The sequence below is a fragment of the Caretta caretta genome, chromosome 1 (assembly GCF_965140235.1).
Source record: "Caretta caretta isolate rCarCar2 chromosome 1, rCarCar1.hap1, whole genome shotgun sequence".
Taxonomy (NCBI): Eukaryota; Metazoa; Chordata; order Testudines; family Cheloniidae; genus Caretta; species Caretta caretta.
In genome coordinates this window covers 114,355,191-114,427,279 of record NC_134206.1, presented here as the reverse complement: position 1 = coordinate 114,427,279, position 72,089 = coordinate 114,355,191, and the positions used below count along the sequence as shown (strand labels likewise).

The 72,089-nt window shown below is 42.8% G+C and overlaps 1 protein-coding gene across 2 annotated transcripts; it reads left to right on the top strand.

Moving 5' to 3' along the window:
• Positions 1-41,301: 41,301 nt before the first annotated feature.
• Positions 41,302-67,889, top strand: SLC5A7 (solute carrier family 5 member 7). 2 transcript variants are annotated; one of them, XM_048856584.2, is made up of 9 exons: positions 41,302-42,260; positions 43,628-43,850; positions 50,441-50,554; positions 52,306-52,461; positions 54,978-55,126; positions 57,347-57,481; positions 60,045-60,198; positions 61,618-61,835; positions 62,581-67,889. In XM_048856584.2, the coding sequence occupies exons 2-9, from the start codon at positions 43,673-43,675 to the stop codon at positions 63,220-63,222; spliced, it is 1,746 nt and encodes a 581-aa protein (XP_048712541.1). In that variant the 5' UTR covers positions 41,302-42,260; positions 43,628-43,672; the 3' UTR covers positions 63,223-67,889. The 2 variants fall into 2 exon arrangements, with proteins under 2 accessions (XP_048712541.1, XP_074986283.1); XM_075130182.1 differs by lacking the exon at positions 41,302-42,260 and adding an exon at positions 42,375-42,544.
• The last annotated feature ends 4,200 nt before the right edge of the window (positions 67,890-72,089 follow it).

Here is a 72,089-nt window from a genome sequence, read left to right as displayed (position 1 = left end):
ACTAGACTGGCCTTTTTATTATAGTTTGTCATGACTGTATGGATGGAGATAATGGATGCAGCCTGTGTTTAAATACATGTCATTGTTATCAGGTCCCCCTCAGTCTTCTTTTCTCAAGACTAATCATGCCCAGGCTTTTAACCTTTCCTTGTAGGTCAGGTTTTCTAAACCTTTTATCATTTTTGTTCTCCTCTGGACTCTTTCTAATTTGTTCACATCTTTTCTAAAGTGTGGCACCTTGAATTGACACAGTACTTCAGCTAAGGCCTCATCAGCTAATAATTAATCCACATGCTACAGCCAATTCACCCACATCTCATTGTACCTTACTTATAATGAGAAGCACCTGGTTCCATAAAAAGAAAAGGAGGACATGTGGCACCTTAGAGACTAACCAATTTATTTGAGCATAAGCTTTCGTGATATACACAAATAATGAAAAAATGGGTGTTTATCACTACAAAAGGTTTTCTCTCCCCCCACCCCACTCTCCTGCTGGTAATAGCTTATGTAAAGTGATCACTCTCCTTACAATGTGTAAAATCAAGGTGGGCCATTTCCAGCACAAATCCAGGGTTTAACAAGAACGTCTGAGGAAGAGGTGGGGGGGCTTAGGAAAACAAGGGGAAATAGGTTACCTTGCATAATGACTTAGCCACTCCCAGTCTCTATTCAAGCCTAAATTAATTGTATCCAATTGTATCCAATTTGCAAATGAATTCCAATTCAGCAGTCTCTCGCTGGAGTCAGGATTTGAAGTTTTTCTGTTGTAATATCGCAACTTTCATGTCTGTAATCGTGTGACCAGAGAGATTGAAGTGTTCTCCGACTGGTTTATGAATGTTATAATTCTTGACATCTGATTTGTGTCCATTTATTCTTTTACGTAGAGACTGTCCAGTTTGACCAATGTACATGGCAGAGGGGCATTGCTGGCACATGATGGCATATATCACATTGGTAGATGTGCAGGTGAACAAGCCTCTGATAGTGATGGCCCTGTGATGGTGTCCCCTGAATAGATATGTGGGCACAGTTGGCAACAGGCTTTGTTATAAGGATAGGTTCCTGGGTTAGTGGTTCCGCTGTGTGGTATGTGGTTGCTGGTGAGTATTCGCTTCAGGTTGGGGGGCTGTCTATAGGCAAGGACTGGCCTGTCTCCCAAGATTTGTGAGAGCGTTGGGTCATCCTTCAGGATAGGTTGTCCTACTACAGGACAGGCCTAACAAAGAAAATAACAGAACGCCACTAGCCGTCACCTTCAGCCCCCAACTAAAACCCCTCCAATGCACTATCAAGGATCTACAACCTATCCTGAAGGATGACCCAACACTCCCAACCCCCTCTCCCCTCAGACGTTCTTGTTAAACCGTGGATTTGTGCTGGAAATGGCCCACCTTGATTATCATACACATTGTAAGGAGAGTGATCACTTTACATAAGCTATTACCAGCAGGAGAGTGGGGTGGGGGGAGAGAAAACCTTTTGTAGTGATAAACACCCATTTTTTCATTATTTGTGTGTATAAAAATAAACATCTTCTGTATTTTCCACAGTATGCATCCGATGAAGTGAGCTGTAGCTCACGAAAGCTTATGCTCAAATAAATTGGTTAGTCTCTAAGGTGCCACAAGTACTCCTTTTCTTTTTGCGAATACAGACTAACACGGCTGTTACTCTGGTTCCATAAACAATCTCATGGACATCAGTAGGACTGCTTGCAAAATGTGGTACTCCTCAATGCAAGTAAGGGTGACTGATTCTAACCCTTAGAAAACCCTTGGTTTTACTGTATATCTTTTAAAATCCGCCATGTAAGCAGAGTGAGTTAATAAAACTATGCTTTAATAAAAACTATACTTTAAGAAAGAAATGCATGAATGAACAAAGCCTGATGAAAGAGCATTGAGGTAGTTTTCAGGCTCATAGTAAATTGGAATTGACTTGCAGATGGTGTGAGGCTATTCAGTTTTAAAGAGTACATTGGGGTATCTCTTGTTTCAGGTTCCAATGTCATTTGTGTCTTAATTAATTTGTCTTATAGAAGGTAACTATACAAACCAGAAATCAATACAATTATTTACATCCTGGTGACAAGCTCTTCTGGTGCAACAGCATGTAACGAGAAGAGTAATTCACAGTATGAGAGTCATCTGGTCTTTCACTTAAAATGCAGAAGGTATACTGTGCAGGGCCAGGCAGGTGCTGGAAAACAGACTGCTATAGTCTGCCGATCTGAAGCCAAGGATACATATTGTGACTTAACTTAAAACTGAATAGCTGACCAGCAGCTGCTATACGTAAGATTTCCCATACCAGCCAACAAAATACACACGTTCGTGCATAACACTTGGGAAGAATGTGGGAAATGTCAGTATTTTTATGAAAATTATGTGACTCAGTTTACCCATTCACTATTATTGCTACCTACTTGGTCTCATAGCTGACTTATTTCCAGAGACCCTCCTTGTGCGAAGGAGACGAGGAGGGGCACCTGAATGTCTGCCTTTGAATGAGAGACAAGGCGGATGAGAAAATACCTTTTGTTGGACCAACTTCTGTTGGTCAGAGAGACAAGCTATCAAGCTACATAGAGCTCTTCTTCAGCCCTGGGGGCAAGTCCACACTACAGAATTAAGTTGACTTAAGTAACATCGACATATAGCCACTGCAGTAATTAAATCGGTTTTGCATTTCCACACTAGCTCCTTCTGTCAGCAGAGCGCATCCTCACCAGGAGCACTTCCACTGATTTAACTGTCATTGTGGGGCATTGTGGGAAACTGACAGCTGGAGCCCCGCTGCACCAGGCTGACAGATGGGGGTCTTTATGCACATCTGCCTTATGTCAACCCAACTCTGTAGTGTAGACCAGACCTGAGAAACTTACTCAGAGTGTCACAGCTAAACACAAAGTGGAAGAGATTGTTTAACATAAGTAGTTAACACATATTTCCAGGGACCACTCAAGATGAAGTGGTCTGTTAGATCTCCTCCAGTTACAGGGAGGAAAGTGGTAGCCTAGACATGGCCTAAATTTCCCAGACCTTAAGAAGAGCTCTGTGTAAGCTCAAAAGCTTGTCTCACTCAACAAAGGAAGTTGGTCCAATAAAAGATATTACCTCACCCACCTTTTCTCTCTAAGGCTTGGTCTATGCTACCAACTTATGTTGGTATAACTACATTGCTCAGGGGCGTGGGTTTTAGTGAACATGCTACCTATGCCAACGGGAGACACCCCCCCCCCCATCGATATAGAGCTGTTAGATCAGTATATGCAAGTCACTCAGCCTCTGAGGGCTTTCACGTCGACATAGCTACCGCCTCTCGGGGAAGTGGAGTATCTATACCCTCCCATTGGCATAGATAGCGTCTACACTAAGCGCTACAGCGGCACAGCTGCCCCTCCACCGCTGCAGCACTGTAAGCCCTAATATCCTGGGACTGACACAGCTACAACACCACTGTCTTTGAATGAGACAGTTCTTAAGGACTATCAACAAGGGAACAGGCCAAGCTGTGGCAGAACAATAGGGGACCTGCAACCAGCTCTCTCCAGATCTCTAGAAGAAGGAGTGGACAAAGGGGAGAATGAAGAGACTGAGGTTTTGGCATAGCCCTTTGACATCACAGAGGCTGAGAAGATTTGAGGGGAGGAACAAAGGGACAAGTTTCCTAAGGGAGAAGGAAACATTTTTGACTATCAGATTGGTTGAGCTGAAGGACACTGGTTGCAGGGGTCAGAAAAGAAGATTCCATGTTTCAAAGGAGAAGTCATATGAAAAAAGAAAAAGAGAGAAAAAGGATCCTGGGCCCCCTAAACGATTCTGACCAAATTTCAGAGGACACTCAAGTGGTAAGGAAACTGAGGCAGGGAATGGTATGTATTTTTCTTATGCTGACTAAAGTAGTCATTGTCTTTAGAAATCCTTCTGCAAAGTCTGTGTCTATTTGCTTTGACTACCACGTGTCCTTCAAGGGGTAAACTGTAAACCAGAGTGCTCACAAGGGTGGAGCTCTAGGAAAGGGTATGCTTAAATGACTGGGATTCTTGAGGAGTCAGCATTGACCTTGGGTCCTAGACCAGCTGGGCTGTGAAGTTTTACTTCTCAAAAGGGATATCAGGGTCTGTGCCTAGGAAGTGTGCCAGAGAGGCTAGAGCTAGATACGGTGGCTGGAGCCTGCAGTGACACAAGGAAGCTTAGAAGCACATGAGGCCAGCATGTGGGTCCAAACAGATGAGTGTCCAGTAGGAAAAGGTCGATAAGGGCTGTGATAATACATTACATTTCTCAGAATACTAAAGACACTGTGAAATCTCTAGTGGCCATATTCTATTTTTGGATATGCCTGTGCAACTCCCAGTGACTGCCACAGGAGCTGCATGCCCAAATCTGAAGGCAGAATTTGTGTCCTGGTACTTAATGAAGATTCTTACTAGCATAGGAAAGTACATATCCACCACTGAAATTCTCCAAGTCCAGAGAGGTCAGATCTGGTATTACCCATGTGAGTCCGTCTCTACTTCTCACCTAGTAGCTTGCAACTGGTTTGCTCTAATGAGCATGAGAGAGAGCAAAATCCTTCTTCCTGGTGGTTGTGTCCATTTACACAGCAATACAATCAACCTCCAGTGAGAAGGCTTATTTTCACATCTACCACTACATACTTCAGTAATAAACCTGAAATCAACAAAGAGAACCTAACTAGCTCCAGAAGCCAATGCCTCTATTTCCTCTAAAGTGTCTGATCTACACTAGGCCTCAATGTGGGTCCGAAAAGGGCAGTGAGGGAAGACTTACACTATTTCTACACCCTGGTTATGCTGTGGGTAGAATCCATTTAAGTGTATAGACTTAATGAGTCTTTTAAAAATCAATTTCTGAGTGAATAAAGTGAAAAAATAGCTAGCCAGTTTAAGGACAAGTGGTGCTTCAAATCAGTTGCACTACAAACCACACACTTTTTACAAACTGTAATTGCAACCACCCACAAGCTCTACAGGTTGATACTGAATATCTTGACTGCATTTTATCGAAATACTACAGTAGAACCTCAGAGTTACGAACACCAGAGTTACGAACTGATCAGTTAACCACACACCCCATTTGGAACTGGAAGTACACAATCAAGCAGCAGCAGAGACCCCCCAAAAAAGCAAATACAGTACAGTACTGTGTTAAACATAAACTACTAAAAAAATAAAGGGAAAGCAGCATTTTTCTTCCGCATAACAAAGTTTCAAAGCTGTATTAAGTCAATGTTCAGTTGTAAACTTTTGAAAGAACCATAACATTTTGTTCAGAGTTACAAACATTTCAGATTTCAGAGTAACAGCCATGTTAGTCTGTATTCACAAAAAGAAAAGGAGTACTTGTGGCACCTTAGAGAATAACCAATTTATTTGAGCATGAGCTTTTGTGAGCTACAGCTCACTTCATCGGATGCATACTGTGGAAACTGCAGAAGACATTATATACACAGAGACCATGAAACAATACCTCCTCCCACCCCACTCTCCTGCTGGTAATAGCTTATCTAAAGTGATCATCAAGTTGGGCCATTTCCAGCACAAATCCAGGTTTTCTCACCCTCCACCCCCCAACACACACACAAACTCACTCTCCTGCTGGTAATAGCCCATCCAAAGTGACCACTCTCTTTAAAATGTGTATGATAATCAAGGTGGGCCATTTCCAGCACAAATCCAGGTTTTCTCACCCCCCCACCCCCCTCCAAAAACCACACACACAAACTCACTCTCCTGCTGGTAATAGCTCATCCAAAGTGACCACTCTCCCTACAATGTGCATGATAATCAAGATGGGCCATTTCCAGCATAAATCCAATTTTAACCAGAACGTCGGGGGGGTAGAAAAAAACAAGGGGAAATAGGCTACCTTGCATAATGACTTAGCCACTCCCAGTCTCTATTTAAGCCTAAATTAATAGTATCCAATTTGCAAATGAATTCCAATTCAGCAGTTTCTCGCTGGAGTCTGGATTTGAAGTTTGAAGGGGCGGAGGGTGAGAAAACCTGGATTTGTGCTGGAAATGGCCCAACTTGATGATCACTTTAGATAAGCTATTACCAGAAGGACAGTGGGGTGGGAGGAGGTATTGTTTCATGATCTCTGTGTATATATAAAGTCTGCTGCAGTTTCCACAGTATGCATCCGATGAAGTGAGCTGTAGCTCACGAAAGCTCATGCTCAAATAAATTGGTTAGTCTCTAAGGTGCCACAAGTAAACATTTCAGAGTTATGACCAATCTCCATTCCCGAGGTGTTCGTAACTTTGAGGTTCTACTATGTTCACAGGTAATACAGCAGAAGGAACTTGTCATGCCACAGTACATGATGCTCATCAGGTAGCATTGCTGTGACCTTATTTTGAACTGTTGTTACCAGAAAGACAAGGTGGTGAGGTAATATCTTGAACTGGGCCAAATTCTGTTGGTGAGAGAGCTTCTGAGCTTGCACAGAGCTCTTCTTCAGCTCTACAGTGGGGGTAGTAGGAAGATTACAGGGAAGAAAAACTCCTTCTCTGTGTTCCAAGTTTTAATGGCCACAAGTGGGATTGCCCTATTTTCTCTCATCTGAATAATCACAATACCCACAGCAGTGTCCCCTAACACCGTGCTGGGGCATTGTATCAATTCTGGCTCAGAATGAAGAATACCTATTGCTCAATTGCCTAATGCAATTCTCAGCAGCAGTAACATAGGAGGAGGAATGGAAGTATGGAGGAGGAATCCTCCACAAGGCTATATTACTTATTACAGTATTACAGTAACCAGATGTAGAGTAGAAAGAATATTGTGGTTCCTAGAAGCAGACAATCTGAGCTGGGTGATTTTAGGTTCAGAGTTTGTTATCAAATATGGAAATCTACAGCATTGGCTTACAAATAGTATAAGGAAAAATAATTACAAAAGTGAATAAAAAAAATCATCCAAAACCCTCTTAGTAACATGCAACAACCACTACTGGGTGGGTATTGATAAGATGGATGTTGGGATTTTGCTTTCTGACACACAAACCTATACACCTTCCGCTGTCACTTGTTCAAAAGCAGCTGGCTCAGTTTGTCCAGCAGGGGGCATCCTGCTGCTACTTTTCCTACCACTCACTTTCCTTTTATCCTAGAAAATAAAGGAAAATAAGAATGCCAACTTTTACCTTTGGGATAAGCAGTATTAGTGCGGGTCCCCTTATTTTCATCACTGTTCCCATTATATATACACCCAGCTTTTCAGCTATGTATACCTTTTATACAATGACAGACAATTGTCTCACATGTGTCACAGTTGCTCTAAGCTAACAAAACGTATTTCTGAAATTTCATAAATCTAATGAGCCATTCAGCCCTATTGACAAACCTGTAGCTTAGCGTGTTTGTTTTTTGCTTATGTCTACTGGAGAACCAGGTCATTTTAAGAACTCATAATTTAGCAGATGGTAGGATATAAATTAAGCACAATGGATTAAAGCCTGCTCTTATTTCTGCTGCTTTGTATAGTGCTGAATGAGTCCACTGAAGTCAGTGGTGGCTCTCCAGATTTACACCAGTATAAATGAAAGCAGGATCTGATCCAATGAAGTATTGACTTTGGTGAGACAAGGTGTGTGAGGTAATATCTTTGTATTGGACCAACTTCTTTTGGTGAAAGGGAGCCTCATTTTTTTCAAAATCCTGAGCACCTAGCACTTCCCAGCTCTTAGTTGCTCGGCACCTTTGAAAATCAGGGTTCTTATATAGGTGCCCAAATATGGATGAGGAAGCTTAACTTTAGGTGCCCATTTTTGAAAATCTTAGTCCTTGTATGTAAGCAACTTTCTTGGTCTTTGTCTGGTATATACAGATTCATCACTTCTCCCTCCATGTCTTTGGATTATCCAACAGTCTAATTCATCATGTTGTCAGGAAGTTTGTTCTAATATTGATTTTAAAATTTCCGTTCTTTAAATTTAACCCTATTCATCCTAGCTAAAAACTCTATACTTTCTCTTCTTGGTATTTGCACCATTCAAATAAATTGCAGGGTCCAGCACATCAAAGCAGACATCAAAGGACTAGTACTTTACTGCAAGGGACTGAATTTTAGTAACATCTAACACCAAGATTATATATTGGAACGCACCATAATACTATACTGGGGAGGGAAAAAAAGTCTGAGTTCTCTGTTGGGAAGAGAGAAAAAAGTGGACTGGATAATCAGGCATTTGTTCAGAATTTGATCTATGTAAGAAGCATCATAGTTGGAATGTTTTGCAAGGTGAAATGCCACTGAACGACCAAGAGGTTTTATAACTGCAAAGAGAAAGCCAATTCTAAAAAAGGTATGCTTCTCATCGCCAAAATAAAGCAGATACACCAGTTGGATACTGAGAAATGTAACTCACTAGATATTGTGATAGAAGACAGGCTCAAATGGGCTACATAATTGGATTATTCCTACTAAGATTAGGAGAGCATCTGCATTTGCATTGCTATCAGCCTAATCACAATGTTCTTAACAGCTGCATTAATATAAAGCAGATGTGCAATCTTACCTCATTCACTATGCAAATCTGCACATTTTTGTTTTGTTACCACTGCCATGATCGGCACTTCAGTGATGAAATAATTTTCTAATTCTGCGACCCAATCTGCAGCCACCTCAGACCTTAAACACCCCTGCACTGAAATCAACGTGAGTTTCAAGTGCAGTAGCAATGAAGATTATATCCATGATCATGAATGGAACTTTCTGACTGGGGGTCAGTAATATTCTATTTCTCCAATCACAACACTAATGCAGAAATTTTACTCTTGTCCTAGCGACAGGAGCATTTGGTCCAGGCATTTCAGGAAAACTATTTTGTTTTTCAGATGGTTACAGTAAATCCATTTTAACGTTGTATCATATAACCCTGGCGAAAGCGTTAGCTAATACCCCAGAAATGATGCCTGCTTAAAGGGCATCTGAAATGATAATTTGGCTTAGGATGCGGCATAGAGAATAATAGGCCAACCTTACTGTACCTTAAAAGTGTTCAATATTATTTTAGCCTGTTTTGGTGCCCCTGACCCTCCCTCTTTCCTGCTGATAGGACCTGGCTCTGCAACCGTTACTCACACTGAATAGTACACTGCGGTGTCTACACCATGCTAGATCAACGGGAGATGCTTATTCCTCTCATTCCCAGGAGAGTACCAGGGTTGACCAGAGAGCGCTCTGCCGTCAATTTAGCGGGTCTTCAGTAGACCCGCTAAATCGGACCCCGGTGCATCGATCGGTGGAGGGACATAGACATAGCCCCAGAGTTCACAGGTGCATTCACATCCCATCCCAGGTGGGTGGGAGCAAGGCACTGTCAGCTGCTCCACCATCACTTACTCCATCACTGCCTTCTCTACTGCAACCTCTGGAAGGTCTTGAAGCCCCACCACTTAACACAGCTCTCAGTGATTTCAGCAGTTAGTGATGGAGCCTCACTGCTAGTACAGGCTGGGTAGACTTTTTCACCAGAGACCCTGCCCCATAGCAGTTCTAATGCTTAGACCTAGCTAGCAATGATGTCAGCTCTAGTGATCCACAAGAAAAGCCTCTCCATTGAGTCTTACTCAGATCTGTTATTAAACAGTAGCAAGGGGAAGGGTTAAATGCTGTCTGGACCCTTAGTCAGATGCCACACCACCAAGTACAAACTCCCAGCCCTTATCCGCCCTTCCACATCTCTCCTCTCCATGGGGCTTTGGCATCCCTACCCCATGCTTAGCAAGCACAATTCAGTTGAGGGTGACCCCTTCAATCAGGGCATGCAAAGCACAGTTCTGCTTCGCTTGATTCACACAACAAGGATGTAACCCTTCTGCCAGGTTGAGTTGATAGCAGCAAGGGCCGGGTTCAGTACACAGGGGTTCCCTCTCAACAAAGCAAATGCAAAACCGGCTCGAGCCCCCACCCGGTGACCTGGGAAAATCTTACACACACCTCTGGGCACCTCAAAGAGGCAATACTTCCCCTCTCACAAGCACAGAGTCTCAGTGTAGCAGAAAATCTTTAATAACATGAGGTAAACGACATCAGCATTAAATTGGGAAAACACCACAACTAGGATTCATCAACCAAACCATGAGCAAAGACCCACCCCAGCAAATTGGGCCGTGTCCTTTCCCTCTGGTTCCTGAGTCCAACAACCCAAACATCTCTTGAGTCCAGCAACCCAGAAATCACCCAAAGTCCCAAAAGTCCAACAAGCCAAAAGCCCAGCCCCAGAGTTCAAAAGTTCATCTACAGAGTGTTACTCCCCAGTCTGGGTGAAAATGTGGGGGGGAGGGAGAGAGGTAAGGGGCACCTCACATGATCCAAAGCTTACTGCCCCACTGCTCCATAGGGCTTCACTCTGATCCACTCCGTCCCGCAAGCAGCTCCTGCCATCCCGTGAACAGTTCCACCAGCCAGTCCATGAGCTGCTCCAGCTGTCCCACGAACTACTCCGCTCCGCTCACTGTCCAGCAATATCATCAGGCTCCCCACTATTTAATACAATTCTTAGTAATTTTAGCTCTTTAGTGATTTCAGTTTGTAGTAATGGGAGCCTCAGTGCTGGTGCACCATAAGCCCAAAGTGAATTCAACTCAGCACCTGTAGCTAGACTCCTAACAAACCTAAAATTAGCTCTAGAGAGAGAAGGAGATACAATTAATGTTTCCAGCCCTCACAAAGGACCCACACCACTAAGCACTAATACCTATCCCCAGCCTCTCTCAATTCACTGAGTTTTGGGACCCATATCCCTTCCCTAGCAAGTGCTACTTAGGTGATGGCGAGTCCCTCCATCATAATAAAAGGCCAAGTACAGTTCCACTGTCCTTGATTCACATAATCAGGATAATAACAATTTATTCTTCCTGCCCCAATAACAGAGACACTGGGGATCCCACAGCAGCCAACGTGACCATTTGGGCAGCTATGAGCTCATGCTAGGCGGGGTGGGTGTGCCTATGCAAATGAGATCAGCCCCTGAAGTTCTTTTCCACAATTTGCCACAACTCACCACCAGATGTCAAGGTGGAGCTCATCCTGACTCTGCTTGCAAGGATGAAAACACGTTATCACCCCTGTACCCAATAACAAAGTGACTTGCCTTCCAACACCCACCAAAAGTGATCATTTGGGCAAAGAGGCTCCACCATGCTGCACACCTAGGTAGAATGGGTGTGTCTATGCAAATAAGGTCTGTTCCTGATGTCTTCTCCCCCAGCACATCACTAGAAGTCCAGAGAGAGCTCTTTCAGACCCTGGTTACATGAGGAAGGGTTGCAGAATGTGTCCCTTCATCAGCAGCAACGGTCCAAGTTAGTAGCAGCACCAGTTGCCTGTAAACAAAAACTTTGGCTGATTCAGTACCATAGTAAGGACACAGTTTGGATGGAGAAGCACCTCACCTCTAGTCAAGGAAAAGCTCTACCATCCCCAAAGTAGATGATGAGACAAAGAAAGCTCTGCTTTGGGGAACTATAGTTAGAGACCTAGGGGAGCTGCAATGAGGAGGACACAGCCCTGTGCTGGGCAGGTAGAGGAGGAGCTGTGTTGGCTGGCAGAAGAATCTCTGCAAGGGGTGGGGCAGGAAGCTTCTCTTGGCAGGCACAGCAGGGAAAGGGTACACAAGAAATGAAGATGCTAGGAGCATAGTCCAGGATGACAGTCAAGCCAGCCTTTCCACTGAGCTCTCTTCTGTTCCTCCAATCTCCTGCTGCAGAGTTGTGCTTGCCCAGACAATTCCAATGATCTCCTGGGGATTTACAGTCAAATATTTTCAAACTGTCCAAAATGCATGATATTCCTGAGGGATTATGCCCTGCAAAACATAAAGTTTTACGATTTAGCTGCTCTGTGTTATCCCGTCACAAAGCAAATATGGGAACTTTTTTTAAAATGTGAAAAATATATCTTCCTGACTCTCCTAATTCAAAAATTCTGAAGGGAATGTGCTCAGCTTTCCAGGAAAAATTACCTTCAGACAAGAAGCCAGATATGGCAAAATTCAGAGCTAAAGGTCAATATTCTGAAAGCTTGAATGGCAGCAGTTTTGCAACCATTGCTGTAGTGCTTCCTACTGGCACCTGCTCTAATATCTGCATTAGAATGTTGCTCATTACCTCTTTCATATTCAATGCTGTATAGTACATATGCCACATTAGTTGGACACTTGCACAGCAGTAGGAGAAAGACAAACAGTGACCTTATGCGTCTGAGTGTTAAACTCTAATGCATGAATTCTAAATCAGGTCTAAAGTTGTCTGATGTTTTGATGTTGTAATTCAGAAGCATTATAAGAAAGTTTCACGGTATTTAGTTTCAGTAAAGTTTATATAAGCACCTTCTTTAATTGCATGAAAGAAGGCCATTTCCATTTATATAGCATTACTCACTGAGAGGCATTAGCAGCAGCTGCCTGGAAGTCAGAACCACTTATTGTAAAATGCATCTCCCTTCAACAAGGCCTCTTCATCTGGAATAAAACAGATCACTACAATCAATTACTGGGTGCATAACATGATATATGTTCCTATTGATTCTCAATGTGACTAAATGAAACAAGTAAGAGCAGAGAGAGCCCAAAGACTTGGGGACTCATTAAGTGCATCTTAACTGGTTTATAGCAAAATACATTATTTTTAAAGAGTGCACCACCTTCATATTTATAAATTGCCTACTTCCGTGTGTTCAAGCGATTGAGCAATTATTTGTTAATTTTTTGTTAAAAGAAAAAAAAATGGATCTGAACCCGCAATCCTTATTTACTTGCAGATTCCCACTGTAATCTGCAGGACTAATTGCATGAGTGAGGAATATTAATAGGAATAAATGTTGAAGGGACAGGTACCACACTGTTTACATATTAGACTATTACATGCCACTTGTACATCTTAACTGACAACTTAGAACGATAAATTCTTCATGTTCCATCATGTCTGTTGTGATCACCTAGAGTGCTTCACTTGGGCCTCCTCAATTCCCCAAAACTGACCCAATTCTACATGTCCCTCAAATATATGGAATCTAGGAAAAGGCATACTCCTCCTTTTCCTGCTTTCATCCAACCAACATTCCCCTTTAGGGAAACTTTTCCTAGGGAAATGGGCTACTCATGGGTAAGCACTTGTACTTATCCATCTTTGAGATATATAGCATTTTGAGAACTACATATAAATCAGTGCATTGAAAGTACAACATGATATAGAAGGGTAACTCTCCTTCAAAGACATATGTGGGCCATTAACAGCCTCATTCTACCACTGCTGTTTTATTGTTTTGTTTGTTTACCCACCTTGTCTGCAATGTCGTTGAGGTCAAGGTGTTCTTTTATTAACGAACGAAAATTTTTTCTACAATTCTTCAGCATCCCAAGAACTTTTGTGGCATGGGGGTGCTTCATAAATAAAATTACTATTTGTTGTTTTTCTCAGAATTGCATATAAGGCTTTGATGCTTCTGGTTCAAAAGAATGTATTTTCCATGGTTGCTAACAAAATTATTAAAATAGCTATCTTAGAGAAAAGAAACCCTATAATGTCATCTATAATGTCTAATGCAAATATTTTCAGTGGTTGGTTCTGGTTTGGGGGATCTTGGGTGAAATTCTGGCCTGAGGGCCAGATTAACTTTCCTGTGGGCCTGGAGCTATTAGATTTTGTGGGGTCCCTGGGGGTTTGGAGTGCGGGAATGGGCTCAGGGCTGGGGCAGAGGATTGGGGTGCGGGAGGAGGTGCAACTCCAGCTGGGAGGGATGGGGCCAGGGATGGGCCAGGGGGTTGGGGTGTGGCAGGAGGTTTGGGTGTGGATTGTGGGTAGGCGTTTGGATGTGGGAGGGGGCTCAGGGCTGGGACAGTGGGTTGGCATGCAGGTGGAGGTGTGGGGTATGGGAGGGAGTTTGGGTGCAGGAGGAGTCTCCGGGCTGGGGTAGGGGGTTGCAGTGCAGGGTACAGGCTCCAGCCGGGAGGCACTTACCTTGGGCAGCTCCTGGTTGGCGGCACAGCTGGGTTAAGGCAGGATCCCTGCCTGCCCTGGCTCCGCACTGCTCTGCTCCTCAAGGTAGCTGGCATTTCCAGCTCCTAGGCCCACTCTGCACAGTGCACACTGCCCATGCAGAGATTCCCTGAATGCCCCTCCCCTAGGGGCCGCAGGGCCATGCTGGTGAGCTGGTGCTCACAGCTCCAGCCCCGCGGGAGAGGGAGGGGCGCCAAGGCTCAGGGACTGGTGTCCAGCCTGCGGCATGGAGACTTGCCATGGGCCAGATGAAAAAAAGCAGCAGGCCGCATCTGGCCTGCAGGGCCCCACTTAGCCTGAGGCCCTGGGCTGCAGCCCCTAAATCCCTTGTGGTAATCTGCCCCTGCCTGGCCCCATCAAAGTCAATGGTCAAACTCCCATTGAATGGGGCTAGAATTTCACCCCTTAACTTTTGGCTTTCCAATTTGGACATACAAATGCAAATTAAAGGAGGAGGAGGCAGGATGGGGTGGGGGAAACAGATTCAAATTTTGATCCAAATCCCAGCAATATACGCACTTCTTTGGTAAAGCACTTAAGAATTTTCTAAACTGTAAGCAAGTATTTAAGTCCCATTGGCTTCAGTGAGTTTTAAGCATGTGCTTAAATGCTTTCCTCAAAAGGGATGCTTTCCTGGAGTGGGCCATAGAAGGGTGTATGAACCTCAGCATCCAAAAAAAGTGAGGCACTCAAAATCAAAGGCCACCTTTGAAAACACTGGCCTAAATAAATGGGATTTTCTAATGGAATTAGGTATCCAGCACACATTGAATTTCAGTGATTCTGTAGTCAGGTGGGATAGCCTCCTGGGGACCCAGAATGGGAGGGTCCCCGCACTGACCCCTGGTGGGTGGAACCAGGGTCTAGTTCCCCCTCCCCCAGGAGGGGGGTGGGAAGGCAGAAAGTATAAAAGGTGGCCAAGAAAGCTCAGTAGGGAGACAACCACCGGAGACACCAGATGCCTCCTGTGGCCTCCTGAGCTGGGAAGCGGTGGAGGGTGCCGAAGAAGCAGAGGACTGGCCTTGGCCATCGGGGCTGCTAGCTGATTCAGGCCAGGAGGAAACAGACAACTGGCCCAGACCATCCAGACTGCCATTGGACCTGACACCAGAGGGAGAAGATGACCAGATCCCCAGAGATTTGTTCGTGGTCCCGGGACCCGCCGTCAACCTCGACCCCTCCTCACGGCAACAGGTACACCAAGAAGGGGAGTGTGAAAGTGGCCCAGGGGTAGCAGACCCCTGTCTGGCCACAACACTGACAGAGGGTGAATCAGCATGTTGTGACGTGGATCCCCGCTGACCCAGTGACAAAGCGCTTTGTCACTGTCAGAGCCCTGGGCCGAGACACAGTGGAGCAGGAGGGCCTGTGTCCACCCTGCCACCCCAACCCGGGGGTGGCAGTCTCCCCTTCCCCATGCCAGAATCCTGAGCCTCAGACTCTTTGTTGCCCGGCCTTGATCCAGGGCTGGGGCCAATTGACTGTTTCCTGCCCAGCCTGAGCACAGGCCTGGGCCTCAGCTGCAAGTGGAGACCGCTCAGTTCCCCACAGCAGCCAACGTATCAGTGACATAGTGAGGTGGTGTGGCCTTCCGAGGACTCAGAGTGGGAGGGCCCCCAAACTGAGCCACTACAGATTCAAATATAAAACAAGGGGTGGGAGGAAATACAGCATGCTATTAATGTGCTCATCAAAATATAGAAAACGTCTGTATGAGATATAGTATTTGACTTCTCAAACTATAAACTAACTACAGCACAAGATCAATAGATTTTAAGGCCAGATGGGACCATTAATGATTATCGAGTCTGACCTCCTGCATAACTCTGGGCACAACATTTCACCAAGCCATTCCTGCATCAAGCCCATAACTTCTGTTTGAGCTCAACCAGCTCTTTTAGAAAAGTATCCAGTCTTGATGCAGCGATGTAAAGTAATATAGAATCCATCACATCACTAAGTAGCTTGTTCCAATTGTTGATTACCCTCCCTGTTAAAAGAAAATTGAACCTTATTTCCAAAATGAAAATTAAAGACAGCATCATAACCCATTTGCACAAAGGTTGTGCATGGCACTTTAACTTTTTTTCCCTGACTTTTGAGTGACTTCTTGCACAACGTTGGCATTCAATTAATGAATTAATTCTTCATCTAATATGAAACAGGAGTTCATTTGTAGCTGTGTCTCAGATCAGTTCCCAAAGCACAAGATGAACGTTTTAAAAGCCACCATAACTGGCAGTATTTGGCAAACTCGGAAGAAGTCAAAAACCGAACAGAAATGAAGAAATATAGTTGTTTTATAAATCGAAAAGAATGATCCTCTGTATCTCAGGGTATCTGCTTTTTCTGCTCACTGTTTGCTTTTGATTGCTTTCATTGTGGGAAAGTCTGAATTGCCAATGCTGTATACCTGTTCTGTGGGCAAATAGAGAACTTTAGCCTCCAGAGCTTTCAATATGACACCTTTCACCATGACTAAATACTTACAGAAGGTCAGATCTTCAATTAGTATCAAACAGTGGAGCACCACTGAAGTCATGGAGCTATACATACTTACACCAGTGGAAAATCAGGCCTAAAAATGTATTTAAAAGAGAGTGGGATGGAAAGAGAGAGATTTGGATTTGATCAAAATTTATATCAAAGGATAAATTTCCTTTCTAGGATAAAGAAACAATTTTTTATTGTTTAGTATTTCAGTGATTTACAGGCATGGATAAAAATCTCACACCTTAAGTAAATGTTTGAAAAAATAATTATCTTGAGGAATATCTTCTATACAAATATTTCAAACTGGCCCCTAATTCTTGGGCAGAGCTCTCTACCCTTGTTCATTTTTGTTCTTGTTTCTGTCTCTGTTTGCTCAATTGATCTCCAGGTTACTGGTTTTTCTGTCTGCTCACTTATACAAGTGAATTATCTTGTCCTTTCCTCTTCTGTCCCTGTTTTCTCAGGTCATTTAACACTGAGCTACATTTTCCATGTACTCCTATCTATGAAGTTTGAAATGGAGGGACTGGGGGGAGGCAGAAAAGTCAATGCCACATTACTGTAAATTCTCTTTGGAACAAAAGCTGATTTTGCTCAACCTTCCTGGAGACTTTTTGTGATCATGACTAAATGCATTTCATTTTCACAATAAAATCTGATTCAGTCATTCGTGATTGAAACAGAGCTATAATTAAATTTGGAAATGTTCATATTATATTTCTGTTCCCACAGAAATAAAACCCATTAACTTTACATTAAGGTGACTAGACTGCATATCCCATCAATGCAAAACATATTTCCTCTTTTTTCTGGGGTTATGTCATTTAACACGCAATCTATAAGCTATTCATTAATTCCTCTTCTGCTTCTCGACTAGCCCACATAGCTCCACATTTAATCCTGAACAACAGGTGGCTACCCTTAACTCTGACCATATTTATTGGTTCTGGAGGAAGCAGCAGTAATGCCTTCTAACAACTTTTAGCTCAGTGATTAGAATACTTGCCTGGGATGTGAGAGACCCAGTTCTACTGTGGATAACTAATGAAAGAGTGATGGGAACAGTGGCACTAGACCCTGGGGTCTCCTGCCTCCTAGATAGGTGCCCCAATCACCAGGCTACAGTGTCATGCTCTCTGTATCCCAATGACTGTTCCACTGTGGATAAATATTTAAATAGTCATTGGGCCACAGAGAATAGTAATGACTCTGTAGCCCAGTGCTGAGAGCACACACCTAGAAAGCTGCTCCAACCACTTTTCATTAGTTATTCACAGTGGACATTGTGGGACCCCCACACCAGTGTATCCCATAGATCAGCAGTTAGAGCACTCTTCTGAGAGGTGGGATTTGAACAGGGCCTCCCTTCTCCTTTTCTGATAGAGAGGGGGAAATTGAACTTGGGCCTCCTACATCCCAGCCAAGTACTCTATCCAGAGGGCTAAACCTGATAAGGAGGTGGGTGGCTGCTCCTCCTCCTCCAATCAGATTTTGAATGGCACCTGAGCTGGTAAGCAACTTCTGAGCATGCCCATTATTGCAGGCCCCACATGCGACTTAGGCAGCTGAATGCCTGTCTTCCCTGGTTTGTGAATTACCCAGGGGCTTAGGCAGGAGATACATGTCTGGTCAGCTAGAGGGAAGCAACAGTACACATGCCCAGAGGCCGGAACATAGGTGCCAAGGGAATTTTGACTTTGAAAGCTTGGGTGCAAAATGAGTTTAGGAGCCTACACGGCTTGGTGAAAGTTTTGTGGATCCCAGCAGATCCAAAACTGGTATTTGGGCACTTAAACTCAAGGCTTAGGTGCCTAAGTATCTCCCAGCCATTTGTGTCTTTTGAAAATCTCTCCTGTATTATTATATTCCAGTAGTGATTGCAATGGGCTAGGCACTGTCTAAACACACAGAAAGCTACAGTTCCTACTGCAGAGAGGTCACAATAATATTTTTATTCAGAAAAATGCAACTAATTCAGTGTCTATTCCTACACTTTCGACCTTGAGAGACCTTCAGGCCCAGCAAACAAACCTCCCTCTCCTGCTCTCGTCGGCTGGTTCGTTTTATGTTAATGACACTGAAATAAAAGCCCGATGTTCTGCCCTGTTGTTAGGGAAGATTTGGCTTTGTAATCTGTCCCTTTGGAGACTTTTAACATTTGCACATTTAGACTTCACGGATTTAAATTAAATGCTACAAAATTTTTAAAAAACAATGTGAACCTGAGTTTCTGTCCGGGGTGCTGATCAGATGATTTCTAGGCAGCAAATGGCAACAACATATTGCCTTGCATGATTGAAATACTATTTAATATAATTAATTAATTATGAGGTGGTTGATTAAAATGTAGAATATTTCACACATAATCACTGATTTAAACACTTACCTATTTCCTAATAAATATAAACTTTTTAAAAAACTAACTGACCCGACATCAAACAAATGTACACATACAAAATTAAAGCTTTACCTACAAGTGCCAGTCTTCCCTCTTTTACAATATTGATTCCATTTGTTCCTCTCATGTTACAAAAAGTGCACTCCCCTGCACAATATCACCACAATGGCAACTGCCACATATGCAGTGAGTTTACACAATTCACTAAAATCGCAATGGGTTCGTGGACATATTAGTAAGCCTGGCACAGCTGCAGACATGATGTCATAGCAGTGACACATGTTGGAATTAAACCACAAAGATTAATACAAATTACATTAAGCATTTGACAAAATCAAGAAAATGTACAGCTGAAGTCGAACACATTCCTTTGCCTTCCATGCTGTGCCTTGATATTTTAGATTACTCTAAGCAGAAAATGAGGACCATATGTGTGCATAGCTCTGTAGCCAGAATGACTGAAGGCAGAATATGGCTACATTCTAAAAACAAACCCACAATGGGTTGTAATAAATGGACTCTCTGCATTTCTTTGCTTTTGTGACTTCAGGATCTTGTGATTTACTGCCTTCTGCTTGGATCACGCAAGGTCTTTCTCTTTTTCTCATTCTGTCTAACAACTGCAGGATGGATCACCCACACAGCTACAGTGCACATAAAAATTATTAATCATTTTTGAAAAAATGTTGTAAAATTATATACAAATATTATGTTTCCCTGTCATTTGTTTAAGTTATAAAAGTACAGACTGAGAGGATGACTTCATAATAAATCTGCTAGAGCTCTGGGTATTGAAGCTTTATGAAACTATGCTAATAAATTGCCCCTTTTTTATGAACACTGTAGTTTAAAGCACCTTTTAGCAAAATGCCAAAATGAAATGCACCTGTGGAAGCCCCATGGGCCTGAATTCAATCTTTTCCTAGCTTCAAGTTAAATTAAAAACAAATCCTAGAAAACATTGTTTTCATGCTATTTGCATTTACTTCCCATCTGTATCAGATCCTAATACCACAAGGAAAATTTATAAATCCGTATTGACTGATTTGTATTTTTGCATAAATAAAACAGTAGAATTAATTCCTCTAATTAAAAATTAACTTTCTTTGGCAGATTTCGTGGATTCGTAGAGTACTAATTCCACTTTTACTTTAGTAGCAGTTACATTTTGCACCCTATTGCTCCACAGAAACAAGTTTAATGAGGATCTTGCAAGTTTCCCACCCTCCTCTGTCAACTTGCTTCAACCTTTGTTGTGTAGGGGACTTGACTAGAGTTGAGAAGATCTCCATGCTCCTTCAGATATTGACCTTTTGGCTGAGCATGCTAAAAAGTGTACTAATTGGTGCTGTTGGTGACTGTGGGGTGTGTTGTATGACACCTGTCTATTAGAAACGGAAGACCGCTAATTTATTTCAGCTAAGCCACACAACTGCTGGCAAATGGCCACAAATGCCCAAAATAATGAATGATTCTGGTAGCAAGCCAAGCTATGCCTGCAAGAACTGGTGCCCCTGGTAATGGGACTGTGTGGCATAAAACACAGCTGTAAAGCACTCTGAGGGCCATGGTCCTCCTCACTGCCAACGAACAGAGAGAACTTTTCTCAGCATGGAACATTAATTGTCTGCTGTACTGCAGGTGTGGCCATGTTCCATACTTTCAACATTCAGAAGAGTTCCAGTATACCAACTGGTCTGTTGTAAGCCTGTTGCTCAGCAGATACTGGGAGTAGCAGGCCTGCCTGTGTGCTGCCTTTCATTGCAATTACAGCATTGCTCCAGTGCTGAGGCATCACATCAGCGTAGAGGACATGTGTGGGTGGTTTGCTGTGGCAGATCTATTCCCCATATCCCACAGAAGGATTCTTGGTGTGGTCAGCTGCTGTTCACATCATGCAATGCTAGGCTTACTAAGGCTGATTCAGAAAGGTATTTCAGCAAATGCACACTACTAGTTCCACTGAAGTCTTTGGAAATAATTGCATACTAGAAGTTAGGCATGTGTTCATGTACCTTTCCATATCAAGGCTTGAATCATGGGCTCCAATGCCCAAATCTACAAAATTGGTAACAGTGAATAGTGACATACAGAAATAAATTTGTTGAAACTCTTTATTTAACTGGTCAAACTAATAGATTTCATTACGTGGAGGACAGATTGAAATTAATCACTGAATGGCAAAATAAAGAGGAAAGAACTCAGTTGTAGGTGAAATTCACCCATGTGCAGAGGGCCTACAAAAGGTCTGTGCAGCACATAAAACCCACTTAAGCCCTCAGACTCTAAGTAAGAGGCTTTATATTTATCTATTTTAAAAAAAAAACTAAGTCAAATTAGTCACATTTTCTTCCCATTCTGTTCTAGAGGATTCAGAATTATTGTCCCATTTGGAAAGAAACATCTTAGTCTCTGATGGAGACTAAACATGGCTTTACACCTAGGCTGAATCTCATCCAATTTGTGTCAGAGGAAATAAAACTTCTCCAATCAAGTTCAACCAAGTGGTCTATTCAGCAACGGCCTCCGTTATCAAACTACCAGGGAACATTTGTGAGCCTGCATTAGTAAATACAGAAGAAAAGCTGATGCCTTTGTCCTTTGAAGATTGAGTCACTATGTAGCTGTAGCTCACGAAAGCTCATGCTCAAATAAATTGGTTAGTCTCTAAGGTGCCACAAGTACTCCTTTTCTTTTTGCGAATACAGACTAACACGGCTGTTACTCTGAAATATGTAGTCATAGTGTTGCAGATCTAACAGAATTTCCTGCTCAAATATTTGGGAGAGATTAGACTGTATCCCAAGCTAGAAGTGCTGGCTCTATGCACATTGCCATTAAGTGTACCACAAGGCAAGTATTTCAGTTTGAAAATTACATGTATTTGGTTGATAATTATTGAAGAAGGATTTGATTAAATAGACTATTAGATACCGTGTGTGAAATGAAAAAGATGTATATAATTTCCATCACATTCCTCCAAGAATATCTTTACCCTGATTTTCTACTCCAAAATAAGTTTAACTAGTTTGCTTACACCTTGTAGAAATTGGGGCTTATGTTGTAAGCAGGCCTATCTGGTGAAGTTAGTTAAAAAAGAGTCTTCTAAAGGATGAAATGGAGCTCTTTCATTTTTGTTTTCCTGTTGTTTTGGGTTTTGTCTGGCCTAATGATGATGAAACGTATTTTGAATATTCATATTTTTTATCTTGCCAAATTTATTTAATATGGAAAGAATTGATCATATCTCTGAAAAGGTTGTTTATAAATCATACCATATAATCCAGAAAATAATGAACTATTCACCGATGGTTAAAAGATAATTAATTTTGTTGTTAGTTTACGATATATTTGTTTATGCACCAGAATAACCAGTGAGGAGCTGGAACACTGGTACATATGAGAATGATTGGTTGTCTTTTACCAATAGTGTCCATCTCTGATTAAAGCGAAGCCAGGGTGTGGGTTTTTTATACCTGAAAGAGGTGGGAACCCTGAACCATGTCCTGTGGTGTTCTGGGAAACCAGAATACCAGTAGGTAGATGGCCATTTAAGTGCATGTGTTTTTGTTTGTGTCTGGGTACATTACAGAGTGTGAGTTTAAAATATATTTTTTTTGGTAATATTTAAATTTGTCTGTGGAGGGATGGGGAGAGACTTGGGGCAATGTATTCCTAGAGGGTGAAATTCATCCCTCAGCAGAGGACACGTGTAATGTTTATTCTGAAACTTAAATAGGATTTAAATAGTGTATATGGCTTTTGCTAGCCTTCTCAGCAGAGGTGAATTTCATGTATGTGACAGTCCAGTGGGTCTCTCTTAGGCCCTGTTGGAGAAAGCACGACAGTAGTCAGAAGCCTGGCCCCATTTGTGAGTTTTAGGATCCCAGCTTTCCTGAGTGCTTTTGATACTACACACAGATATGTCATCTTGGGTAGTTGTATCGCCTTTTTTAAAATTTATTTTAGTGGTTTTCCCCTCTTCTAAATCTTTTTAAATAAAGCAAAGTTTTTCTATGACCTTCCCCTGCACCACAGTGAGAAACCCAACTCCTCCCTTAATCCCATTAAGTCAGATGAATTAAGAAAACTATAAGTATGTGATGTTATGCCCTAATATTGTTGTATATGCTTTTAAATGAATAACTGGCCTAAGAATTTTCATCATACTTATTTTGATTGTGGTGAATTTCACACAGGTGAAACTTGACAGCAACTACAGGATAAGACAAATCAGAAAGAGAGAGAGAGTAAAATCTCTCCTTTATCTCAGTCCAAAATACAAAGGAAGTCAAAAATATGCACAATTGAATGTTGAGTTTTATATTTATCAGATACATCACCAGGATTATACAAAGCCATCTTTGGCAATCTTACTGGCCTAACGGATGCGGGGAAACAGTAGCCGTAATATACCTTGATTTCAGTAAGGTTTTTGACACAGACCCACATGACTTTCTCATAAGAAAACTAGGGAAATGTGGTGGGTACATAACTGGTTGAAAGTCTTTACTCAAAGTGTGGCCATCAATGGTTCACCATCAAACTGGGAGGGCATATCTAGTTGTGTCCTGCAGAGGTCAGTCCTGGGTCCAGTACTATTCAGTATTTTCATTAGGGACTTAGGTAATGGAGTGGAGAGTACACTTATAACATTTGCAGATGACACCAAGATGGGAGGGGTTGCAAGCACTATGGAGGTTTGGATTAGAAGTCAAAAGAACCTTGACAAATAAAAGAATTGGTTTGAAATCAACAAGATTAAATTCAATAAAGATAAGTGCAAAGTACTTCACTTAGGAAACTAAAAATCAAATACACAACTACAAAATGGGTAATAACTGGCTAGGTGGTAGTACTGCTGAAAAGGGTCTGGGGGTTATAGTGGACCACAAATTAAATATGAGGCAACAATGTGATTGCAGCTGTGAAAAAGGCTAATATCATTCTGAGCTGTACTAATAGAAGTGTCATATATAAGACATGGGAGATAATTTTCCTGCTCTACTCAGCACTGGTAACTGCATCCAGTTCTGGGTGCCATGCTTTAGGAAGGATGTGAACAAATTGGAGAGAGTCCAGAGGAGAACAACAAAAATGATAAAAGGTTTAGAAAATCTGACCTACAAGGAAAGGTTAAACAACCGGGCATGTTTAATCTTGAGAAAAGAAGACTGGGGGAGGGGATCTGATAACAGTCTTCAGATTGTTAAGGGCAGTTCTAAAAGGCACTGTAATCAACTTTTCCACAATGTCCAGTGAAGGCAGGACAAGAAGTAATGGGCTTCAACTGCAGCAAGAAAGATTTAGGTTAGATATTAGGGAAAACTTTTTAACTAAGTGTAGTTAAGCTCCAGCATAGCCTTGCAAAGTAAGTTGTGGAATCCCCATCATTGGAGTTTTTTAGGAACATGTTGGGCAAACACCTGTCAGGGATAGTCTAGGTTTACTTGGTCCTGCCTCAGCACAGTTAGCTGGATTTGATGACTTCTCAAGGTCCCTTCCAGGCATACATTTCTATGATTCAATGAAAGTAATTCAATTTGAGTAGATGCTCCCAGTGCAAAGAAATGTGTTGTGATTTGTGTAGATACAGGAACATTGTAAAGAATTCTGGCAAGATTTCCATTAAGAAATTCTGGCACATGTTTTTTTGTTCTCCATCAAGAACTTAACATTACCTGAACTGAACTCTGATATCCAACTTTTTCATCATTACAGCCCATGATCATAGAAATCAATGAAATGTCATGGACATCTGATGTATGGTATATGGATTTGTCAATTATAGTTCCCAAGAAAAGTTCAGCGCTGTCAAAAATCTTAAGTATAGCTAATCCTGAACTCCTGACAAAGGATCAGATCAATTCCTTCATTATTTTCCCCAAGGGGGATGAAAGCTCTCAGAAATGGTTCAATATTATTTCAGACGACTTATGTAGATGGGGGTGACAGGAAAATGAGCATTAATGATATCATCTTGTAATTCATCATCCAACTCCATAGAAGCTACTGTCCAGGATCTCTGTTCAATTGGGTCTCCATGGTTTGAAGAAAATGTTTCCATTTTGTTTGGTGTCAGTTGCTGGTAAGTAGGTTGGCTCAGCAGCTATTCAACTAATATTGCCACAGAGGCAAGAGAGATTTGAAGGAAGCAATATTGAGGCACTGGGTCTCTATAGCCTATGTGCCGGCCCCCACACTTTGGTGAATGCCCCCAAATCAGTGGCATTTTCCTGTGGATCTTTTGATCTCAGCAGGTGTCATAAATATAAAGGGAAGGGTAAACACCTTTAAAATCCCTCCTGGCCAGAGGAAAAACCCTTTCACCTGTAAAGGGTTAAGAAGCTAGGATAACCTCGCTGGCACCTGACCAAAATGACCAATGAGGAGTCAAGATACTTTCAAAGCTGGACGGGGGGAGAAACAAATGTTCTCTCTGTCTGTGTGTTGCTTTTGCCAGGAACGAAAAAGGAATGGAGTCTTAGAACTTAGTAAGTAATCTAGCTAGATATGCGTTAGATTCTGTTTTGTTTAAATGGCTGATAAAATAAGCTGTGCTGAATGGAATGTATATTCCTGTTTTTGTGTCTTTTTGTAACTTAAGGTTTTGCCTAGAGGGATTCTTTATGTTTTGAATCTGATTACCCTGTAAGGTATTTACCATCCTGATTTTACAGAGGTGATTCTTTTTACTTTTTCTTCAATTAAAATTCTTCTTTTAAGAACCTGATTGCTTTTTCATTGTTCTTAAGATCCAAGGGTTTGGGTCTGTGTTCACCTATGCAAATTGGTGAGGATTTTTATCAAGCCTTCCCCAGGAAAGGGGGTGTAGTGTTTGGGGAGGATTTTGCGGGGAAAGATGTTTCCAAGCGGCTCTTTCCCTGTTATATATTTGTTAGATGCTTGGTGGTGGCAGCAATAAAGTCCAACGGCATTACAAGGGCCACTGATATGAGAATGATTAGGGGTCTTTTGCAATGAGAGTCCCCCTATAATTAAAGCAAAGTCAGAATGTGGTCTTTTTATACCTGAGAAAAAGGTGGGGACCCTGACCCAAATCCTGCGGTGTACTCTGCCCCTTGTGGACCCTTGTCCATTTGAGAGAGAAATTAATCTCACTCCACCCCTAGTGGGATGGTTCCAAGAAAACTCCACAGGTTGAGAATCACAGGATCTTCAGATTCATACATGGATTTTCTCCAGTTAATCCACCACTCAAGCAAAATTCTGGCTCAAGACATTGGGAACTTTGCTTGAATAAGTACTAAGTACAGTCTTTAGTATTGCACCTACTGGTAATTGCAATGTTTAAATAAAATACAATTTGTAATAAATCACATAATTATCCTGATTCTAGCCTATGAGCTACAGTTTCTGGGTTAGTTTTGTTTGTTTTCTGCCTTGCTTTGGTTGTTCTGAAAGAAGGCTGTTTTCAAGGATTGTTTGAGAAATGTTCAGAGACTGATGTGAAATTCACATTGAGAACAAAGTGCCTATCTATCAGAATGTGACAGAATATACCTCTGTGTTCACACTGTACACTCTACTGTAATAATGTTTGCACAAGGTATGCCTTGTGAGGTATCATTTAAAAACTCATAATTTGCTGATCAATAATATCATGGCAAAATTCATGTAGCAGCATTATATGTGTAATTATAAACATAAGCTGAAATCATTACTAAAATATGTTTTCCAGATAAGTGTGAGAAGTAGCCAGACCAGTTCCTCAGAGACAATATATATAAACTATATTAATAGTTTACCAATTCAAAAGATATTATTTAAGCTTGACTAATGGTGAGTCTGTGTTCAGAGAGATTTACTGCTTAGGGAGAGATTTCCCCAGAAGTCCACTAAGCATATCAATCAGCTTGATCTTGGCTGGCAATATCTTTCATCATCTTGAGCCCAACAAAAGCTGGATCCTAAATTTGTCTACCTCTCCTTGTTTGTACTAAACTCTGGCTTTTTCATAGGTTAATAAAAGAACGATAGGCCCTTCAAAGTATTGTTTGCCAAGATGGCCCTCTGGAGTGCAATTTGCTTCTTCTTAAGAGCCTTAGCTATGTCCTATATTGATTTTATTAACATTTCTATTCATTATTTTAATGCTATTGGTATGTTCAGCACTGTACAAAACCTAGAGGAAAGCATAAGGTCTCTGGGACAAGGTCTATCATATTATATGTTTGTATAGCACCTAACACAGTGGGTCCTCAATCTGGTTGGCTTCTGGAAACTACCACAATATAAATGTTAGTCCCTGACAAACAAAATTCAAAAACAGTTCACCAGATGATTGTCCTCTCTTAAGTGGTGTCACAGGAGCTGGTCCTTTCATAAGAGTCAGGGACAGTCTAACTGTGACAGGTTCTGCTAACAAGAATGAGCCAACCCAGATCCACCTTTAAGTATCATAGAATCATAGACTTTAAGGTCAGAAGGGACCATTATGATCATCTAGTCTGACGTCCTGCACAATGCAGGCCATGGAATCTCACCCACCAGCTCCTGTAACAAACCCCTAACTTATGTCTGAGCTATTGAAGTCCTCAAATTGTGGTTTAAAGACTTAAAGGTGCAGAGAATCCTCCAGCAAGTGACCCATGCCCCACGCTGCAGAGGAAGGCGAGAAATTACCTAGTTGGCTGGATGGCAGTTAATTAGTTGGGAACACCTGGACTCAATGAATGCTTATGAGGGCTCAGTCAGGGGGCCCCAGAACATAGAGAGGAAGTTCCTGGGGAAAGGGCTTCTCAGGGGAGCTGATTGGAGTTCAGCAGGAAAGGAGACCTAGGAAAGGTGCTTCTGGAGGGAGCAGATTCTGAAAAGACTATGAGTGGCAAAGGCCTGGTCCCAGTGAATGACCTTATCAGACAGTGGCAAGAGGTCTAGGTCACTGAGGAATTACACACCACTCTGGAGAAGAGCTTCAGTGATTTAACTTTTGCAGGGACACTGGCCCCAGAGAAGGAACCCTTCCTGAGGTGATGGCAGGAGGCCTGACTCCAGAAGGGGGTTCCAGGTCGAGAGGGCCTTACTGGCACAGAGCCTGGAGAGAGGAGACAGATGGACCCAAGTGGAAAAGACAAACTAATATTAACTCCCCATCCACACCCCCTCCCAGGGCACTGGGGGGCGAAGACTTGCTTGAATGTCTGTTTGGCCTCCAGTTAAATAAATTAGACCCCTGATGGGGCACTTCTCACTATATACAAGCCTCATTAAACTTATTGATAGCCCCAAAGGGGAAAATGAGGCAGAGGCCTGCTGGTCTGCACCGGGCCACCAAAAGCTGATGCCAACATTGACACAAGGGGTCACTCTGGGGGGTGAGCACCCACATTATAACATGGTGCAAATATTACGGATTTGATTCTTCTCTCATTTACACTGAAGTAAAGTAGGAGTAATTCTACTAAATTCGCTAGGGTTAGACTGGCGTCAAACTAGCGTAAGAGTGGAAAAGCAGAGCCATTTCTTTTTCATCTTTTGATTTTTGTTTTAACTTTTTATTTTCACAACTTTTTAAATATAGAAGATGAAATAGTGGAAGGAGAAAATGAATCTCTTGGTGGACTAACAATGATAAGAGGTGTGACAGATAAAAAAAGTGTGCTTACTGCTTGCTAATTATTCGCAGGTAACAATACCTATACTTAATGTTACCTGAATCTTCCTATTATCAGATTCACAAAAAGAAAAGGAGTACTTGTGGCACCTTAGAGACTAACCAATTTATTTGAGCATGAGCTTTCGTGAGCTACAGCTCACTTTGAGCTGTAGCTCACAAAAGCTCATGCTCAGATAAATTGGTTAGTCTCTAAGGTGCCACAAGTCCTCCTTTTCTTTTTGCGAATACAGACTAACACGGCTGTTACTCTGAAACCTATTATCAGATTGTATTCAGTCACTTATAGCTTTGCCATATTTTAGCTGTTCAGGCTGAAATTTTCCATAGCAGGTGTCTGACTAAGGATGAATTGTTATTTTTAAATTTCAGGTTTTAAGGGTTTAAGGTTTAGCTATTTCTGAACTTTGCAGAAGTGCTGAGCACTCATGACTGAGTAGTCACAATGTCAACTAGAGCTGTGTTTTGAGGATATAATGTGGTATAAAAATGTTAAATATGCTGGAAAAATCAGGGCTTGGGTGTTTCGAGCTGAGCACCCAAAATTAATGGCATCTTGACAATTTTAGCCTTAGTCTCTCCATGACTCAGTTCCCCATTTACAAGATGGGGATGATAATGCCACCTATTATCACCAGACGTTGTGAAGGTAAATTAATTAATGTTTATGTGTTTGGATACTAAGGTGACAGCACCGTAGAAATACCCAAAGAGAAATTAGTAACCTTGTATTCAATGCAGGATATGAATGCTGTGTAATAAAATAAGGCCCAGGGACATACACTGAATGAGGAGGATAAGAAGAAATATTAACAAACTCTTCATTCACTGAATGACCCTGGGGTCTTATGGGAAAAAATATTATGTGATCATGTAATTAAAGACCATTTTATAATGAATATGCACAAAGGGGCCGAACTAAGGTTGCACGGGCTACCTTAGTTGTGGCTTTTCCTAACTTTTGAGTGCTTGATTTTACAACCTTAACATTCTTTTAGCATGGGGTTTTTTTGGATGTAATATACTATAGGCTAAAGGATATTATGCAGTACAATATTAAATAATGTGCCATATACAGTATTTGCCAGAGAGACAAAGACAGCAGCTACTTCAGCGTTTTATACAGTTTATAATCAAGAAGTTCATGTTTGTGATGCACACCGTCTGGGGACTTGAGAGCATAGAACTGTAACTGTAATTTTATCTTTCCTCAAGGTAATCAGCAAGTGTTAATTTCTTTCAGCTATATCTTCCAATATTTTTCCTACTGCATCCAGATGGTTTTGCTGAGCTGTGGAGCAAATGGATGGATAATTTTCTTTAGGGACTCCATGGCTAATAAAGAAATTGCAGTGGGAATCTAAGATGAATGATATTCTGAAAGCCACAAACTGGTCTAAAGACCTTGTTTTTAAATAATTCTGCCATTAAACCTTTCTTTAGCATCTGCCTCAGGAAAGTTTTTACTACAGACTTTAAACTAAGCTGCAATAAAAGCATTTTAACAAGAGAAAACCTTGTTAAAAGTCCTGTATTTTTAAAACACATTGAGATGAATTATTACTTGTCCCCTACCCTCAAATACTTTGATCAGTTCCATGAGGGGTATCCCCTGTGACTATTCTATACACAAAGCTTTGGTGACTGAAAAATTAACTCAAAGACAAAAATCTTTATTAAGATCAAGTTAAGGTTGTAAATCATTACACATGAATTCAGTAAAACACAGCTTGGCACCTTTGCCTAGAGAAAGGAGTAGTGATAGGCTCAAAGGGTAGTAAAAGTGAGGTTTAAGGCCAGATTATACTCTCACCTAAACCAATGTAAATTGAAAATGATTCCATTAACTTCAGCTGAATTACTCCAGACTTGCACTGTTGTACATGAGAACAGAATTTGGCTCTCACCCTGCTTTAAGAAAGTGTTCCAAGGTACAATTGACTTCTGCATAGCCTAGTGTAGAATGGGGCATGGGAATTCTTGGGGGAAGGTCATGGAAGAATCTTGCAGCTGCTAAGAGTGGCCTGCTCTTCCTGGACATTGGCCAGGGGCTACCAATGAAGAGTAATCCAGTGGATGCTGGTGTCTTGACAAACATCACTTCCACAAACTGAATCCCCTGCCAAGACAGCTGTGTAGCATCTGCTCAGATGGAGCAAGAGAAAGCCCATATAAGAGTTCAGGTACAGAGGTCACACAGAACAGAATCAGAAGGAATTTTGAGATGTTATCAGTTATTCCCCATGTTAAACAGAGCAAATATCTCCAGAAAATTTACTATATCTAAATCCTGAAGGAACTTTTAAAGTATATCCATTTTAGGTGCTGCAGCAAGATGACTGTCATTCAGAGGTGAGACACTGGTGACAGAAACTAAGTACCACCAGGTTGGAAGCGGTCCCCAGAAAAGTTCATCTGCACAGCAGGCAACTGTGGATGTCTTCTGCATATAGTAAATAACAAGGAGTGAGTCCTAATGGACAAGAGGAGCATAGGTTCCTAGGCAGGAGCACAGTATCCACTAGTACTGGGGATTTTAAACTCCAATCTGGCTACACAAGCAAGGAAGATGTACACAAGACAGTACGCTGCCAGGCAATCATGGCTCAGATCATTTTATTGTGTCTTCTCCCATTACCCTTCGTGGCTTGCCACCTTCTAGATTATTGAGGCTGGATTCACAAAAGGACTTAGGCACCTAAATCCCAGAATCAGGCCCCATTGGGATTCACAAAGTCCCTGCTCAGCTGCTACTGACTCCCGTAGGTGCCTAAAATCATTCAGTACCTACATTTTTGCAAAAAAAGTTCCCTAGGTGCCTATGTTTCTGCATGGACACCACAGCCTCATGTCAGGCATCTGGAAACCTAAGCTTCAGAGCAATACATAAACCACGGGACAATTGTTGTTCCTCCGCCTAACTCACCTGCAAGGTGAGCTTACACAATCCCAAGGGAGCAAGAGGAGGACTTCCCTCATAACTTTCACAAACACATGTGGGTGCATGTGGCCTCCTTGGATGTTCTCTACCGTTCCCCCAGTTTGCACTGGGCCGGAGGCAGGGGTGAAAGTGGGCCCATTCCCACCCCTGACCAGTCCATTGCCTCCTGGTGGCTGCCTCATTCCATGTCAAAACCTATATGTGGGTGCTGGCACAGATAGTGGGGTCCTCACCCATCTTAGCAACTTCCAAGAGGTATGTCTTCTTCTTACCATCTGAGGCTGCCACCCAAGAGGCAGAGGAGGCAGAGGAGAAATGTATCTCGGTGGGGGCTCTTTGTTCCCTTTGAGCCCCTGGGCATATGGGTGGTTTGACCTCTGTCCCGTTCTGCGCTTCTCCTTCCTCTCTCCATCTTGGGAAATCTGGGATCCACCATCAGCCCTCTACCATTGGGCTAAAAGGACCCCTCCCTCCATTATATACTCTTGTTCCACCAGCAAGTTACCATCCAGTTGCCAGCAGCAGTGCATGGTGGGGTGAGCTTGTCTATCCTGGTATCTTACCAGCACACCCTGTGCCGGTTCCATTATTTGTGGGGGGAGGCTAGATGCTTCTTCTGCTGGGCTTTGGTGCACATCCACAGGCACTGTCCCTTGGTCCAGCAAGGAAGGATGCCAGGTGCCCCCAAAGCTCAGGGGAGAGCTGGCCCTGTCTTTGCTTGTGACCCTATGTGCCCAGTTCCCCTCCTCCTCCACCAGCTGACAATCCTTGGGGGAGCACCAGGGAGAGCCGCCCCTCCTCCCCTGTGGCACTCAGCTGAGCAGACTTGAACCCACTGCTGATAAAAGCCATTGGGCAGGGTCCATGGAGGAGGGGGTGGTTGTGCCATCAGGGAGCCCTGGAGAAGGTCCATCTCAGGAGGAGTCCACTGCTCCCTCTACTGCCCCATCCCTGCCTCCCCAAGTCCCAATCCCATTGCCCTTGTCCCTCTGGCCAGCCATCCAGTGACACCACGGAGAGCTGGGTACTAGTTACGCGGGGGGAAGCACAGCAGGTATAAGTCTCCGGCCCAGTACCTCCCACTTGAGGAAGGGGAGGAGGCCTCCTGTAAGGCATCTAGTTGGGCCGCCACTGGGCCTGCTTCCACGGCCCCTGTGAAGCTAGCTGGGGAGACAGAGTCCCTTATGAAGGAGGCCTTTCTGCCACCTGTTCTCCCCCATTGGTGCCAATATGGAACTCGCCTCAGTCGCTAATGGGGAGGCCCCTTTATGGCAGGCTGGGTCCTCCAAGCAATCCTCTGGGAAAGTGAGGCCCTGAGCTCAGAGGGAGGACAACCCTCAGCCAGCAGCCTTGATGTGGGCATTGAGTCTATCACAGCGCCATATCCTCCTTCCCCCATTTCCTGGTTGACTGCCCAGACACTGCCCCTGCTCTAGGTTTTGGGGCACTCTTGCCCTTTCCATCTGCCCATTGAGGCAATGCCCTGCTGCGGGATAAGCTGTGTCAGTTCCTGGCAGACACACATGGCTCCATGGGAAAGATGGAGTTTGCTCTCCAGTAATAGGGGGATTTTAATCTCTTTCTCCAGACCTTAAGGGCCTTGATGGGGGACAGCAAGAGGACCAGGAAATAGGATTCTGCAGCCTACAAGTGGGCCCACTGCTCCCGTGGTTCCCAGGTCACCTTTGGGATTGACCATGGGTTGCTGTGTGGCTCTGCGGGGCAGTAGTGTTTCCCAGCTGTTGCAATCCTCAACCCTTCCCCCAACCCCGTGATGAGACCAACCACCGTCTCCTCACTCAACACCAGAGGTTGTAGGGTGAGTCTCTGCAGGTTCCAGGTACTCTCCTTCCTTCAGGCAGGGGGTACACTCTGTAATCTTCCTGCAGTAGATTTACATCAATCTAGCCACCGAAGCCGGCTGGCAGCTGGAGTGATGGGATGGGGTATACTTCAGCCACCTCACCATGCTTTTAGGTGAGGTAGCCACCATGTTCTCCCTGGATCTAAAGCCTGAGGTGCTGGGGATTGCCGAGGTCATGCTGGGATGCCTGATGCACCTCCAGGTCTGTGTGGAGGGGCTGACATTCAATCTGGTTAACCTCTATGCCCCAATAATGGGCCTGGAGCAGGTGCATTTCTATCAGCAGTCATCCTGCATCATCCCAAATGCCTGGTCCTGGGCAGGGATTTTAACATCGCCCTGGACACAAGGGACCACCTTGGGATAGAGAAATGCCAGGCCACTGCAGATGTCCTCAAGGAGATTGTCAACCATCGCTCCCTGGTGGAAGTCTGGCACTACCATCACCCAGACGACTCCACTGCCTTCCCTTTCGTCCAGCTGGAGGACAGTCAGTCGAGCCACTCCTGGTTGGACTGCATTTACATTTCTCAATTTCACATTTTGCAGGCGCAGTCCTCCAGCATCAGGCTGGCCCCATGCTCGGACCACCAAGTGGTGGCCATGACAGGCTTGCTCACATCCAAGAAGCTGGGGCTGGCTGTCAGAAACTGAGATGTGGTTGGTCAGGCCTAGTGGCTGAAGCAGCGGTGGTCAAGCCTATTAGTCAGGCTGGGGATTGGAGCCAGGGGTCAGAGCAGGAATCAAGAATAGGATTGGAAAAAGGCAAAGGCAGGAGCAGAAGGAGGCTGGGGCTGGAACAGAGCAGGAGCAGTCTGTCAGAAACACCAAGAGCAGGGTTGCCAACCCTCCAGGATCGTCCTGGTGTCTCCAGGAATTAAAGATTACTCTTTAATTAAAGATTATGTCATGTAATGGAACCTCCAGGAATACATCCAACCAAAATTGGCAATCCTAACCAAGGGGCAGGGGGTACTCCCAACAAGGTAATGACATTGAGCAGACTGGAGTGACTGCTCTTATTGGGAGCCTATATCCCTGGCCTTGGGGGTCACCAGGTTAGACCTGGGCCTGGGGATTGCTTGAGCCCTTGTTGATTGATGTGGAGCCCTCAGGTAATCAGGCTCAGTGCAGTAGCATAGCTAGGACAGGAAAACTGGATGGGTCCTGATTTTCAGGTGGGCAGGCAATGATGGAGGAGGAGGAGCAGGGGGTGGGGAAGCAGGAGGGAAGGGGGGGCCATATCCCTCCACCCCGTCCAGCCAGCCCTTACTGCTCAGCAGGCACCCGAAGATGCAACTGCCTGGGGCACACAGGCTCTGGGGCACACCCATGGGGCAGAGTGGGGCCCCACCAGGGCTCAAGCTCAGCCTATGCCTCCCGACCCCGGCTTGGTGTCCGACCACCCAGCTGCATCCCTCTCCTGCAGGCGCAGCGTGCAGCTGCCCCAGTCTCTGGCCACAGCACTAGCCCCACCCAGACCCCCACCCCACCCCGAGGCACACCCCAGGCACTGGGGCCGGAGACCAGGACAGCAGCACACGGTGCCAGCAGGAGAGGGACGTGGCCGGCCGGACGTCGGATGGACACCAAGCCAGGGTCAGGAGTCCCAGCCTGTGGATTCCTGGGGCTCCAGCCCTGATTTGGGTGGGTCTGGATGCTAAGTGGGTGGCCACGGCCCACCCCAGCCCACCTGTGGCTACACCCCTGGCTCAGAGATGACTCATCAGGTTCAGACTGATGGATGACACAGCAATACTTATCAGGCTCATCACTGACCCTGGCACATCAATAACAGCCTGTTGGAGGATATGGGCTTCACGGCATCTACCTGGGAGTTCTGGCTGGCCTGGCAGAGGTATGCCTTTCCCTCAGCAAAGAGGCGATGGGTTGTGGGGAAGGTAAGTGCCTGGCTGTCTTTCCATGACTATACCCATGGGGCTAGTTGGAGAAGGGACAAGGCAATAGAGCAGTTGGTGTGAGATGTTTTGGAGCTGGAGGGGTACCTGGGCACTCTCCCTGGGGATCCATCCCTCTGCAGAAAGTATCAGGAGAAGCAGAGTGAGCTCTGGACTTTTGATGACCATTGGGCCCGAGCACCTTCATTCAATCCTGCATTATCCTGGATCACAGCTCCTTGTTCTTCTACACGCTGGCAACAATGAGGGATGCCAAAAAGCATATCACCTGTCTCCTGGTGGAGGACGGACCCTTCTCACAGATCCAGTGGAGATGCAGGGAAGAGCCAGGGCCTTCTACACCAGCCTCTTCCCTTCAGATCCAACCAACACCAATACCTACAGAGTCCTGTGAGATCACTCCCTACAGTCAGCACCGGCAACTGGGACTGTCTAGAGAAACCTCTCCCTCTGCCCAAGTTCTAGGAAAATCTCTATCGGATGCCCACCAAACAAATCTCCAGGCATCGAAGAGCTGACCGTGGATCTCTATTGTGCATTCTGGGATGTCCTCAGCCTGAACCTTGCCATCATGTGGGCTGAGTCCTTTGGGAGTGAGGTACTCCCCATGCCATGCTCGTCCTGCTGCCTAAGAAGGGGGACCTCCACAACCTGAGGAATTGGTGGCCAGTTTTGCTGCTCAGCCTGGACTACAAGGTCATAGGATAAGCCATCTCGCGCAGCTGGGGTCTGTGTTGGTGGACATGATCCACCCTGACTAGATCTACACCATCCTGGCTGGACCATCTTCGATAACTTCTATCTGGTCTGGAATCTACCTACCATTAGGACCACCTAATGTGTAGGGATGGTCTTTCACTTGCCCTCCTCTCCCTGGACCAGGAGCAGGCATTTGACAGGGTGGATCTTGGGTATCTCATGGGCACTTTGTGAGCATTTAGCTTTGGGTCCAGATTCATGGGGTATCTCTGGTGCTATGGAATGGCTGGACAAGCTCAAATGCCCATACCTGTCACCTTCAGTCCAGGGTACGTCAGGGCTGTCCATTTTCCAGCCAGTTGTATACCCCTGTTATCAAGACCTTTCACCATCTCCTCCACAAGAAGATGACAGGATTGGTGCTTCAAGAGCCAGCCTTGAGGATAGTCCCGTCGGCATATGCCAACAGCATGCTCCTTGTGCCCAGGACATGGGAGAGCTAAGGTGCAGGAAGAGGCTTGCCAATCCATTTATTCAGTAGCCTTCTCTGCCCAGCTTTGGCCTGATGGTTTGGGACAAGTGGCAGGTGGGCTCCCACCCACACTCTGTGCCATCTGGTCTACTGCTCTATTTGCTTGTCTACTGCTCTATTTGGGTGTCTACCTTTCTGCCACCAATCCCTCCCCACTGGAGAATTGAAATGATGTAGAGGCCAGGGTATCTGACCAGCTGTGGAGGTGGAAGTGGCTACTCTGGTGCCTTTTCCTTCAGGAGAAGGTGCTGGTGCTCAACCAACTAGTTCTGTCTGTGCTCTGACACCGGTTCAACACCCTGAGCCAGGTGTTAAGGACCCTGGCCAGCCTCCAGAAAAAGATTCTGGAGTTCTTCTGGCTGGGGCTGCACTGGCTCTCTCTGAGTGTCCTGAGCCTCTTCCTGGGGGAGGGAAGACAGGTCCTGGTCTCCCATCTTCAGGCCTTGCCGAGATTCCTTTACAGTGCAGGTAGTCAGGCATGGAGCTGCCTCTGAGAGCTCTGATACAACTGGCAGCTCTTTTATCTCCACCTGAGAGGTCTTCCCCATGACCTCTGAGATGCCAGTCTTTTACCAGGACCTCCTCAGGACCTGGAAGCTAGTATCTGCAACCAGGTCTGTAGTGCCCACCAAGGGGGAGGACCTCTTCACAGAACCCCTACTACACAACTCCCATCCCATGTGCAAGTGGCGGAGCCCCACTTGGTGTGCCAAAGGATGGACCTGGCTGGTGTCAACAGAATTGGAGACCTTCTGCATCATGATCACAGGGACTGGGTGGACCCTACAGCACATGGCCAGCACATGGGGCTGCCCACCCTCCATGTCCTTGTTGTGTGCTCTAGGAGGTGAGGGCCACCTGGCCTCCAGCTTCACTTGCTTTTCTCAAGGTGGAAAGGTGCTCCCCGCCCCCAGCTCACCCCTCCAGAACACGTCATCAGGCCCCTGCCCAGTGAGCCTCCCTGACCACCCCCGACACACCACACGAGTCAGCTAAATGCCATCCAGTCATTCCTTCTGTGAACCATACCCAAAAAACACCCGTACACCCTTGTGCTTCATACCATCCACTTCTTTGCTTTCATGTCCCACCCTGATACCAAGTGGCAGGACCTGCTGCCACCTGAGGAGGGCAAGGAACTGCAGTGGACCAGCCTGTACCCCACTCTGGTTCCAGAGCCTGCTAAGGATATCAGCTGGCAGCTCCTCCATAGAGCCATGAACATGGACGTGTTCTTGACACCTGTCCTTTTGGCAGCATGAGAGAGACCCTGGTGCACATCAAGATAAGATGCAGCAGGTTGCAGCCCACCTTCCGGTTCCTCCAGAGCCTCCTACTGAGGTTCTGGCTGCACTTCTCCCCACACCTCCTGATCTATGCACACCTAATCTGTGACCCCACAAAGTTGCAAGATCTCCTCGTCAACCTCCTCCTAGCACTAGCCAGGACAGCCAGCCATCAGACCAGGAGGAAGAAGCTGAATGGATGGGGGTTTCTCTGTGATTTTGGGGCCTAATTACAGTCCCTTATCTGATCACAACTCTGGGCAGAGTTCCCCTGGGCTGTGTCCACTGACTCTTTAGATGCCTTTGTGGACTGGTGGGCAATGTCGAGGGTTCTCTGCTTAAGTGTCCCCTTCTGGTTCCCTGATTTTCAGTCTGTAACATCACTCCCATTCCTGTTTTCTCCTTTTGTTCCCCAGCAATCAATTGTAGCCTAGATTTAGTGGTTCTTCCCCTTTATTGAGGCCAGCCTTTAGCCATAGGCAGGCCTAGACCCACCTGTCCCAGTACTACACACACCTTCCAACTTCTGCAGCAAATAAGGTCCTATATAGCCTCCTTCAAGGTACAGCCCTGATTCGTCGTGGGGCAACGTGGAAAAATAGTAGGTGGTCGTATAATGAAAGACTGAATCATAATGCATAGCAACAAGGGGGCTGAATTAAGGTTGCACAGGCAACCTTGATTCTGGCACTTCCTAACTTTTAAGAGCTTGATTTTGCAACCTTAATAGTGTTCTTTTAACATAGTTTTTTACATGTAATAATATAGAAATAATTGCTCGAGGTGCAGTTATGGGTAATGAATGCTATTGGGTGCTGCTGTATTACACTGATCCTGACTGAAGTACTAGCAGAGCCCCTCTCCAGCTAATAGAATGAAGGACTTTGGAGGGTACAAGAGGATTCCCACTGTAAATCCAACATATGAACAGGTATGCTGCTGACTGTGTACTTCGGGGGCGGGGGGTGGTGCTAAGTAGTTAATGCTGATGGTTTATATGGCTCCAATCCAGGACAAAACTGCTACCACAATCTCTTCTCGGGCAGTGGAGTGAGACCACTTAGAAGCAGCAAAGGGAGTCTGGGGATCCAATCCCATATCAGAGCTCAGTGAACCTACAGATCTGATTAACTCCTTAGAGGAAAATGCATAATTTAACACGTTTTGGGGGAAAATAGCTAAGTAAAGAATTAGGCTTATGTACACTGGAAAAGTAGACCTATGACCTAGTTTTCACTGGAGATAAATAATTGTGAAGGTATTAGTCCATTTTTCAGTTTCAAATGGACTAAATGAGTTAGGGCAATTTTCAGGAATGAGAAGAGGTACTTTTTTCCCTAAGGCCTATAACCTGAGAAAAGCTGTCTTGTTTAATCTTAAACTTTAGGGGTAACATTTTGGTTCCACTGAATTCAACAGGAGTTTTGTCATTGACTACAGTGGAGCCCTATGACAGGGTTTGTGAATTTTCATGGGATGTCATGACTTTAATCTGAACAGATACTGCTCTAGCTCTAGCTCATGATGGAGGGGCAGCTGGGCCAAATCTGAATGGCACGGAGACACCTCCCCCACCCGAGTACATATATTTGGGGTTTGAGCATTTAAGTGTCATGTTTTTAAGCTTTTCTCTACAAGCATGAGGGCTAGAAACTTTTTTTAATGAATTCTGAGATTCTAATGAATTCACAGGACGAGCCACAAGCTGAGGCTTTAAGACAAATACAAATTTACGAGACTTATGAAAAAAAATCAGAAGAGTTGGTAGCACTGTGAGTGGGAGATGAGGCTATGAGCAGGTCTGCCTGGGATGGGAGTTTAACCATGGGAACAATAGTCCTGAACAGCAGCCGGGAACCATTTCTTCACTTTGACTTCTGCCCCACATTGGCGCCCATTTTAAGTGATAGTGAGGATGCAAAGGAGGGTAGTGAATGGCTCCCACCTTCCCCAGCAGGCACTGTCTACAAGCAGATGGTCTTGACAACATATCACCAGAAATGCTACCACACCTTGGTAAGAAGAACATAAAATGGCTGTCAATTTTCATATCCAAGAGAACAAGAGGTATAAGATGTGGCAGAAAGTTAAGGTGGTAGCTATACCAACACCAAGAAAAGGCCATTCTCTTCCATATAGCTCCAAGCCAATATCACTTCTGAGCTGTATTTACAAATTCTAGAGTGACTAATTCTGAAAAGAATCATGCCCACAGTAGAGCAGGCTCTGACTGATGACAAGGCAGGCTTCAGATCTTATAGGAGCACTTGTGACCAAGTTCTTGCTCTTAGCACCCATAAATAAAATAGTTTCCAACAGAAAGAGAAGATAGGGGCCGTGTTTGTTGACTTGATGGGAGCATATGCTACCACCTGGCACACAGCTGTTCTGGTCAAGAGGTCAGTGATTTACCTCCATGTGTTGTTATGGCTACAGAAACGAGCCATATAAACCATCAGCATTAACTACTTAGCACCACCCCCCGCCCCCGAAGTACAATTCCAAGAAATACTAGTTGATTAATTGAACATTTGGAGGACTCAGCAGAAATGATTCCCCTAAGGATGTGTTCTTGCTGAAACATTTTTAAACATATTTAAAGATTATCTACCTCCAACAATTTCAAGGCCATTCAAGTATGCAGATGACCTCTGCCTAGCTTCAGGAGACAGAGACTTCAAAAAAAACTGAGGATGACCTGCACCAGTAATGTCAGCCATCAGTAGCTATTGCAAGAAGTGGAGACTTAAGCCCAGTGTGTCAAAGACAGTGTTGTCATGTTTCCATCTCAGCCACACCAACACTTCATAAGAGCTCAATATCTTCTTGAATGGAGAACAAATAGCACATGGCCCAAAGCCACTAGGAGTAAGTAGGAGTAACTCTCACTCACACACTTACCTACAAGGACCACCTCACCAAGGTGGCTCAAAAGACAAAGAACAGAAATGGCCTCCTAAATAAACAGGTGGGCTCAACTTAAGCAGCTAACATGCAAACAGAGCACTAGCTCTCTGATACTCAGATGGAAAATACCGTGCTTCTCTGTGATTAACCTCTTCCCATACAAAGTTAGTTGGCGTACAACTGAATCAAATGATGAGAATAACAGCAGCTATGAGACCAACAAACCGTGATGGCTACCAGTCCTCTCTAATATGCCTCCTCCTAACATCAGGCATTATATTGCAGCAAAGAACCTCCTTGACAAATTCCAGGAGATGCCACAACTGTCACTTTCCAAAAGATATGTTGGAAGTGCCTTACCACGGACCAATCTGGACTATGTGACCAATCGCGTCTACGATAGATGCTGTCATATTGTGGTGAGCAGAACGGCAATGAGCTGCTGCCTCTGTAAGAAACTCCTTCCTCATCACTCAGCTTGAGGAGAGACTGCCAGGCTTCAAGCAGCCATGCTATCTCTAGTGCAAGCTCAAGCATATCAGATGTCGGGTGGGGAGGTGTGTGGCAAATGACCACAGTTGGGGTTTCAGGAACAGCCATCAGTGCAGTTGCGGTGTAGCTGAGGATGCTGAACACCTACTGAATGGCTGATCATTTTGTCCTGTTCTATCAGGAGGACTTTCCAGACTCCACACTGCTGATCCTGGGGCTACTGAATGACTAAAATGTGTGATGCCTTCTTAAGCCCTTTTGATTTTTTTTAATGTATACATCTCTCTTTTATCTCCCTACTTTATATTTTGGATTTTGAACTTTTTTCCATTTTTATTGTACCACTTGTGCACTCGCTAATACTATCTAAATCAAACCTTCTCCCTCTCTCTCTTTCCCTTTGTCTCTCATTCATCCCTACCCAGCCTTCCCACCTAATACCTACTCCCCCTCGTTCCCTTTGCCCAGTGCATGGATAGTTTAATCAGCCCCTTCTTTCTCTTGTTCCCTTCCTCCTGTCATTTCCACTCACCTTTTCTCATCCCCAATCTTTTTAGTTCCTTCTCTTACTCCTTCCCTACTCCTCTCTGACCCTTTCTTTTATTTTTTTCTTCCTCCCTCTTCTCCCCTCTCATCATTCCCTCCCTCCGTTCCCAATGGATGGCTCCTACAGACATTCTCCTTTGAGTCATCTCTTTCCTCAGTCCCCCCTTGCACTCTGATATCTCCCCCCCCAGCTCTGACAGATGCACTCCCCACACAGAAGAGGGGAACACAGTGAGCCTCTTAGCTGGCATGGCGTGTGACTGCCCTTGCGTCAGTAGTGTGCCGTGTTGTGCAGGACACTATGTGCATTTGCTCTAGTAGATGTGATGCTCCTGTAGGGCTGGAGCTCTTTGCAATGTAACTGTCCCTTTAAAAAAGGAGAAAGCTTCTCACAATCTACCTCTGGACAAAAGGCGCTGGGATCTGACTGCTTGACTCCACTTCAAGAGACAGGGAGACAGAGAGCACAGAAAGAAGGGGAAAGAGGAGACCCTACCACAAAAGAGGTGAATGGGGGCAGGGATTGGAATTATTGACACTGGGGAGGGAAAAGCTTTGGAGGGGGAAAGCTTTGGCTGAGTGATGCTGAAGATGCAGGGAACTGTGTGTGTCTGGATCCTATTTTTGCTGAATGGGAGTAATAACTCTAACTTGCTACTGTAGCTAGTAGGCAAGCTCAGGGTTTGCCTGTGCAAACTCAGAAACCACAAGCTACCTGCTTTGCTTGAATGCCAAAGGTATTGGATGGTGATACGTGGAAGATTGGAAGAATTTGCTACATGCTATCTAGGTGACAGTAGTATTGGCAATTCCTGGGGGGGAGAAGGGGAGTTAAACTTAATTTATAGACTTGTATGCAAACTTAAATACTTTTTTTATGTAGAGATCCACAGTATACGTTAAAGATTGTATATTTTGTGTCAATAACTAGTACATAAAAATACAGGGTTCATTTCTTTGTGTAACTGAGAGTGAGTTCAAAGAAACTGTGAGAAAGGATGGCAAAGGTGTACTGAATATGTATATTTCTTAATAGTATTAATCCTCCAGAGTTTGTTTATCTCAGATTATTTCAGTTACACTTGTCTTCTATTTGGCATGTTGCACTGTTCTGACTTTTTTAAATGTACGGAGTTTTTTATTTATAAAATGAATGACAAAATTGAAGAGATTTTTGTGGTGTGCAGGGAATTTTTCTTATCAAAAGCAAATACAGATGTGCAAGAGCAGGAAAATACAGATGTATAAGTACAGGAGATGAATGGGGAGTTAATGTGGGGAGGAAATGGGGATAGATTCCAAGACTTAAGTTTTCTAGTGTGGTTATTATTTGTCCACAGCTTTTGATATTCCTTAATATAATTTTGTAGCATGGATTTAAACTCATTAAAGACCCTTTGTAAAAATGAACAGCTCATATTATTAATATCTTCTATTCTGGAGGCTGTAAGCGAAAGTATTTCTTGAGTAGAGAGTTCTACTATATCAAGGAGGATATTAAACAATTAGAATTAGAAGTGATTTCTTGCAGGGCCCTAGTTTTTAGCAAGATTGTTTTGTTTAACTCAGGTAATGCTAGTTTTCTGTTCCTGAAACAAATTTAAAAAATTTAAGTAACCATTTGCTTTTAGTTTCAAGGGTTTGTCAGAAGTTTGTGAAATATTGGTGTAACCTGGATTGTTTTAAACACAACTCATATTACTGCTGGTTACATCTGAAATAACCATTTAATAAAATAATCCATATATTCTCTTTGATGAACCGCTGAGTTTTCTTTATATTCTGGTTCTAATTGGTCTCATGCCATGTCTGATTTATTTGGTTTGCTTTTATCAAATGTATAGTGTATAATGTATTATTGCATTCTCTCCAGAGGTCTTAATGAAATAGCAATCCAGGGAACAGTCGTGATTTCGACATGCCTTTCCATGTGGAGGGGCTGGTAGCTATAATTGTATTCTATCTGGCAATCCTGTTTGTTGGAATATGGGCTGCCTGGAAAACCAAAAATAGTGCCAGCGATGGAGATCGCAGAGAAGCTATCATAGTCGGTGGAAGAGATATAGGCTTGCTAGTTGGTGGATTTACGATGACCGGTATGATAAACCCTCTTTTTTATACCTGAAACATAGCATCTCATTCTTTCTTTCATGTGAATAAAAGATATAGGCAATATTGTGTTTTGAATAATGCAAAGTGGAGAAAAGAAATCTTAATTTCAGTGCACAGTCATGATTTAAGATGGATGATTTTTTTTGATTGTTTGATACTGTATTTTTTTAATGAATAAGTAAATATGCCAGTCATTTAAATAGTCATTATTATATTCTAAAGGAAGAATTAACTCTATTTATTTTACACTGGTGCCATATTAATCAGTAAAATAGAGACATTTGGGGCAGTAATGATTTTCGTTAGAAGACTGAGTCATCAGAATTTTTCAGTGGAGTGAATATACAGTTTACTTTTATTATAGCATCCCAAACCTGTGGGTTAGTGATGTGTTTTAGGAGAGAAAAAAACTTTAAATTCAGAAAGAAATGGAAAAATATGCTGCAGCAAAGACCATTTTTGCTGCACCGGGCCAAATTTAACTCCACTGATTTCAGTAGAATTACACAGGGGATTATTTTGCCTTATTTTGCCATAGTTTGGCAAAATGATTTAATATTGTACTGTGCGTATTCATATTAGCGGACAAAGATTAGGAGAAGATTTGAGTTCTACTTTCAATCATACCAGCGCAACCTCTGCGACTCAAAGGGGTGCACTGGAGTGTCTGAGAGAGCCACTGGACTAAGGGAAGACAATGGGGCTACTTGTGTGAGTAACTCTTCAGTAGTATGAGTAAAAGCATCACAATCTGGCCCTAAATTGCAAGTGTTTTCAGATAGTCTATCTAATTTGTACAAAATTACATTGTATACAAACTGAACTGAGGTCATCTTTTTATTTAAACATATGTCATTTTGTTTTAGAATCGTTCACATTTGTGATATTCTTAATGCAATTCCAACACCTCCAATTTAGGCCCTTACACCTCCAATTTAGATTGATCAGATTCTATTGAAATTTCTTTCTTGTGCTGTCTTTCCAGCTTCAGAGTTAAGGAAGAGACTCATAAAAACTAAGAGCAAAATTCTGTGGTCCTTAATCAAGCAGAATTCCCACTGACTGCAATAGGAATTTTGCTCACTTAAGGACTGCAGATTTGGTGGTAGGGCAGGAAAATTGTTCAGGATGTTGTTTAAATCCAATAGATTCTGAATCAAGGCTAAAACTCTACTTCCCTCCCTCCACTGTTGTGTAGTGTAGTGTGTTCCTGTTGCCTGCTGAACTGCCACTTCTCCATTCAAAGGGAGCTCAGTGATCACTGGTGACGAATTCTGGTTAGAACTTATTCGCCAAAATGAGGCACATCACCAGTAGAAGTGACTGGAAGATGATGATTCCATTTTGTGGCAATTTCTGAAGTTTCAAAATTTGTTTTACTTCCACCTTGGAATGAAAACAAAACCTCTCAAACATTTTCATGAAAGGAGGGTGTGGGGAGGCTTGTGGTTAGGGTTAGGCCTCGGCTGTGGGAGACCCAGGTACAAATCCCTGCTCTGCCTGATTTGGGATGAAAAACTCTGCTCTGAATCAGGCAGAGCAGGGACTTGACCCTAGGTCTATCACATCCGAGTCCTAACCACCAGGACACACACATCCTCCTGACACAATGCCATTATCTTGAAAACATTCCTAAGGTTTTTCTCCCAAAACAAAGGAAGAACAAAAGCAAATTTTTTTGAAACCTCAAAAGTTGCCGCAAAACAGAATTGTCATCCTCTGATCATCTGTGTTGGTGATGTTTCCTGTATTCACACAGGGTCCAGTCCTGATGTCTTTGCTCAGGTAAAAATCCCATGTACTTTAAGGTGTAAGGCTCGATCATCCAAAAACTGATGCACATGCTTAATTTTACATGCTGTGAGTAGCCCAACTGAAGTTAATGTGGGACTACCAACCGTGCATAAAGTTAGTCCCATGCTAAGTTCAATGGCACTTCGCACAGTGCTCAAACGTACATGTATTCATACATTTATGCAGAATCAGGGCCTAAGTCTTGTTTGAGTAGGGATGATTGGGCCACACAGTTTGGAAAGCAGGAATGAAAGGCAATTTTTAAATGTAAGATGATGATAATCAACCATAATACCCACGAAACTGCCATGTTACGCCTTGGTATTTTGATGTCTCTGAACAATAGGGGATTTTGATTTTTGGATAGTATCTTGTGATATCCAGGGAGAATGAGTTAAAGGGAAGTATTTTAGGTTGAGTTTTGAAAATCCTGAGTTACAGGAATAGTATTCTAACATAAATATATACCATTAATTCCCTTAATTGTTTAAATGCTAATTCAAAAATGAGAAATGTCACGTAAATGAGAATGTAAATGAAAAATTGCTTATTGAGCATCACAGCACACCCATAGTACAAGCATGTGGGAACAAAAAAAAACTTTAAAATTTTAAAACTTCCTTTTTAAAATTGTATTTATTAGAATAGGGCCCAATTCTGCTACCTTGACTCCTGCTGAGCAGTGCCTTACTCCACAAGTAGTACCACTGAAATCAAAGGGTAAGGTGTTACTCAACACGAGGGTGGCAGAACTGAGTACACAGCTTTCAATATCAAATTTATGGCCCAGTCCTGGAGTCTATTGGAATTTTTGGATTGAGTTCAATGGGAGTAGGATCAGGCCCTTAGATTCATTAAAGTTTATTTTGTAAATAAGCATTTAGACAGTTTATAAAATGTATACACCCGATGAATAATGTCAATGGGGAAAAGCTAAATGGATGTTTATGTTTCTTAAGAAACAGCTGTATTAAAAAGTAAATAATATGTTTTAACACACAAGGGTTCAAAGCTGAACATATCTGCTGTTCTCAAAATACAAAGAGTTAGAAGACTGAATTATGGACAAATCACAAAATTTAATTTTAAACCTGACATTGTTTAAGGTGTATTGAAGAACAAATTATGCCTTTAATTCATATATCATTTTACATGTATAAATTTGAATATGAACAAATTATTAGCCTTTTATTTAGTAAAAAAAAAATTACCTCAGAGATGAGAACTGTGGCAAATTTCAGCCCACCATAAACGTTTATGTTTGTGATTAAACCCTGGGGAAAACACTGGAAGTTGTTTAATCAAAATGCTGCCACAGCCTAACAATAATGCTCCAAATGGAGCCACAATAATAACGATTCTTGGACACTGTTCTTCATTTTAGTCAGAGAGAGCACTACATTTTCTTACACAATGAAAAATTATCAATATGATGCTTGTGTGATTAGTAACTTTGTTTTACAAAATCTCATTAGCTTGATAACAATTTGAGTGATCAGTTAGCAGATTGTTTTATAAAGATATGCTAGCTGGTTTTCTATCTTCGTAACTACTAGAAAAATCCAATATTGTGATACATGTTGAAGTGGAAGGATCATATAATATGAATTTCTGTGTTTCTCAGCTGAACTAAAAGCAGAATTTGACTCCACATCATAATCTATAACATTATAGTCTATAACATTTCTCATAGTGTACGTTTAAAATGGAAAGTTAGTGTTGTCTGTATTTCATCTGAAGTGTAGGCAGATAAAAGATTAAAATAGTCTCCCATATGTGACTGACTCTGCAGATTACTAGTTTTTTTATTCCCTGTGGCTGGCTTGTTTAAAAAAGGGAGCTCACACAATAACTATATTAAAATAATTTTAAAAGTGAGGCTTAGCAAAGCTAAGTATCAGAAAATATACATCTAAGAATGAAACTTTATCCTTATGTCATCCCAGCCATTACGGCTCTTATTTACGTATTTATTATGACGTATGCATTCCCAAAAGAGCACCTTCCCAATGTTCTAGGTTCTTTCAACGGATGTTTAAAAGACAGTCTTGCAAATTAAAATGTAATTAGAATCCACTCCTCACCCCCAAATCCAGAAACTGACCAACCAAAAAATTCATACTGAACAATATTCCACCCTATCCTCAAATACCAGCCCTTTCTCCTGAAAGCCTGGGAAAATAGATGAGCTCTGCAACGTCCAATGAAGATTAACCAATTTGGGCTATTTGTGATAAGAGTGGAAAGTCATGGTGCTTCCATGGAGAATGTCCTATCAGCAGCCTCTCTCTCTTACAGACTGATCTTGCTCCTGCCCCAGCACCTCCCTTGATCATAGCTATGGCAATGAAAGAGGCAATATCCTAAGTGGGTATGAAATAGATTTCCTGCGGTCTGCACTGATCTCAGAGATCAGATTCTGAGGGCAGAACTCCCTGTTCATGCGGGGAGGTGGTGAGAGCTAACACCACCCCCACGGAATGGTTCAGGAAAGGGTTTATTAAGAGATCCTTGGGTCTAACCAGGCCAGGAGATGCTCTGGGCCATTGTCAGAACATTCTAACTATCAGAAAGAACAATACAATGATCGGTTATCTTATATATGCAACCATGTATGTACATGAGTATTACTGCATGAGCAGTTTTGTGAGGGAAGGAAACCGAAATGACCATGAAGTGAAGCCCAGCAATTCTTTCCTAAAATGAGAGATTATCCCATTAGAAATATGCTAATACATTAGCAACAGCACCTCAGAATTTTTGTCTTATTCATATAGTATATGATAAAATAAAAAAAATAAGAGTTTGGTCCGGTACTAAGGAAGCTGGTCAGTATTTCTGAGTGAAAAGGGCTGTGTTGGACAAAATAATCCCTTCTGTGCATTCAGAACCCTGATATCCATACTCCGATATGATTTATAGCAGGTATAAAATGCCTAAGCAGCATAGGAAGAAAAGTGGGTGGACTGGAATGAGAAAGTCCGGGGTCCTGACCTGTTACTCCCCATCTCATATGCAACCAATGCTTTGTGCAATTGATCTGACTCAGGCAATAAGTTATTCCAGCCTTGGACTTTGAGTACTGGGCACTACTCTACAGATTCTATGTCCACCTTCCCAAGTGAAGAAGATAAAACATCCATCCATCCACCTAAGCATTTTCAATGTAGACATTACAATCGTAGTATCTAGGCACTTCAATCCCTATACTCTTTAACATACAGCTAGCAATACGTATCACAGGCATGTCAGGACACTGGAGAACCAAACTAGACTGGACCATGTTTTCTCCAGCTTTTCCACCCATCCCTGTCAGTGGATACAAAAGCCTATAGTATAAGCAGTATGTCAGTGATTCTGTAATATTGGGTCCTGGTGCCAGGGATCAGTAATGGGGTGAGTGTGCTCCTTCTATCTCTTGATATCTGGGTATGCAGTATTATCATTGCCAGTGTCTGTGTATTGTCCAATAAATCTTGGCAAGCTACCAAGATGTCCACTGACAACAGCAGGATCACAGGCAGAAGGATTTGGCCACTCTTACCAGGAGCAGATCTTCCACTGCTGTCCCAGATACATCTCCTACAAACATTTGCAGCTGCACACTGGACCAGGGCTATGATTCAGAATGCAGAGTAGAAGATATTCCTTATTTCGATTTGTAGTCAGAACCCCACTGTTAGCTTTGTTCCTTAGCCTCTGGAAAAGTACAAGATTTAGCTTCAAAATTAAAAAACAAACCCACATTTTGTACCTTCTCAGTGGTTGAGTGATATTATTACAGAAAGTGTGGGGAGAATACTGTAAACAATCTGCCATAAAAGTTTATTTAAATTTTTAAATAAATTTGTTTCATCTGTGGTCACCCCCCACTTGTTTATTGGCACGAATGTTTGTAGAAACAGTGACTGCTGACAGCATATTGCAGAATACTCATAGAAAGTGAATTTCGAATCACAAGTTTTTACTCTGGAAGTATGATTCTAAGAGTTACATTCCTTCTCATCGAATCAGGGAATAAGAACAAAATCTTGTGACCTCTGTGTCCAATCAAAACCACTCGGGTTTTGCATTTCAAAAATCTAATATTTGTAAATGAACTGCCCATGAACAAACTACAGACACAAATATTAATTCATAAATATTATTCAGCAAGTATCTGTATAAATACATTAGAGAAAATCAAGATCTATTTGCAGACAATCTGCAAACAGGAAAAGAAATCATATTCACTGCAATTATTTGCCATGAATTATTTACCCAGATCTAATTACAATACACTTCAGTGTGTGAGATCTGCATTTGAGACTTAGTCTTGATCCTCAGCCTCCAAGGTCTGGCAATTTGCCATCAGAGACAGAATGAATGCATTAGCTTCCAGCAGTTGGGGATATCACAAATGTTGCAGTTCTTCATGTGAATGAAAGCAGGACCTCTACATATAGCACAGCTCCATTCAGGAATATGTCTTTAGCAAGCTTAAATACAGATTAGGCAAAGTCTAAAAATTTCGGTAGGACACGCCCACCGTAGCTCTAATTTTTTTAAATGGCATTTGTAGAACTAAAAATTGGCTAAATCTATAGATTTTTTAACTTAGCTGGAGAGTGAAACTTGAGACACATTTTAAGGACCCTCATTGGTTAAACTCTTGTTAAATTTAAATGTTAAGAATGTTCTGTGTTGAGTTCAGCTTATAGTTCTATATTAGAAGTTATGATAAATGTTGACTATCAAAATAGAGTTTATGTTTTCAGTTCTTCCTTCTCTTCTTTTTCAGCCACCTGGGTTGGAGGAGGCTATATCAATGGGACAGCAGAAGCTGTGTATGTCCCAGGCTACGGGCTGGCTTGGGCTCAGGCACCCATTGGCTATTCCCTTAGTCTGGTTTTAGGTAAGCAAAAATAAATTAGTCTCTCCATTTCTTAAAATATACAGATGTTAAAATTGTTATTGGAACCCCACAATTAGGACCTGATACTAAAGGCATTAACGTTAATGGTGGTCTTTCCAGTGACTTTAATGGGCTTTCAGTCAGTCCCTTAGAAAGGAAACTAATGCATTACTAATTACTGGAAATAATTTGAAATCTTAAATCACCAAGACTTCCTTTGACACCCAGAAGTTAACCCTTCTGAATGCTTTAGAGGACTGCTACAGTAATATAAAGCTTTTATTTTGAGTAGATTTTGTGTCTTTCAAATCTGCCTATGAAAGGTACTATATATGGCCCTCATCACCCTAATATCTGAGAACCTCACAATCTTGAATGCGTTTATCCTCACAATACCCCTTTGAAGCAGCAAAGTGCTATTATCAACATTTTACAGGCAGAGGGCTGAGGCAGAGAGACTAAGTGATGTGCCCAAGGTCATACAGGAAACCTGTGGCAGAGCAAGGGATTGACTGAGGGTTCCTAACGCCTGTGCTAGTGCCCTAAACAGGGGACCTTCCTTCCCCTCAAATGCAGAATGAAAGCCAAAGTGATATACCAAAATTAGGAGGCTAACACTGAATGGCTGCTGGTATGTAAGGTATTGACAGTGTAGTTGTTTGTTTGTTTTTTAAGTACAGTACTTCTGCCTTCATAAATATAGTCTTACGGTTGTTTTAAATGGATATAGTATATTTTATTTGCACAAAAGGGAGTTGGTCTGACATCACAATTCCTTTTTATTTCATTCAAAAAAAATACAGAAAGTAAAATTCATTGTAGAACAGGGTGCTCTCAGCCTTCTTCATAGGGCGGAGCACCACTTAATAAAGCTATTGTCTTGTGAACCACTTTCCTTCCCTTGCACAATAGCATAGACTAACTCCTGACTGATTTGTCATCATCTTATTATTTAACATGAGCTCCCTGTATCAACTACAGCAATTGTCTGAATGGAAAAGTACTATCAGGAATGTATGTATTTATTTTTATCTGTTGGTAATGTGCTAAGTGTCCTTTCCCACTGTCTAGTTTGGCTCTTAATTTCATTTCATTTTCCCTCCCATCTATTCTGTTCCTATGTCTCCTGCTGATGCTTTTCTGCCTCTTTTCCTCATCTCTACCTATACATCCTTCCCCTACCAGGTGGCTCCTTGCTTCCCCAGATATGCTTTCCAGTCATCTAACCCTGTTCTTCTCTTAGACATAATGCTTGGTAAATTCCTTCCTTTCTCATGCTGGACATTCGTGTCTGGCTTGTGGGTACATCACCAAATAAAATTAGAGCAAAAAAAAAATTTGCAGTCCTGTTCCAATATGTTGATCCCAAGCTAAGCGTCTTTACAGTAAATGAAAATGAACTGAGCACCCCTCACAGCAGGCTGAATGCACTAAAGCACCGAGCCTTACAAATCCATATTTTGTTTTTCATAACCAAACCATGTTTGTTAGTGTTGTGTATGTGCATAGGGTAGGGGGTGTTAAATGATTTTCATTCATTTTTATCCTGCTCTTTGAACCACTGTTTTCTTTACATGGAAAAATAAACCTTCCTTTCATGTTGAGAGGATATTTTAATTACAATTACATTTTAAATTTATTTTAAAAACAGTCCAACAGACACGATTACACCTGTGAAAACCAGCAGTGTTTTACTGACTGTAAATGCATTTCTCCACTAAAGTTAGCGTTTTCTATTGTTTAATTTTTAGGTGGTCTATTTTTTGCAAAACCCATGCGTTCCAAAGGCTATGTGACAATGTTAGACCCATTTCAACAGCTTTATGGAAAAAGAATGGGAGGGCTCCTGTTTATACCCGCTCTAATGGGAGAGATGTTTTGGGCCGCAGCCATCTTCTCTGCGTTAGGTAAGGGATCAGCAGTAAAAACATTAGTTCACTGTCCAGAGGGAGTTTTTAAAAATCATAAATGCATAACAGAAGCACCAGTTCAAAAGCAACCCCTGAACCCAGAAACTGCTTTAAAATGCTAACTACCCTGGCCAAACATTTTTTAAAGGGACAGTTGTCTTGGCCTAGAAATACCCAATTATCAGAACCTTGATTATCTCTGTATACTTTAAAGCATTTTGTTATTTTCAGTCACACAATTTTTGTTGACAGCCTCAAGATCACAGCAACCAGGAGTAATAGAAAGAGGATAGTCACGCAACATTTTTGATAGTGTATATAAATGGTATGATCCCTAGCATTCAACCATTGTAGGAGACCTAGATGTAAAACAATTTCAATGGATCATAGAACAGAAGCAATGCTGTGACTGATCAAGGAACCTAAATCTTGTTAAACTCAGAATGCATCTGTATTTGGAAACATAAAGAACATTCTTAGGTTTCAAAAATGATTCAGAGAACTAATGGAAACATGGGTCAGAAAGGAAGACTAATATTTGTATATAGAAAATCACACCTCCATTCTCCCGTCCCTATTAGAGATCTGAATTTTGTTATCCCTTCAAAAATGGAGAAAACTCTTGAGTTAAATCACCATTCGTGGCAGTGACTCAAACCAAGTAACACACAGAGTGCACATGTATAATACTGCTTTACAGAGCAATCTTTTTTTAAACAAAAAATAAAATTTAAAGCTTCTTTCCAACTGTGCTCTGATTAACTGCAAAGCACTGGGGAACTTATTCTCCATAATTTCATCACAAGACCCTTAAGAACCTGAGAGCAAACTGCCTGCTGAGGTGATGGGAAGTGAATGACTCAAAGAACTTCCTGAGAATTTAAAATGTTCTTTCTTTTTGAATGAAGATCAATTGATTTTTGAGAAGGCTTTCTGCTGTATTTCAAAGCAAGAAAGTAAGTATTGTGACTGCCTTTCTAGCATGTTATATTAACAAGTGGTAATTAAAGACTATAAAATTGGGAGGTTTCTCCATTTTAGCTACTATTTGAACAAAGTCATCCATTTTGTGCTCCCAAATTTACTGGACCATTCTCCCCTATGAAGGTTATATCCACTATGGGGAATAAGTTTTGACTCTGAATTTCCTCATAGTTCTTCGCTTGGGAGAAAGGGACAGGTTTGCAGGAGTCTAAGAAAGGTATGTGGCTCCATCCCTGAACCCATGAATCTTGGAGGCTCTCTGAAGGCATCTGTGAAGCAACAGCATGCCTCCCAGTAGCTCCCTGAAGCCCTAAGACAACGCAGCTTCTGCAGGAGCTGTACTGCTAGGTCTTTCCCAACTATGGGTTCACACGGACCTTAGTGATTACATACAGGAGAGATGCCACACCTACAAGTCATTGCGATGGTTTAAATTAAACATTCTGCAATTAGTGGAGGAAGGATTTTTACAATGAATGATAAAAGATGCACTCATGTGACACTGGGTTTTTTTTTTTCATCTAAGGAAAATATACTAATTGCTTTATTGAGATTCAGCATTTGAATGTATGTTAAAGTTTTGTGCTGTAGAAATAAGGTGTATTTAATCAATACTACAAAAGCCATTAATTTCTAGCATAATGTCCATACACACAACATCTGGAAACACTGGGGGCTGGCCACTTTGCCCCCAGGCCAGTAGTTCAAAGTGGCGTTAAAGCAATTGAAGAAGGTGGATGGAAAATTCCACCTGGGCAGGGAAATAAGCCTCTGGTGTAAATCCAGTGGAAGTGTCTCCTCTGCCCCCCCATATCCCAGCCATTCGTCTACCCTCCACCCTAAGGGGAGGGGTGTAGGCAGGAGAGGGCAGGGAGGGTGGCTCATGGAGAAGCACAGCTCCACTATACCCATCATCCAGTGATGTGAGTAAGGTCCATCCCTGTGAAGCCCCAACTGGTGCCAAGGTTGGGCAGCTGTGAATTAGGGAAGCCAGCACAGCTTGGACAGAGTGAGAAATCAAAGCCATTGTCTCCTGGCCCTTGTGAGGGTACACAATGTGAGGAGAGGGTGTACGGCGGAGCCTGCCTTCCTTCCCTCTGCCAAGCCTGAGTCAGAAAGAGGCAGAATTGCAGTTTCTACAATTAACAGAGCACAGGGTCTGGGACTACTCTACCCCTACTCCTTCAAGGGCATATGGTGTTGCAAATGAGATGTGGAGGAGACAGGGCCATATACCTGCCCTGTAACCCGGCACTGGCCTATAGAGCTGTCGCCTGGAAAGGGGTGTAGCTGCAAGCACATATTCCCAGCATGCTCAGGAGCTCCAGGAGGCTTTTTGTCTTCCTGGGATGAGGCAGAATGCAGCTCCACACCTTCTCCTTACTATCGACTGGATCTTAAAAGTGAAAAACAGGCCAAAGAAAGCAAAGCACAGTTTTATTTTGCAGAGTGTGACAGATCTTGAAACTGGCTTCTGAAAGGAGACTGAAGAGAGCAGAAGAGCTAAAGTCTGTTGTTTTCCCCTGCAGGTGCCACCATAAGTGTGATCATTGATATTGATGTCAATATTTCAGTGATTGTTTCTGCCCTGATTGCAATTATGTACACTCTGGTGGGTGGACTATACTCAGTGGCCTATACTGATGTGGTTCAGCTCTTCTGCATCTTCCTGGGGCTGGTGAGTTTTCTCATTTATACCTCGTTGTTGTTTTTTCTAAGCATAGTGGTCTTGCTCTGGAAAATAGGCCTGATCCAGAGGCCCAGAGCCCAGCCTAAATTGCGGCTTGGGAACTGAGTATGGTCACTGGGAGTGGGGAGAAGAAATCCTTCCCCTCACCATGCTGCCGAGCAGTGTGGTTCTACAGAGACATTACTTCAGCCTAGTGGCAGTATGAAGTAGCCTTCCACTGACCCAAAGAGCTTCTGCTCAAAGGAGGACTGGAAGATTCTCACAGCAGTGGATCTATACACCTGTCCCATAACCAACCAGTCGTGCCCCCTCTTCCTCATGCAAAGCCTCCAAATCCAGCCTGCACAGCAGAACTGCTCCAGTTTGATTCCAGAGGGACCTCTGTGAGCACAGAGCTGCATTTGTGCCAGTGAGCCCATACACTGTTGACATGTAAGAGTTTGAAGGAGGGACACAGGATTCTATTCTCTGGCTGATTCCATGCCTTTGAACCACTCAGGCAATGCCAAACCTCTTGTAACTCCTCAGCTGGGGACATACCTGGTATGGGGGAGTCCTAGCTGACACATACCTTTTGGAACCAGCCCCTTCACCTCCCTCCCAGCGGCCTGTGGCACAGAGGGTGAAGAAGTGCAAGAGGGTGAGCAGCCAGAGGGCGAACTGCTCCAGAAATCCCCAGCTGGCATTTGGTCCCTAAGGAAACATAGCCTTCAGGCACAGTTCAGAGCAGTCCCTAGACTGTCCTAAACTATGCCAGTGTTTGGGATTAGGGCATAGAATAATGGATCCATTACTGAATTTACCGAGAAACCCCTCCCCTTCTGTTCAGTTCAACATAAACTGTACACAGCAAAGAATCTGCCTTTAATCACTGTATGCGTGTATGGTACATACAACAGCTACGCTAAACAAACATTATTAAAATGGCAACGTCAAACTTTCAATTCTTAGGAAATGCCAGCATTAAAGATGCCCGTGCAACTTTAATTTGGCCCCCTTACGTGTTTGTATTGCAGCACAGTCTTTAATGACCTGATCACATACTATTTTACCCGCACACTAATCCTGCTTCATTCGGCTCTCCCTGTTTCTGTTCCTGTCTCTCAGTCCCAGTTTCCTTGCTCAGCCAATCACAGTCTCCCCACAACCCCACCTCCCCCTCCCCGTTTCCCTCTCCCGTCCTGATGGCCTTCATCCCAGTGTCCACCCCCTAGTAGGTCCAGCTCTTGTTCCCTCTGCTGTCAGATCAGGCAGCTTCCCCTTTTAAGATGCCTCGTCCCAGTGGAGGCCAATGAGAGTACAAGAGAGACAGACTCCCTGTTCTCAGTTCAGGTGCCCAGACCTGGACTCAGCACAACTCGCAGCACCCAGAGCATCAATTGAAGGGGAAGTCCTGTTCAGCTCTGGGCTGGAGCATGCCCAGTGTGGATAAAATCTTCACAGATTTTAGCTCCTACAATCTAAAGGTTACTGAGCATATGCAAATTGTGATTTTTCTAAAGCTTAGAACTTGACCAAATTTGAGCAGAATTTCGTGGGGATGAACAAGGCACATCCCTGGGGCAAACACCAGCCCCTCTGGCCGGATTTCAAGTGACTGCTCCAATACAGGGACATGTAGATGGTTTCATTTTCCTGAAGGGGACTCCGCTTTCAAAAGTTTGGGAAACATTGATTTATAGCATAATTCCCTCTTATCTCTATATATTTGCTTTTTATGTGTACCTACATTTTGTGCCAAACTTTCCACTGGCATAACTCTGTGGACTTCAGTGCAGTGGCGGATTAGCCACTGGGCCAACGAGGCCCATGCCAAGGAGCCAATTGGGGAGCCCCTGGAAAAATGGGTACCCCTGCACAGGAGTGCTGAGTGGGCAAAACAGGGTGAGCCTCTGCACCCTAACCCCATTTCCTTGGCAGGACCACCAGGCGGGCAGAGCAGGGGGGGAAGGGAGTGGGGGGAGGCTGCAGACAGAAGGGATGGGGAGGGTCCCCACTTGCTCTGTCCCAGGCCCCACAAACCCCTAATCCACCTCTGCATCAGTGAATTTACACCAACAGAGAATTTGGTTCTCTTGTGATTAAACTTGACATTTGAGCTAAAGCACACAGTAAGAAGAAAAATACTGAGTAAAATGTTTCATACAATAATTTCATAATTTTTGCACAGATTGTTACGCTCAATAAAATGTCACTCTTTGGTTATAGTGGATCAGTGTTCCTTTTGCAATGTCACATCCTGCAGTTAAAAACATTGGATTCACAGCTGGGCAGAAAGAGTCTTGGCTTGGATCCATTGAATCACTTGATGTCTACTCATGGCTTGACAATTTCTTTTTACTGGTAAGTCATGGCTTGTATGAGAGAAAAAAAGCATTTAATCATTCATAGTGTATTGCCATGTGACATGTGTAAATGTAAAGTGGCTAATTAAAAGTTGCCAGTAAACTGTGCATGGAGATTTTTAACTTCTTCACTGCTGATGAATATACCAGATATATCCTGATAGTCAATTGATTTCAATGAAATTTCAGTAGAATATGGCAGCACAGCAGCTGAACTGGAGGGCCATCAGCAAAGCAGTTAAATATTGTTTAGCTAAAAGAGTTGACCCAGTTAAAGTTAAGGAATAGAATAGGGATATGATTTAACAGATGGTATTCTTGCCAGAGGACTATATTGTAGGAGGCAATAAATACTATATACAGCTGATTAAAGATGCCACAGTTGTAGGTGAGTTAGAAAACCTTGGATGGATGGATGGACAGACAGATGCATGCCAGAGTGAAACTGAGTTTAATGTTTTCAAAATCCATTTAGTATAGGAACGGCTGGTAACTCCATGTATTCTTAAGGTTGCCCAGCACTTTGCATTATAACATCCTTCTTTTCAGTTGCTTATAACTTTGGACATATAACTTTCTATTCCAGGTGAATGCCTCAGGCTGAATTAATTAATTTATTTATAAAATTTCAGCCAAAATGGTTCAGCTGTTTCTGAGAATGGAGCTAGAAAATATATGTGTTTTTTGCCTATGTTAAAAGATTCTGTCACCCTTTCCTTTGAGAATTCAAGTGCCCCCATGCTTTAGAGCAGGAACTTGGAATTTGATGCCCTGGGTGCCAGGGTTGTAACTTTTGCTATCCCTCTGAAAATCAGGCAAATTTGGCCAACTTGGGGAAGGTGTAGAGCAGTGGTTCCCAACCTTGTTCTGCTGCTTATGCAGGGAAAGCCCCTGCCAGTCCGGGCTGGTTTGTTTACCTGCTACATCCACAGGTTCGGCTGATCACGGCTCCCAGTGGCTGTGGTTCACTGCTCCAGGCCAATGGGAGCTGCTGGAAGTGGTGCGGGCTGAGGGACGTACTGGCCGCCGCTTCCAGCAGCTTCCTTTGGCCTGGAGCAGCGAACCTCGGCCGCTGGGAGCTGCAATCAGCCGAACCTGTGGACACGGCAGGTAAACAAACCAGCCGGGCCCGGCAGGGGCTTTCCCTGCACAAGCGGCAGAACAAGTTTGGGAACCACTGCTGTAGAGGAATAGAACATATTACTGGTCTCTATTACTCTGTTAGCTCAAGGGGAAGAGGTCTGTTTGGTGGTTCAGAAGGTTCCAACCCTGTAGATGGCTCACGAGGGTGTCAATATGATGCCATATGATGGAATGCATTTTATAAAAACTTAGGAAGTTATGTGCATAAACACACAAAAAAAAACTGTATTAAAAAACCACTATTAAGACTGTAAAGCCAAACTTTCAAAAATGAAGAAATGTCAGAATTTAGGTTGCCTGTGAATGCCCTTTGTGTGTATGCATTATAATAACAGTCATTAACTATATGACAGGTTTCAGAGTAGCAGCCGTGTTAGTCTGTATTCGCAAAAAGAAAAGGAGTACTTGTGGCACCTTAGATACTAACCAATTTATTTGAGCATATTCATAGCTCACGAAAGCTTATGCTCAAATAAATTGGTTAGTCTCTAAGGTGCCACAAGTACTCCTTTTCTTATTAACTATATGATCACATATTACTTTTTTCACAGGACCCCTGCCACACACCGTGCACAGGATGAATGGTGCTCGGTCAATGAGCAGCCGTTTAATATTTTGTTTTCTCTTTGTTCAATGTGTGGCCCCATTCCTTATATTTTGGACACTACTCAAACCCTGCTCTCTAGACAGACTTGACATTGCAACCTGAGTCATGTACTTGTAATGTAGATTTTTGTGTGTCTTTTTAAATTTACTTAAACATGATTCCTGTTATTCAACAAGATAGAAGAAGAGATGCACCATTTTTAAAAGAAAAAATATTGTTTCTCTACCATTATGATGGTTTGAAAGTTCTGTGTCACTGCTGTCTTAGACTTCCCATTGATATTACTTTGGCTGCATGGCTTAGAAGAATTATTTGAGGATTGAGTTGAAAGTACATAGTTGCATGGTTTGTAGGTCTAAAACATGTCTCAAGTACAAAGAAATCTTCATTTCAAATCCCACTGGTGCCTAAGGTAGATTTAGTTGGTTCAAGAGGGTGCTCTGTATGTCAATTCTCCATCTATGAAATTAGTTGATAATATTTCCTAATCTTTGTTGTAAGGCTTAATTAGTATTTGTGATGCTCATTGAGATCTTTGGATGACTGGTGAAGTGCAAAGTAATTGTTCAAGGGAATGGCCTGCACAGAAAAGGAGAGATGTGATTACACATCAAAAGATTTCAGTGTTACTTGAGAGAGTGAAAATATTCAATTGTTACGGGCTGTGCCTGGTTGAAATTTTTGATAGTATATATAATTGAGGTAGTAACAACAGTGGATTATTGCTGTTGCTTGTTCCAGTGTATATAAATATATTAAAGAAACCCTCAGTAAACCAGAAATGATAGAATGTTGTTTATTGTACTTGCAGATGTTGGGAGGAATCCCATGGCAAGCATATTTTCAGCGAGTTCTTTCTTCTTCATCTGCCACATATGCTCAAGTATTATCCTTTCTGGCTGCTTTTGGCTGTCTTGTGATGGCCCTTCCTGCAATACTCATTGGTGCAATAGGAGCATCAACAGGTAAATGACTGAACAGAGTGAATACAACCATGACTATCAGTGTGTGAAAACCCTTATAGAGTGTGTGTTCAATATAATCCAGCTAGATAATACCATTAAACTTCTCCTGATTTCCTTTACACAAGAATAGACCTGAATTTAATTGTACAGAACATTCTTTTGACTCAAAGTATCCCATAGCTCAGTCTAATGATGTAAATATTTAATATATTTTGAATCCACTCATGAACTACCTATTGTAAATGTCTAAAACTACCTTCTATTGAATAGAATCAGAGCAAGTTAATTGTGTGTGTCTTAGACCTTATGCAAATACCATCTTACAAAGATTTTACTATTGTTCAAGTGGTAGAACCTGGTGCTACTGCAGCTGGGATTTTTTTCCCTGTTGCTGCTGTTATTTTGCCTCTCCTAGTTCACACAAACTTGATCACAAACTTGATCCAATATTTTAGTTTGAGTTACATCCTGATATTAGCTAATTATTATTAATAATATAATTTGCATTTATATTGCCAAGGAGCCCCAGCCACGGGCCATGGACCACAGGCCATTTTGTTAGGCATTGTGCAAGCATAACAAAAAGATATTTCATACTCCAAACACCTGGGCAGTGGCTATGTCGGTAAAGCCACCCTGTGTTCAGCAATTGCTGACATATAGCCTGGGGCATTCCTTCCTTCTACTCCAATTCAGCAACAGAACCACAGGAAATGTTGTTACTCCTGTTGTTGCACTGCTCTCTAGGGAAGTCTGATGTCTTAATACACCATGCTGTCCTGCACAGGAGCTAGAGAAACACAGAGTTTCTTTAGTTCTAGTTTTGGTCACGAGACACTTAGTGCTGCCCCAGGGAGTGGTCAATGCAGAACAGTGATCTGCAGCACCAAGATGCTGCTAATGATTAGGAGGAGTTGGGGGCAGAAGACCTTTCCTAGACTGGGCCTCGGGGATAGTCCCGTGCACTGATTTCAGAGAGTCAGATGAGGGCAGCAGGCTACATGGCCACCCAAAAGATTCCAAGAAGGCAGGAAGGTTGAGGGCCACTGGATCAGACCATAGCAACAAAAAGGAAGGGGCCTTTCGGGTGCAGAGGTTAGTGGGGAAGACGCTAGCACAACCCATTAGTTTCATTGTGAAATCAGCAAATTTAGCCAGGTGTATTTGGAGTGTTCAGGCTGAAATGAGCCCACCCCACCAACAGAACCTCAGCTGGTACAAACCCCCTGCAAAGCAGAACAGCTGGTTTAGATTTGCTGCAACCATCTGAACTCAAATTGGCAAGGTTTGCATAGGCTCAATGAGCATGAATGCACATGACAATATGCACTGGATCACTGATTATTCACAAAGGCAAAGAAGTCAATATGTATCCTATACAATCAATTACATATATATGTATATATATTTGTATTACAGATTGGAACAAGACTATGTATGGTTTACCAGACCCAACAGAGAGGCAAGAAGCAGATATGATTTTACCAATTGTGCTTCAATATCTTTGTCCTGTCTATATTTCTTTCTTTGGCCTTGGTGCAGTATCTGCTGCTGTAATGTCATCAGCTGACTCTTCAATCTTATCAGCGAGTTCTATGTTTGCTCGAAACATTTATCAACTTTCATTTCGACAAAATGTGAGATTAAATTTCAATTTATTTTTTTAATGAAAAAGTCTTGGGGAGACTTTCAAAGTGACACTGACAATTTTCTCCATTTGTTTCTATCTCTAGTTAGATAAAATGTAACATCTCTCTTATTACAATATATTAAATGAAGAAAATGAAAAATCAAAGCAATCCTGGTGATTATGATTAATTACATAGGTGAAAAAGTAACATCTGCTCAAACTGTAGCTAGCTCTATTCATGGTGTTACAATATACTTGAACAATTCCTAATTATTATTGTCAGCACAAGTTTTATTAAATCATTAACTAGAGACATTCTCAGATCACCGATTAACATCAAAAATGTTTAGAAATCATTTGACAAATTGAAATTGAGTAGAATGAACTGTAGCTCAAAAGCCTGTCGGTGTAAATGAAGTGATATGTTCTCACATCAACAAATTGTTTCATGATGTGCTTATTTTTAAAATTCAGTTCTGTCAGTCTACTTGTTCTTTTGATTGTGCGCTATATTAAACTATTTTTCCCTAAAGCTGCAAAAATTGGGGGGGGGGGGGGGACGGGAGGGGACAGCCACGCCCCTTGAATTTTTTTGTTCTTACATGCTACATATCTTGCTAAATCTTTCACAATATCTGATTATGAATCATGCAAAATCCTCTGATTTTTCAGAGTTTTATGTGTGATCTATTCATAATAAAAGTCATACATGCATTGCTATGGAAAACTAACACTTTTTTCTTTTTTCTTAGGCTTCAGACAGGGAAATAATTTGGGTCATGCGAATCACTATTTTTGTCTTTGGAGCATCAGCAACAGCAATGGCACTGCTAGCTAAGTCAGTTTATGGACTCTGGTATCTCAGTTCTGATCTCGTTTACATCATTATCTTCCCACAACTCTTATGTGTGTTATTTATCAAAGGAACCAACACTTACGGTGCCATTGCAGGATATTTGTTTGGCCTCCTTCTCAGAATTACTGGAGGAGAACCATACCTTTACCTTCAGCCCTTGATCTTCTATCCTGGTTACTACGCAGATAAAAATCATATATACATCCAACGCTTCCCATTTAAAACACTTGCTATGCTCACCTCCTTCTTCACTAATATTGCAGTCTCCTACCTAGCAAAATATTTATTTGAAAGTGGTTCTTTGCCACCAAAATTAGACTTCCTTGATGCTGTTGTTGCGAGGTACAGTCAAGAAAACATGGACAAAGCAACTCTTGTAAAAAGTGACAATATTATATTAAATGAGCTTGCACCTGTAAAGCCTCGGCACAGTCTGACTCTGAACTCAACTTTCACAAATAAGGAGGCCTTCAGTGACATTGATTCAAGTCCAGAGCTATCCAGTGCTGAAGATAACTTAGTGACCAACACAAAATGAAATTCTGCTTTCACATAAAATGCAGTGCAACAGGGTATCCCATGAAGAATGGTAAGAGGCATTTTAGCAGAAGAAAAACAGGGACCCAGAATAAAATGCCACTGCACAATTCTTTAAATCACTTCTATGAGAGTGGGAGCCTGGGGAATAAACTGTTGTATTTTATTATCAAACTTGTTATGTTGGGTTACAGAATCTCAAACAAAGGATAAATTCCGCATCTCCCCCCATGCAAACAGATCTTGATACTACAGAATTTAATAAATATATACAACACAAAATATAAGTAACAAAAAACAGTGAAAATTATTTAGGTCAGCCAGTATATAAAGATACTTGACATTTGTATTCAGTCATCTGTGAGATTATGATATGGTCACTCTAAAATAATGAGCAGTCAGCATTATATTGGCACTAATTGAAAAATATGTGGTCACTACTGTAAGTGATTCATTGCTAATTATCAGGTAGCTTGAACAAGAAGTAATAATTAACGACCTTTCTTGCTTTTTTTTATAACAAATTTTGTAAAAATACATCCAGTATTTTATTATTTCTACTAAAGTAATTAAGTGTGTGATTAACAATAAGTTCCTCATAGGAGGGTTAAATGTATTATACTTACAAAAGGTTCAAAAAGATATCAGGTTTCAGAGTAGCAGCTGTGTTAGTCTGTATTCGCAAAAAGAAAAGGAGTACTTGTGGCACCTTAGAGACTAAACAATTTAGTTGAGCATAAGCTTTCGTGAGCTACAGCTTATGCTTAAATAAATTTGTTAGTCTCTAAGGTGCCACAAGTCCTCCTTTTCTTTTTAAAAAGATATCACTATTTTAAAGTGGTGTTATCTTATGCAATATGCAAGATAAACTTAAAGTATATTACAACAGACGCCTTTCCTTTCTATCTCTGAGTGGCTGTCACCAATAGAGGATAAAAAACCTGTTTATAAAAAACAATTAAAGCAATAAATTGAGTTGAAAATTAAGCTCTGGGTGAAGTAATGGGAATTTATGCTTTGTAGAGGTAAATACAGTTTTGCAGTTGTAAGAAAAGAAACAATTTCTTTGCTCAGTGTACAAATGAATATTGGACATAAACAGTCTGCTGGTGTGGAAATGTAACAGTGCAGAGTCCATTAATAGTAGGGGGAATCAAGAGGGCTGGATGGAAGATGGGGTGCGGATTCTGTAGAAAATTTTGGCTTTTCATCAAAAACAAAATGTTTTCAAACAAAAAAATGTAATCTATTTTATTTTGGGGTTTGCTGTGAAAAGTCTAAATATTCTATGGAAAGTGGACATGTGGAAAAATTCACTTTGTTGAAAACCCAATTTTGTATTGAAAAACAGTTTTGACAGAAAACTTTTGGGCAGCCATAAGTGTCAGCCTTCAAGCTAATCCACACACCCAACAGCTGGCACAGAGATGCTTGTCAGCCAAAGGGAGTCCTCCTTTGTTAGGAGGGCTGCTATTGGTCAATCCCTATGCCTCTGTGGAACACTAGGATTGGTCAGCAGGTGGATCACCACCCATAAAAGGCAGCAGCAGACTGACGTTGGCCTCTTACTGATCAGCCCCCTGGCACTGAAAACTAAGAACAAATAAAATTGCAGCCACTTGACCATATCTTAGATGTCTGTGTCTGTTCTCAGTGGTACTGGTCCTTCCCAATGGGAGGCCTAATAACTAAATTGCTCTACAATGAAGAGTTATACTCCAGTAATTCTCCAGTGATCCTTGTAAAATTAACAGATGACAGAAAAGTGTAAAACTGAAATTCATATTTCCTTATGTTTTGATTACTGGTGACAGTTTCTTATTAACATTCATGAAACTATGAATTATAGCAGAGAACAGAAAATGTAAGAATACGTTTTGCTGCTATAGGAAGAAGCCATCAACTTTTGCATTCAGTGTTAACGTAACTTTCACAAGGTTGATCCTTAAATTTTTTTGCTCCTTTTGTGGAGTTTTAATTCTATATGTATATTATGTATGTACATAAAATTCATTTTAGAAATGTTAATGTTTTTCCAAAAGTCATATTTCAAAAATAACACTGCATCTCAGCTCTGAATGTGCACCTTATGAACTGCAGTACTAGATTTAAAAAAAAAAAAAAAAGTCAAGCTCTAAGGACTGTAGATTAAAACTAGATCTCCTTCAAATGCACACATGGCCCAATACATAGTAGAAATGCCATGTTTCTACTGTCTGAGTGAGCGGAAGAGCAGATTCAGACCACTTAGGGGGGCTCCAAAACCTGCTGCATGCACATTGGCATCCTCCATTGGACCATATAGAAAGGGAAGGAGAAGTTGCTGGGGTCTGGCCAGTGGGTCTATGCACAGCTTAGAACTGCTAGTCCAAAGCCCCCCATTCGATGGCACAGTGAACCATGCCTGTACTTGCAGCCATAATGCAGTGCCCTAGTTCCAGGGTGAGTATGAAGACTCCATCTGGCAATGATTTGTAAATGAACCATGCAAAGCCTTGATACTTTGGCTCTGTATAGGGGAAGCCAGGATCTCATCCTTCAGGCTAAATACTAACATCTTCCATGGACTTGGAAGGCCTGAACATAGCAGAACTACTGAAGATCTGCTAGTTCATGGGGACAACCTGCAGTGAAGCTGTACTGAGGGCAGGGCTGAGCAGAGGATGGAGATTCCATTTCACAAACTGGTTTTATTCCAAATTGGAATGAAACCCAGCAACTTCTAAATTCTCAGCTAAAGGAGGTTACAAAAAAAAAGTTTGGGTTGATTGAAACATTTTGCTTAGTCACAATCATTATTTCAATTTTGACTTTTTAAATTGTATATTATAATACAGAATTTAAAAAATTCAAAATGAAGTGTGTTTCATAATAAAAATCGAAGTGTTTCATTCCAAAAATATTGAAACAGGATGTTTCAACATCATCAAAACTTTTTATTTCTGGTTTATCTCCTAAGTGAAATTTCACTGAAACCAACACAAATGTGTTTCAGTTTCAACAGAACCATTTTCCATCAGAGAATGCAGTGCTATCAAAGTTTTCTCAACCAGTTCTAAACGGGGGATTCCACATCTGTTGCTCTGAGTAGCATTATTCCATAGCATCACTATTGCAGTAGAGGGCAGAGGTTCTGGAACACTTTGTGTAGTGGGGGTGCTAAGAGCCATTGAAGCAAACTGTAAACCCTGTATATAATAGAATCCACTTCAAGCCAGGAAGTGCGGCAGCACCCCTAGTTCCAGCACCTATGGCAGAGGGGGAAGGAGAGTCTGGGGTGTGGGCATTGGTTCCACAACTCTGCCAATCCACAAAACAAACCTATATGCTTGCATAGAGGGGAGTTACAGAAACTGCAGAGGGACTGTACTGAAGCTCTTTCAAGTGGGGGAAGATTCCAAGGTCCCCAGAGAGACCTCTAGCATAATGCCTGGCTACAAGGCTTGGTTTACACTACAAACTTAGGCAGGTATACTACATCCACACCCCTGAGCAACGTAGTATACCAGCCTAACCCCTGGTGTAGACAATGCGATGTTGACAGCAGGGCCTCTCCTGTCAACGTAGCTGCCGCCTCTCAGGGAGATGGAGTACCTGTGTTGATGGGAGAAGTTCTCCAGTGCAGCTGCACCATTGCAGCACTGTAAGTGTAGACAAGCCCCAAGAATTCTTGCCTTAGTTCAGTTTATCTAACATTAGAGAACAAAGATATGAATAAAAGTAAGGGCCATACCCTAACCTTGACTTTTGCAAAGAAAAACCCATTGACTTTCACATGCAAAATGACAATAGGATATGGTTCTTCAAACTACGACTGCTAAATGGTTCATTGGCCAACTTGGTTTTGATACAAGTCTTCTGATGTTTCTTTCCTAGTTTTGCATTTTGTAGACAGTAGTGCTAAATCCTCTATACAATCAATAAGGCAAAATTATGGATTAAGTTCATTTTCAGACACTGAGGTCATTATTTCTAGGCCTACCATTGTGGATCAAGTATTCTTATCATGATTGTATGCTTTATTTTCATACTCTTAAAATTACTGTGGAAAACATGCTTATTTGGTAGGTTTGTAGAACTTTCTGCATGAGATTTGTTCATAACATCAAGCTTATTACATAGCCATGATGTCAAAAATGAATGCAAGTAATCTATGAACTATTATTATGTCTATAGCTGTCCACATAGGATAATATGTGTATTATAAATAAACTAATCTTATGTGAACCTGAACTGAATGTAAACTTTAAGAGAAACAAGTATGGCAACAGTCAGATTTAGCCTTTTATTTTCATATAATACAATAATTTAGGATTTAAAATATAAATATCACAGAAATAAAACGGTCATTTATTTTGCCTTCTACCCGTTAATCTCATTTGAACAAGTACAATGTGCAATTAGCCAGTAAGTTATTGTAAATCTGCTATTTAACAGGGTAGTATTTGTGGCTATTGTTATAAAATGTATATTTTTGTCTGTGTCAGAAATATTATATTAAAACTCTATACCTAACAAATCAAACAAGAACCATACTATAGATGTCTATGTTTTAACTGCATCAGTACTGTATTAATAGTGCCCAGGTAATTCAGGAAACTATTGTCTAGTTTTGGCTCTGTTTTTGTCCATCTATTAAAAACAAATATAAATTTATTTTATTATCAAGCAGAGTAAATTGTGTTTGGTTTATATACAAAATATAGTACCACAGAAATAAATCGTCCTACAACTGGAACACTCATGAATACCCAGGGAACTGCTGATCCTCACTTTATTTCATTTTACTTTGGCAGGGCCAGATTAAGGCATATGCACTATAAACCCAGGCCTAGGGCTCTGGTTCCTGCAGTCATGGGGTTACACTAGAATCTAATCTTTCATTTTTTAAATTGCTTTTGATTCTTTGTGGTTGCGAAGGAAAGCTTGAAAACATGAACCCGATGAGTGTAACTAATACAGTGTTATCTGCCTGATTCTGCAGACAGCCTGCAGCCACCGCTCTGAAACATGTAACCTGCCCCATTCATCTTAACGCAGTGTTAATTCCCAGAGCCATTGCTCTGTGGGGCCCTGCCAGCACCATGTAATCAGGAGGAGAAGAGTGCAGTGGGCCTGGCCTTCTCATCCAAGCAGAGCCTCACTCCGCAACTAATAGAAAAAGTATTAGGTGATCCTCTTGCAGCTGTCTCCCTTGCTCTAGAGGATCAGATGTCACTGCGACTGCCCCTGCTGTTGGCGGAGGGGAAAGGGGGTATCTCATGCCACTGTTCTGCCTCACTGAGAGAGGGATGGGCCAGCCACTGTCACGCCATGTGGCAGGTAGAGCCACAGATTGGGGGTGGAGCCACTGGGGTGCACTGGCTCATGCTGTGTGCCTAGACTACTGGATTACCTACAGCCAGTCCTGGTGATCTGGAGTCTGAGTCTGCTGTCCTTACGCTGGAATCAGTGAGAAATTTGCCTGAGCAAGGACTGCAGGATTGGGCCCCATTTGTGGAAAGGTGAGGAAAAAGCCTGACAGTCTGAATGAAGTGGAAATACAAAGTATTCTGTTGGGGTTCTTTTGGTTTTTAAAAGGAGGGTGGGGGAATAAAACTTTCATTTTTTTTCAGCTTTACAAAGGTAGGTAGCAATAGTATCTCCATTTTACATATGAAGAAACTAAGGGACAGAGAGTCAGATTTTCAATAGCATTTAGGTGCCTCTTACTCCCTTGGAAATCAATGGGAGTTAGGGACCTAACCTGCTTAGGCACTTCTGAAAATCCCAGTAGGCACCAATCTACATCTCTAGGCACCTTTGAAAATGTGGCCCAGAGACACTGAAAGATTAAGCCACTGATTTGTTCATCCAGTTTTTGGAAAACTTATAGAATGCACCTGGGTCACGGGCTGAAACAACTGCTAGGATTACAAGAATGTTGGTACCCTGTATATATGTCTCAATAATACAAGCAATTAACTCAACCTACAGAGACAGAAATAGGAGAAAACAAAGACTGATGTGCTTTTTTAAAAAAAAAATATATATTTTTTGATGAGATATATATGTAGTTAGTAAAATGTGATATACGTGCCAGTCAGATAGGCAGCAGCCATGGGAAAACTCCCAGAGACTCTATAGGAAAAACTTTTAAATCACTACAAATTAGCCAATAAAAAATAATTTTCAAAGTTTTTGGTGAATTTATTAGATTGTATAGTGGGTCTTATTGCACTACTGGTGATCCTAACTACTAATAACAGAACACACATGACAAGCATGGGAAGATATATCACATTCCCCGATAATTTGGCATACACACAAACACAAAAATATGAATACAAAAAAGTGCACAAGCTTTGCTGAAACCTCACAATCCAAATACCAGCATTATCACTCAACTTTATGTATTTATGAAATTACATGGTCTAATCTACTGTAATATCTGGGGCCTCCCAAATACTTAAAATGGAAATGACCATAACAATATATCACTCTTTCTTGCTTCTCTGCCTGTAAAGAAATACTTTGATTGGTTGTTTGACGGGCTTGGTTCGTGTGTGAGAGTGAGTAAAGTGTGTGCTTGTGTGTCTGTGTATGTGCACATGCACATAAAGTACAAAGGAAGTGGTACTTTCTTGTTCTAACGTACTGCATAATGGAAAGGAATGGTCACCTGCTGTAATGTAGATTGGCAGACAATATTTAAATATTGTGACAAGATGGCTGATGTTAGTCTGGTGGGTCCTGCGCTTTTCTTGGCGGGGAGCTAAGATGCCACCCCTTGCCCCTGTTCTTGGGGCTTCGATGGCCCTGCTAGTGGCCCAGGAAGGTGGTAAAGGAGGGAAGCGGGGGAGGGGTCTGGGTTTGCTCCTCACTCTGAGCCCCTCTGAACCCCTACGGATTCTTACCCTCTTCTCCCTTGGGGTGTTTCCCCTCATGCTGGGGGCCGTCTCTGGGTCTCCACTGGTCTGTACTACCTTGCAGGTTCCCTGATGGGACCCCCTCCCAACCAGGGCAGCTCTCTGGTTGGCTGCCAAAATCCTGGTTCCCAATTGTTTATCTGCCCTCCTTTCCCATCTAGATTTCTGGGACTTCCCGGGGGGTGAAAATAACTCAGGGGAAAACCCAGCAAAAATTGTGGTAGGGTCATCCATGGGCGCCCCAGATTCTGCTCAGAGTTTACTTTCCTCCCCAACTCGATGGGGGGAGTAAGCTCTCGAACCCAGGAAAGTCCCTGCCAATTAAGACCGGATAGGGGAGCTTGGGGTAGTCATCTGGTAGTGTTTCCCTGGATCTCAATCTGTATTGGAATTGTGGGGTAGAAATGTACTGTGCCATGGACACGTCACTTCAGTGCTCTTGCCCTACTAACTTCCCTGAGACCAATGTGACAGCACTCCCAGAGTCCACCAAAGCTATGATCTGGATGCCGTTCATTTTTACCAGCCTGGTGTACTCATATGGGGCCATTGCAACCCCTACCAGGCTGATTAGTCCACATTGGTCCCTGAGATCCCCCAGATTACATTGCATGGACTCCTCCCTATTGGGGCACTGGGCTGCTATATGCCCCAACTCCCCACACTCAGAACAGCAATATCTCATCCCGGAGGTTGCCCTCTGTCTTAGATCCTCTGACTCGCTCCCCTACTCTCTCCCCCCTGGACCCCCAGGTCCTCTTGGGGCTTCAGGCCACTCCTTGGGGCCTGTTCTTCCAGCTATGGCTTTCCTGGTGTTCTCGATGATCCGGGTCCTCGGGGTCGGGACTGGTTTCCTGAAACATCGTGTTCCACCTCCTGGGGTTTCGAACAGTCCATGGGCTGCCAGTTGTCTCTTGACAAGGGTGACCAGTTCATCATAGGTGCAGGGGTCATTCTGCTACCCAGGCTCGGAGGCCCGAGGGTAGTCCCCTCATATAGTGGTCCAGCACCAGGAGCTCCATCATTTTCTCTGAGCGGAGAGCCTCCAGGAGTAACCACTTCCAGGCTAGGTGAATTAGGTCAAATAGTTGTGATCGTGGTGTCTTGTCTTCGCAGTACTGCCATTCATGGAACCTCTAGGCTCGTAGGGCTGTCGTTACCCCTGCCCTGGCCAGGATCTCCGCCTTCAGTCGGGGGTAATCTGCCACCTCCTCTGCGGTCATATCATAGTAGGCCTTCTGGGCCTCCCCACACAAAAATGGGGTGAGGTCAGAAGCCTGGCCACTGGTCTCGGGGCCAGGCCTCCCGCAGGGCTGTCCTCTCGAAGGCTAGGAGGTATGCCTCCACATCATCCTCCCGGGTCATTTTCTGTGAACAGTAGCTGGCCTGTATGGTCTGCATCCCATCATACCTGTGGCTTCTCTCCATAAGGGCCTTCACCTGGTTCACTAGTTCCTGCAGCATGGCCCGATCTTGGGTGGCCTGGGTCATCAGCAGGCGATAGGTCTCTTGCTGCAGCCACTTGCACCAGTGCTTTGACCACATCCTCCATTTTGAGGCAGGGTGGTTGTGACCCCCCTGAACTATGTTCACAGGGCAGAAATCCCACTCCTGACACCACGTGTGACAAGATAACCAATGTTAGTCTGGTGGGTCCTGCACTTTTCTTGGCAGGGAGCTAAGATGCCACCCCTTGACCCTGTTCTTGGGGCATCGATGGCCCCGCTAGTGGCCCAGGAAGGTGGTAAAGGAGGGAAGCAGGGGAGGGGTCTGGGTTTGCTCCTCACTCTGAGCCCCAGCCGCTCTCAACCCCTGTGGGTTCTTACCCTCTTCCCCCTTGGGTGGGGTACCTGCAGTCCTTAGATGCTGGGGAAGAGAGTCTCCCTCCCCTACTGGGCAGGGTCCCCCTTACTTCAGTTCTCTGATTTTCCAAGTCTCACAGCACACCTCCAAGGTCCGG

Coding starts and splice junctions, on each gene's coding strand:
- SLC5A7 (XM_048856584.2), top strand. CDS start 43,673: ATGCCTTTCCATGTGGAGGGGCTGGTAGCTATAATTGTATTCTATCTG. Junction 55,127..57,346: donor TCTGCATCTTCCTGGGGCTG/GTGAGTTTTCTC, acceptor CTTTGGTTATAG/TGGATCAGTGTTCCTTTTGC. Junction 60,199..61,617: donor TGCAATAGGAGCATCAACAG/GTAAATGACTGA, acceptor TTTGTATTACAG/ATTGGAACAAGACTATGTAT.